The sequence below is a fragment of the Lithobates pipiens genome, unplaced genomic scaffold (genome assembly GCF_037356315.1).
Source record: "Lithobates pipiens isolate NorthernLeopardFrog02 unplaced genomic scaffold, aLitPip1_a1.2 Scaffold_16, whole genome shotgun sequence".
Classification (NCBI taxonomy): Eukaryota; Metazoa; Chordata; class Amphibia; order Anura; family Ranidae; genus Lithobates; species Lithobates pipiens.
Genome location: NW_027507748.1, coordinates 517,974,329 through 518,046,417, shown reverse-complemented (window position 1 = coordinate 518,046,417; position 72,089 = coordinate 517,974,329).

Genomic DNA, 72,089 nt, shown 5'->3' with positions numbered 1-72,089 from the left:
CAGCTCTTTTCAATTAAGATTCCACAAAAAAAAAATGGAAGCTGATTGGTTTCTATGCAGAACTGCACCAGATGTTTCACTCCCCAGTTTTAGTAAATCAACCCCACTGTGTAGCCTTGATTGACAGCCATATTTGAATTTCACAATTAGATATGCTACCATATCTGACAATTATAATAATTAATAAAATGGACACATGAAAAATCTTTGTGATAAATGACCTTTACATGTTGAAGGAAAAATGTATTAAACTCACTTCTATAAGAAACTCTCTGAATAGGAAGAAAAATCCTGCTGCAACCTCTGTTTACATCCCACTGGAACCAAAATATCTGCAATCTCCTGAATGGAAAAAAGAGAAGCAGTTTAGCAAGATATTTATAGTGTTAGCCTTGATATGAGCTGTGTTTCTTATGCCCACAGGCCTAGTGCTTATGGGAAAAACATAGTATTTAAGCAAATCCATGTACAATATATCAGCTTTTAATCCTGTCTTACTTTTAAATGCAATTTAATATTGGTACTGCACTAAAAACATTTTTTACCTTTTAGTGAGATCACACATTAATTCAAACACACACACCAAAAAAGTAAACAAACATGCTGCACAGTTTTTAATATAGGATATACAGCCATAATGTTGCCCTTGGCAAGTTTTAACAGTGTTAAACATACTTTCATAAATATTACATATCTGTTTTATTACTGTTCCAGCATTTTAAAATATTGGTTTAGTTTTATAAACTTTAATAGCAGTCTCTGTCATATTTTTTTCAGAGCAATGCTCTAGCCAAAATCTTTGATTTGATTGCCTGAACATATTGTAAATAGTCTATCTGTTATTCGCTAGGGCAGGAGTTTTTAAATTTTTAATTCGAGGAGCCAAATAAGAAAATTGTTAGCATACTGGGACCCAAGAAGGGGATTATATCCATGTCAGCAAAGCCATACAAATAAAAATGGCTGAATAATAATAAAGCAAAAACATAAACAGCAGACATATCATTGTTAATTTAAATATAGATGGTCTTATTTTTTCTAATTTTTTAAATCAATGAAGTGAAAAGTTACAATGTGGTAATAAAACCATAATTATAGTTTAATAGAACCATAATAAAAACCATACAAACCATAAAACAATAATAAAACCATAATTATAACTTAAAAAGAAAATATATGTCATTGCAATATAAATGCTCATATGAACCCCCTGGGCACACCATGGAGTGCAATGTGATGCACTACGAGTGATAAATGTTAGGTGTAGCCACACTGTGGTGTTAGTGGGAGGGCTTTAATGAGACATAGCATCAACAGATTAAAAACATTAGTAAAGTTTTAAAACCATCCAAAAAAAAAAAAAAAAAAGAACATAAATGAATCCATATAGTAATATAAAGAACTATGAAAAAAGTCCCCATAATTGTTTTTAATATTAATATATGCAAATGAGAAATTTTCTTGTTAACAGCTGTTGCAGTATTGAAACAAAAGGGAAATACAGAAGGCTAAGTTCACCTTTTAGAAAAACATAATACATGCACATATTTTTGCAGGAAAAAATGCATTTATTTTGGCCTGCAAAGCATTACCCCTGTGATCTCTTCCTCCATCTTTCTGCCTGTACCCTTGAGTAATGATGAGATAAATTGCCCTGGGTTTAGTTCAAGCAGGGTTCAGCAAATTTCAAAGAAGATTGGATGCTGAGCCCCCATTCCCAAACCCCAAATCGGGGTTGTACTACTACAACTACAAAGGGTAAAGTAGTATTGTGTTGTTGACGGTGGTGTCGGCGACTTATGAGTTTCTGTATCTGGTCCCATCATAGGGGATCAATGGACGTGTTTCGGCGGTGCAACCCCTTACTCTCACCTACTTTAGTTGTGAGGAAGGGGTTGAACCCACAAAACGCGTACATTGATATCCCATGATGGCAGATAGCACATGCTGAAACACTGTGTGCATATTCAAAATTTGGCTTTGCAATTACTTTAAAAATTTTTAACAAATGAAAAACAATAACGACAACATTTACATTTTTTGGTGGTTCTAGATTTTGGCTAAAACATCAGTGATGTTTGTCAGTTTTTTTTGAATATCATTGATGTTTTGCTTGACCTTCTCTAACTCCCCATTGCACACCATTATGTCACTGATGACGACTTCTGCACTTGCACTGTTCAAGTGAGTTTCTTCTTCCACAATATCTACATCACCTAAAAAAAACATACCATGTATTATAAATATGCAGGCATACATCTATTACCTGAAGCTGTGGTCTCAGACACTGACCTGTTGTGGTCACCATTTTGACCACTTCCTGAACCTCTGCATTGTTCAAGTTGTGTGCTGAGTTGTTCCCCTTCTCCAGGAGGTGTGGGGTTCCTGGTGTCCTCAGATGTCCCAATTCTTTTCTCCCCTAAGTGAAAACAAAAAAGGTATACTTAGCAGACAGATATTTGAGGTGACAAATAGTAATGTGAAACATTGCTTGTAAGTGTTGTTAAATTGTCTGTTTTGGCAGAGTTCCAAGCTGAAGACATTTTTTTCCTTTCAAACGCTGGAATACCTACCTGTTTTGTTAAAGTTTCACACATGAAGAGACCTCTAGTATTCACTTCAGCACCAGCGTGGGACACCATAAAAAGGTTGTTCTGATGTCCCACACTAGTACTCCTGCATCCAGATGTGTAAACAGCTGATGAGTATCCTCTCCTTACACTGAATCTAGTTTGCATTTCATTATAGTTATAAGCACATCTAGACAACAATGTAATAAACTTATTTTAATACAAATAGACATGAATAAATGTACTTTACCTGCATCTGCCAAAAACCTCATATTAGTGGTCGAACAAACAATGTTTAATACAAACGATTATTGTGCCCAGGAACCTCAAACTTGGCATTTTAAACCGTACAACAGTAAAGAAAAGCACATGGACCAGCACTAAAGTAATAATAGGAACACACAACAAATACCGTATTTATCGGTGTATAACACGAACAGGCATATAACACGCACCTTAACTTTAAGAGGGAAGTTTCAAGAAAAAAAATACAATTTAAATAAAGGACTTTGAAGTAAAATAAGGTTCAGTGCCCATCTCTGCAGCCTGATCCATGCCCATCTGCAGCCTCTATCATGCACATCATTGCAGCCTATTTAGTGCCATTCTGCAGCTTCTAACATGCCCATCATTGCAGCCTGTTTAGTGCCATTCTGAAGCTTCTAACATTCCCATCAATGTAGCCTGGTTAGTGCCCTTCTGCAGCTTCTAACATGCCCATCATTGAAGCCTGCTTAGTGTCCATCTACAGCCTCACCTTTGCCTATCATCGCAGCCATGCCAGTGCTGTATTACACAGAGCCGCAATCTCCTATGTACCCGGCGCTCAGTCACTCACAGTCACGCCCGGCTCATCTAATAGACAGAACAGTGGTCCAATTCTGGGCCAGGGGGGCGGGAGGGACTGTGTGTGACAGAGCGCCAGGTACACAGGAGATCGCAGCTCTGTGTAATCCAGCGGCACTTGTCCCCTCCTTCCACTCCGAGGCAGCAGGAATCGGCGTATAACACGCACATATACAATTTCCTCCTGATTTTCAAGGGGAAAAGGTGTGTGTTATATGCAGATAAATACGGTACTTACTTTTTTGAAACACTTTTCTGATCTTTCTATACTGTTCACGCTCCCACAATTTAAGGTCTGACCAATGTTTCCTCAATTGCTCCTTGGATTGCTGTACCCCAAAATTCATGTGCAGACTTCTCACAACCTTAGTTATGATTTTGACCTTTCTCACATTAGGGTTGTTGTGCTGTCCATATTTCCCATCATAGTCTGCCCTCTTCAAGATGTCAACCATGTCCACCATCTCTACAAAGGACATATTTGAGGCCTTATATCTTGTCCTGGATCTGGATCAAGCTCAGCTTGAGCCAGCAATAGCATTGTTGAACATATTTCTTGGCAAAAATTGAATGATGTTAACTAGATGCTATTATTGATCAATAATTTCTGATTTAACAAAGTGGTTTACATATCAATAGACAATAGTAGCCAAAAATTATTGGGACAAGAATGAAAAATGCTGGGGTCAGAATAATAGTCTTTTCTATTTGTTAACATTTTATTTGCAACAGTGATGAGCTCAAAATTGTGTGTGATTAATGACCAAAAATCTAAAACTATGTACCATTTTCATACACAGGAAAGTCTCAGTCAGCAGGAGGCCGTGGCAAGCATCCTGACCGTATCCCAGGTTCCTCCCCCTCGCCCTGCAACCAAAAGGACCAGGATGGCAAGGAACCTGGAGGAGTCCGCGACTGCTTTAATTTGCCAGGCCACTGGGGTACTTACAATGACGCCTGGGGGCCCCCCGAGTCATTTGAATGTGTGACAGCAAGTAAACATGAACACATGGAGGAGGGCCAATGCCTGATCTGTGAGGAAATCATTCTTCAGGCCCTTAACAAGGGGATGAGGGGCCAACTCACAAATCAAAGCCACCTGTGTAAGTTGGACCATACTCATCCACCCCCTCCAGCAACACCACCAACACCACAGCCACCCAACCCACCAGTGCAGCATGGAAGGAAGTGTTGAGAATGATGGCCTGGGTTTCGTGTGGTCTGGGAAAAGACACAGGCTGTTGGAAGACCTCAGCCTTGGGACATATATGTCATCTGCTGCTGCTCCCGATCTCTCAAAGTCCTGGACCATATTGTGCTCCCTATTAAATGGACTCCTAAAGTTACCAATTTTGACAGTCAAATAATTGATGTCTGCCCTGTGGGACAAAGGCATCACCAATTCCAACTGTTTCTCCAGTGTTGCCTTCCTCTTTATTTTGTTATGACCCCTATTAAATTCCTAATTTTTGTTTGGACAAATACTTGGCTATGTGTTTTACTTTAAAAAGGATTATTTGTTTGTGAGCAGGCAGGTACATTTAAAAAATACAATGTCAAATTAACAAGGGACACCAACATAGTTGTATCTCTTTGAGGTTAAAAAATACACGATAATAATGGTGTTGTGGTAACTTGACATACAAAACGACAAAAAATATTATGGAGATCACTAAAAAAAACAAAAATATTATTCTGGAGATCATGAGAAAAAAATATGGAGATCACTAGAAAAAATAAATAAAACAAGATTATTCTGGAGATCATGAGAAAAAAAAACGTCAAAAACAAAGATTATGCATGAGATCACGAGAAATAATAAAAAATCCATTTGTCAGAACTCTGTGAATATCAGCAGCAAAGCAACTTCATTATTATAGCATTAAAAATAAGTAGAGAATGCATTGCATTGAGAGATTACAAAATTTGCTGTGTGGCGAATGTGCTATCTCCATTATGAATGCTAGTTTTACAAGACCGAGGGCTTACAGCTCATACTTGATTCCGAGCATGTGCAAACTTTTGTGCGTGGACTTGTGTACACACTATCGGACTTTCCGACAACAACATTTTGTTGCTGGAAAATTTGAGAACCTGGTAGCAAACATTTGTTGGCGGAAAGTCTGACAGCAAATGATCGATGGAGCATACACATGGTCGGACTTTCCGACAACAAGCTCACATCCAACATTTCCCGATGGGAAATCCGACTGTGTGTATGTGGCATTAGGGTCCCCTGATTCCAGAATGACAGTGACCTTTTTGGCAAGCCATGCCCTCTGACACTCTAAGGTTATACAAGAGGGAATTATTTGGGAAATACGCCCAACAAGGCAACAAAGTAGAACAGCGGTAACAATATGCAGTAACAGGTAATACATTTATACCACACCAGAACATGAGGACAATGTTTCTCTGCACCTGAACCCTCAGACTAGGGAAGTTCTAACTCAAAGGACAGTATTGGGTGCTCAAGGGTACTTCTGTCTCTCCAAACCCCTCACACTGGCCAGTGTAGTTTAACCATCGAGGCCAATAGTTCCTGTCCTAATTTAACCCTATGGTAAGGTGGCATGGAACCTTTCATAAATGGGCAAGGAAGTTGTGGCCTGCAGTCTCTCACCACCATGCAGTCTGTAATTAAAGTGATATTAAAGTCTTGTTTTGTTTTTTAAATAACAAACATGTCATACTTACCTGCTCTGTGAAGTGGTTTTGCACAGAGCACCCCAGATCCTCCTCTTCTCGAGTCCCTTACCATCTCTCCTGGCCCTTCTCTCCTGCCGAGTGACCCTCGAGTCAAGCTGCTGCTCTTTGTATCCATTCAGACATGGAGCTTTGGCTTGGCCCCACCCCTTCTCTCCTCATTGGCTCACTGATTTTGATTGACAGCAGCAGGAGCTAATAGCATCTGCTGCTTTCTTAGCCAATGAGAAGAAAGAGTCCTGGACAGCCAAGGCTCTCATGCAACATGTCTGGATCGAGATAGGGCTCAGATAAATATTAGGGGGGCTAAGGGGGGCTGCTGCACACTGAAGGTTTTTTTTATCTTAATGCATAGAATGCATTAAGATAGAAAAAACCTTCTGCCTTTAGAACCACTTTAAGCCTCTTCCTGGGTCTCTGGTGTCTAGATACTGGTGATGTTGGCGGCAACTCAGGGCATGGAAGTGGAGATCGCTCATGAAACCACTGATGTTGGCAGCTAATCCTGGCAATGGCAATTACTTACAGAACTGGTGATACTCTCTGACAGCTGTGAGCTCTGTGTAGATTTGACAGTCTAGTCCCTCTCTCTGAACACTACAGCAGGCAGCTGTCCAACTCAATAGCCCACTCTGATGGTCACTTTTCACTCCCCACATGAGACTTCCATGAACCTTGACTTCTGCTTCCTTTTCTATTTCTCTCTAGCACTTAGCTTCTGGGCCTTGTAGTCCCACACAGATCTATAACACCGGGTGCAGTTTTTCTGATGACAACCTCCCCCATAAGCCTTTGCTTCTCCCAGCTGTCTTCAAGCAAGGGGGTGTGACAGCTCCTCCCCAGAGTGCACTGCATTCAAACAGGGGGGTTTATTTACTAAAGGCAAATAGAATGTGCACTTTGCAAAGTGCAATTGCACTCTGCAAGTGCAAATGCTTGAACGCTTAGTAAATGCAGTAAAGCTTCCCTTTGCAAAGAGTACCCAATCACATGCAAAGAAAATGTAAAAAAAAACATTTTTGCTTGAATATGATTGGATGATGAAGGTCAACAGAGCTTCTGCTCATTTACTAAACTCTGAAGCAACTGCTCCTGTAGAGTGAAACTGCATTTTGCAAAGTGCAAAGTCTACTTACCTTTAGTAAATCAACCCCTCAGTGTCCTCTGTATGAATGGTGGGATGACTCTCATCCAGCAGCAAATGTTCTCTCTTTACCCCTCTCTGTCCACAAGTCCATCATATATGCTTCACTTGTGGCTGAGGAGAGGGGAATGACAGCTTCAGTTTGAGGGCAGAGGTGGCAGCCCGATCCATATTGCTGTAGTCTGAGGAATATCTCAGACCAAGGCTGCATAAGACCTACAGTGAATACCAATAATACTATTGGGGTTATTTACGAAAGGCAAATCCACTTTGCACTGCACATGCACTTGAAAGAGGGGTAGATCTGAAATGAGTGGAAGCTCTGCTGATTTTATCATCCAATCATGTGCAAGCTAAAATGCTGTTTTTTATTTTCCTTGCATGTCCCTCTCGGATCTCTAGCGCCTTTCAAGTGCAGTGCAAAGTGGATTTTCCTTTAGTAAACAACCCCCTATATCTGGTTGTTCATGCTTATTATAAGTTTTTGTGTAACACATTATGACAAAAACTGTAATTCTCTGGTTAGCACACAAAATTGATAAACTTATGTTTTTTTTGCTTTTTTTTTATGTTTTTGAAAAAATGTATCATAATACTCTGAAGTATTATACTGAAATGTAAGGCCCCTTTCACACTAACGTCCCGTTCAGGCCCGCCTGTCAGTTTTTCAGGCGGACCTGAACGGGTGCTCCATAGAGCTCTATGGAGCGTCGGATGTCAGCGGTGACATGTCCGCTGACATCCGACCCGCTCCGATCCGAAAAAGTGTGACGGAGGAAAAAGCTATTTTTCCATCCGTCTGCGGATCGGATCGGATGACGACGGGCACTGCGGTCCGTCGTCATCCGATCTCCCATAGGGGAGAGCGGCGCTGTGACAGGTCCGTCCCTGCACAGTGTGCGGAGACAGACCTGTCATCTCCCTGCTCAGCGGGGATCGGCGGAGTGATCCCCGCTGAGCAAACGGACATCCACGGGGCGGATCAGAACTGATCCGCCCCGTGTGAAAGGACCCTAAGAAAAACAAGTATTCGTGTGAACATTTTTGGTAAACCTGATAACACAGCAGAAGCATGTACAGTGGTGTGAAAAAGTGTTTGCCCCCTTCCTAATTTCCTGTTCCTTTGCATGTTTGTCACACTTAAGTGTTTCGGAACATCAAACCAATCTAAACAATAGTCAAGGACAACACAAGTAAACACAAAATTCAATTTGTAAATGAAGGTGTTTATTATTAAAGGTGAAAAAAAATCCAAACCATCATGGCCCTGTGTGAAAAAGTGATTGCCCCCTTGTTAAAACATACTATAACTGTGGTTGTCCACACCTGAGTTCAATTTCTCTAGCCACACCCAGGCCTGATTATTGCCACACCTGTTCACAATCAAGGCATCACTTAAATAGGAGCTGCTTGACACAGTAAGGTCCACCAGAAGATCCTTAAAAGCTACACATCATGCCGAGACCCAAAGAAATTCAGGAACAATTGAGAAAGAAAGTAATTGAGATCTATCAGTCTGGAAAGGGTTATAAAGCCATTTCCAAAGCTTTGGGAATCCAGAAAACCACAGTGAGAGCCATTATCCACAAATAGCGAAGACATGGAACAGTGGTGAACCTTCCCAGGAGTGGCCGGCCGCCCAAAATTACCCCAAGAGCGCAGCGACGACTCATCCAAGAGGTCACAAAAGACCCCACAACAACGTCCAAGGAACTGCAGGCCTCACTTGCCTCAGTTAAGGTCAGCGTTCATGCCTCCACCATCAGGAAAAGACTGGGAAAAAATGGCCTGCATGGCAGAGTTCCAAGGAGAAAACCACTGCTGAGCAAAAAGAACATCAAAGCTCGTCTCAATTTCTCCACAACACATCTTGATGATCCCCAAGACTTTTGGGACAACATTCTGTGGACCGATGAGACAAAAGTGGAACTCTTTGGAAGGTGTGTGTCCAAGTATATCTGGCGTAGAAGGAACACTGCATTTCATAAAAAGAACATTATACCAACAGTAAAATATGGTGGTGGTAGTGTGATGGTCTGGGGCTGTTTTGCTGCTTCAGGACCTGGAAGACTTGCCGTGATAAAAGGAACTATGAATTCTGCTGTCTACCAAGAGATCCTGAAGGAGAATGTCCGACCATCTGTTCGTGTACTCAAGCTGAAACGAACTTGGGTTCTGCAGCAGGACAATGATCCTAAACACACCAGCAAGTCCACCACCGAATGGCTGAAGAAAAACAAAATGAAGACTTTGGAGTGGCCTAGCCAAAGTCCTGACCTGAATCCTATTGAGATGTTGTGGTATGACCTTAAAAAGGCCGTTCATGCTCGAAAACCCTCTAATGTAACTGAATTAGGACAATTCTGCAAAGATGAGTGGGCCAAAATTCCTCCAGGACACTGTAAAAGCCTCATTGCACGTTATCGCAAACGCTTGGTTGCAGTTGTTGCTGCTAAGGGTGGCCCAACCAGTTATTAGGTTTAGGGGGCAATCACTTTTTCACACAGGGCCATGATGGTTTGGATTTTTTTTTCACCTTTAATAATAAACACCTTCATTTACAAATTGCATTTTGTGTTTACTTGTGTTGTCCTTGACTATTGTTTAAATTGGTTTGATGTTCCGAAACACTTAAGTGTGACAAACATGCAAAGGAACAGGAAATTAGGAAGGGGGCAAACACTTTTTCACACCACTGTAATTATGGTTCCATATTGTAATTCATAAATATTAAAGATAAAAGTCCTTTTCAGCATGTTGAAAATGTAGTGATAGCATGAATATTGTCAGTATCTGTGTACAGATGAGACTTTAGTACCTTAGTTTACACATGAATTAGAAAAATGTATCTCATTTATTCATATTCCTCTATGCAGCTAAAGCTTAAAAAGCTGCTGCATAATTATTCTCATTCCATTCCATATTAACATTTAAAAGAACATCAATGCTTGAATCAAGACTAAATGAAGAGGATTTTCTAGTGACTTGAAGAGTGAATAAACTCCAACTGCACATTAAATATTATACCACATTAATTATTATGCATACTTGTGATTTCCTATTGTCACAAAACTTCAAGTATTACTTGACATTAGTGTCTGATTGTCTTCTACGCTTTTTTTTTTTTTTTTTTTTGCTCACCAGATCACCTTTTGAAATGTTTTGTAGGAACTTTACTTTGGTCACATTGCTTTATAGATACTTCATCAAGTACAGTTGAAACCTTTGAGATAATTGCACCCATCATTTCAGAGTGCACCAAATTAACATCTTTTCAAGGTCTAAATGTTCTATCTGTAAGACTGCCCCATGACTACTAATACAGGTTATCATGCCTAAATCTAAAGACTGCTGTTCTCTCAGTGAAAAAAAAAATCTCACCACTGTGGTCTGTGATGACCCCCTGCTGAGTCAGATCAATGGCTATGCAATTATCAGAGAATGTAAGCTGTGCTGATTGCAAAGCTATTGGTCAGACTGTTCAGAGAGGCCTAAAAGACAGCTGCAGTAAAATATAACATTTCAAAATAATGGGTGAAAAGCATCAAAGTGCTCAAAAAATAAATATTATCCAAAGAATGGATGCTGCACAATGAAATAGTGATAGGTGAATCTGCTTGGGTTCTTTTTGTGGGTGCATTATGCTTATATACTTGAGGGTCTGGTATGAGTTTTAATGAGCACTCCATGTAAAAACTCAAAGAAAGTGTGGTGGCTTTCTGAAATGTATACCAGACCCTTATCCAAGCATGTAGCCTAGCTGGCCAGGCATCAAGCATGTGCTTCCCCATATAACACATGGACTCATGCTGTCAGCATTGGGGGTGTACTTTGCCAGCTGAGACCCCTGGCAAAGCACCTTGCCAATGGTAATGGAAATAAGGACTACTTCCCCACATCTTTCACCTGGTGGGTGTGGAGATCCATGGGGGGACTTGTAAATTAGTAACCAAGACTACTATCTACTCCTTACTCTATACACATTGGAAATGGATATTTCATGGACCCCTTATTATAAAGGAAGCTTCCATATTCTCATATGTCCCCCCTGCAGACCCCTATATCCACTGGGCCAGAAATGTGGAGAAGGGATCCCGTGTGCCAGCACCTACATACCTTGAGGATCATGGGCTCCCCAAAACAAATAAGCAGAACATGCATCTTTTTTGGTTTCTGTAAGTGGTCAGCCTATTCACCCAGCAACAGGCTCTCATTTGAAGGGCTTTTTGAATGAAGAAGTGCATTATTTATGTTTTAAAAGAAAGAGTTATTAAGAGTTACACTATGGAGGTTCTTTTGTCTCTTGCATGAGCGGTTGCCTAAAACCTATTGATACCACCAGAGACGGCATAGTGGGGACCACTCTCCTGGTCCTACATAGAAACCCTGGCTGGGGAAAGAGCCACAAGCTTTTGGAGATCTCCCTAAAAAGAGATCTTTAAGTCTGGTAAGCGGCAGTGTTATCAGTGGTGGAGGAATTATAAATTTTTTCTTTTCAGGTTATGTCACTATATTAGTTATATTAAATGGTTCACTCACATTTAACCATAATACTTTTTTTCAGTTGTTATCACATATTTGTAATTTTTCAGTGCAGCTAATTAATTTTTCTATTGTTTTGTTTGGTGTGGCAAAGAGAGTGTGTGTGAGAGAGGCTTGTGGACAGCTAAGACTAATTAAAGAGTCCTGGCTAACAGATAATGTGTGGACCTTGGGATGGTGGTTTATCCTGAACTTCCCTACAAAACATATAGGCCCCAGGGCCCAGATTATGAGACAGGGGACATGTATCAATGCAATATTTCAATGGCATGTTTTTAAAAATTGCATTTTTTTCAGGAGCAGTGATTTTAATAATGTGAAAGTGAAATATTCCTTTAAATTTCGTACCTGGGAGTGTCTATAGTATGCCTGTAAAGTGGCGCATGTTTCCCATGTTTACAACAATCCCTGCACAAAATGACATTTCTAAAGGAAAAAAGTAATTTAAAAGTACTCACGGCTATAATGAATTGTCAATCTCAGCAATACACATACAAGTCATTGAAAAAAATGGCATAGGATTCCCCCACAGTCCATTACTGGGCCCTCTGTGTCTGGTATGAATATTAAGGGGATTTCCGAACCAAAATGTAAAAAAAAAAATTGTGTGGGGGTCCCCCCATATTCCATACCAGGCCCTTCAGGACTGGTATGGATTTTAAGGGGAACCCCATGCCAAAATGTAATAAAAAATAGCATGTGGGTCCCCCCAAAAAAATCCACACCAGACCCTTATCTGAGCAAGCAACATGGTAGGCTGCAGGAAAAGAGGGGGGACGATTGAGCGCCCCCCCCCTCCTGAACCGTACCAGGCCACATGCCCTCAACATGGGGAGCGTGCTTTGGGGTAGCCCCTGAAAGGACTTTGTCTCCATGTTGATGGGGACAAGGGCCTCATCCCCACAACCCTTGCCCGATGGTTGTGGGGGTCTGTAGGGGGGCTTATTGGAATCTGAAAGCCCCCTTTAACAAGGAGACCCCCAGCCTCCCTCCTGTGTGAAATGGTAACGGGGTACAAATGTACCCCTACCATTTCAGAAAAAAGTGTGAAAATGGTAACACTGCTTGGGACAAGTCCTAAATAAATTAAATAAAACTGTCACACAAAGTCTTCTTCTTACACTTTCTTTGTGAAATGGAAGTGGTACTTTTGTACCCCCTTACCATTTCAAACAGGGGGGGCTGGGATCTGGGGGTTCCCTTGTTAAAGGGGGCTTCCAGATTCTGATGTGGGGATGAGGCCCCTTGCCCCCATCAACATGGGCACATGGTGCTTTGAGGGGTACCAGACCCCCAAAGCATCCTCCCAATGTTGAAGACATGTGGCCTGCTACGGTTCAGGGGGGGCGCTCTCTCGTCCCCCCTCTTTTCCTGAGGTCTGCAGGGTTGCATGCTCGGATAAAGGGTCTGGTATGGATTTTTAGGGGGACCCCCACGTCAATTTTTAAAAAAAATTGGACGCAGGGTTCCCCTTAATATCCATACCAGACCTGAAGGGCCTGGTAATTGAATTTGGGGGAACCCCACGCTTTTTTTTTTTATCAATGAGTGTATTACAGGAGCCGAAAATTCATTATAGCCGCGAGTGATTTTAAAGGACTTTTTTTCTGCAGAAATGACACTGTGCAGGGACAGTTCTAAGCACAGGAAACAAGTGCCCCTTCACAGGCATACTATAGACACCCCCCAGGTACGACATTTAAAGGAATATTAACTTTTATTGTTTCACTTTAATCATTATTAAAATCAGTGCTCCCGAAAAAACTGCAATTTTTAAAACTTTTTTTTGCATTGATACATGTCCCCTGGGGCAGGACCCAGGTCCCCAAACACTTTTTTGGACAGTAACTTGCACATTAGCCTTTAAAATTAGCACTTTAGATTTGGAATGTTTGAGTCCCATATACTTTAATAGGGTTCTAACGTTCACACAAAGTTTAGGTCTGTTCGCAGGTTCTGGTGCGAACCGAACCGGGGGGTGTTCAGCTCATCCTTAGTGTAGAAATACATTGGGGCTTTTCAGCATGGATATCTTTTGTGTTGCTGTATCGTTAAAGAGGAGTTCCAGCCTGGGTCAAAAAAAATGAAAAGTCAGCAGCTAAAAATACTGTAACTGCTGACTTTTAATATTAGGGCACTTATCTGTCCAGGGAGCCCGTAATGTCTGCACCCTAGATGACCTTTGGATCGACTCCTGGGTGCTGCCGCCGCCATTCCTGATAAGGGAACCAGGCAATTAAGACTTTCAGCTTGGTTCCCTACTGCGCATGCGTGAAGAGCACTGCACTTTCTAATTGGCCTGGCGGCGGGGGAAGGAAGAGGGGACCGAACTTCTGGGAGATCGGGCTGCAGCCCACCTCCGGAAGTGGGGAAAGGGGCCTGTCAAAAACAGGTCCCCTGTTCCCCCCTCCCCCCTGAAAGGTGCCAAATGTGGCACCAGAGGTGGGAGAGCATATAAGGGAGAGTTCCACTTTTGGGAAAGTGGAAGGAGGAGAAGGCTGCCTCCAGGTGCCTGCTCTCAATGTATGTATTACTATGTACTTTTTGTCAAATAGATGGGATAGTTCAGCAATGGGGATCACATTTTACAGAGCTGTCTTTTTTGTGGTTAGTATAAAAACATGCAGGGAAACGAAAATCATTGTATATGTATTTATTTAGTAGCTATGCATGTGAACGTGATAATGTAAGCAATCATATTGATGTGTGTCACTTTTTAAACACCATCATTCTATCTATAGTTTGTAATTTTAGATGTGACAGACATATTTGCTCATTGCATTTTCAGTCCATGCTTATTGCTTAGCATGGCTGCACAAAAGTTGTGCCATAGGGTATACATAAAATGCTTTAAGTAGCCCTATCACTATGGAGTCCACTAAGAATCCAAACATAAAAGATACAGATCAAACAGACTTTTAAGGCACCCACACAATACTATATAAAAAATATATTTTTTAATTAATATTCTCATGATTAATATGTATAAATGAAAACAAAATGATCTCACATACATACAGTATATAACAACAAATAGCTAGAACTCACCTGGAGGGTATGTCCCACTCCCAGCATACAGAACTATATGTATATGTCAACAAATTATACATAACAAAAGAGGTAAGACATTAAGATACACGTATCTCCTCTATGATATTAATATCCATCATATAATGTATTATTGGTTATTGAATCTATTCGTCCAAATTAGACACTTTTTATCAAACAGTTTGCAAGGCATAGAGTTTATTGCTATGAGGCTTTCAAAGGTTTAATTTCTACTAACAGCTATTATCACAGCCGAGAGGTTAGTAGAGGTAGTGTCTTTCTAGTGGCGGAGTAGTAGGTTCCTGGTTTCTAAGAGGATGTGGGTAACCACTGATCTAAAGTGTGGGAACTTCTCTATACCCAAGTGTAGAACTCCAAGCGCTAGGTTAGGAGGTGTGAAGATACCAGTGAGTGAAGAAATTAGTTGGAATATTTGATTCCAGAGACTTTTTATGCTCAGGCAATGCCAAAACATGTGTAGTAATTGTCCTGTGTTACCGCAATTTCTCCAACAGAGGGGTGAACAGTCTGAGAAGAACTTAGCTAGTCTGTAAGGGGTGTAGTGACATCTATTTGTAATTTTGACCATTAATTCCCAGTGTTTGGTACAGTGGTAAGCTTTATGGATTTCTGTAAAAGCAGATTGCCATTGTGCACACGTGTCTGGTGCCATCTCTGTTTCCCATTTTTGGATTGCTATGGTTTTCCTAAGAGTCAGTTTATCTTGCAAGAAGTTATAATCCCTTTGATTTTATTTTGGGGTGCCGAATAAAATACCCAAGCTTTGGTAAGCATCTTTGTCTTTGTAATAGGATTGTAATAGGATTTGCTTTTAAAAAGTGTGAGAAGTACACAGGAGAATAGAGTTTTCTTTGGAAGGTTATAATCATGGAGCATTTGTTCTGCTCATTTAGGCTTTTGGCCAGTAAATGGATTTGAGATCTGTGCAATACCATGTTGTGAGAGTGTTTTAAGCGATAACATGGGAATTTTGGCTTCTAGGATATCAAGTGGATGCTGGACGTCCATCACCACTTCCTCAGTATGCTTTGAGAACGAAAGGTATCTCCATGCTTGGATAGACACCCTAATTGGTGGTGAGAGATGTTTTATATTCCAATGTGTCCAGTTATCCCCATGCTAAAGGTTTTTAGTGTCTTTTTTGGGGTCTGTGCTTCCTCTATGTCCACCCATATTGGTCTGTCATTTCCCCCGAAACCAGTGTTTAAGTTGGTCCACTCTTACTGTTCATGGATAGTCATGTAAGTCTGTTAGGCCTGCCCCTCCTACCCGTTTGTGCAGAGTTAGATTACGTTTGGGACATTTAGCTTTTTTGCCATTCTACAAAAATGTTCATATGAGGTTGGACATTGTTCTAAAATAGTGTAGAGCTATGTGGATTGGCAATGCTCTAAATATGTACAAGATTTGTGGCAAGAATTACATCTTGAAGGCCACTAATTTCCCTATGAAAGTTCCTTTTTGGAAATTTCCATCAGCCGGGCTTCCAGTTTGGTCATCAGCGGTTTGACATTGGCACCTAATGCAGTGATGGTGTTTTTTAACGTGACCCCTAAGTACATTATGCCTTTGGTGCGCCAAGAGTATGAAAATTATTTTTGTAACGTGTGTTGAGTGTGTTCTGGTACTCCCAGGCCCATTAATGATTTGAAGTTGACTTTATAATATGACATATCCCCGAAATCCATTAGGATTTGGTGTGCTTGTTCAAGGGATGTGCATGGATTAGTCAGCAGCAATATCACATCGTCTGCAAACAGGTTTATAGTATGCTTGTTAGGTCCAAACTGGAAGCCTTTGATTGAGAGATGGGATCTAATGGCCTCTACTAAGGGTTCTAGGTTGAAAATAGTAGGTGACAGGGGACATTCCTGGAGAGTCCCATTACATATGTTGAAAGGTGAGTACAGAGAACCTGATGAGTACACCTGTGCTGAGGGGCAGGTTTACAATGCTAGGACAGCCTTCAATATAGGACCTTTGAATCCAAACTTAGACATTACCATTTTCATGTAGTTCCAATGTACCCTGTCGAACTGCTCTCAGCTAGGGATGAGCCGAACACCGCCCCCCCCCCCCGGTTCGGTTCGCACTAGAACCTTCGAACGGACCGAAAATTCGTATGAACTTTAGAACCCCATTAAAGTCTATGAGACTCGAATGTTCAAAATCAAAAGTGCTAATTTTAAAGGCTAATATGCAAGTCATTGTCCTAAAAAGGGTTTGGGGACCCGGCTCCTGCCCCAGGGTACATGGATCAATGCTATTTTTTTTTAAATGGCAGTTTTTTCGGGAGCACTGATTTTAATGATGCTTAAAATGAAAAAAAAAAGTGAAATATTCCTTTAAATATTATGCCACGGGGGTGTCTATAGTATGCCTGTGAAGTGACATGTGTTTCCCATGTTTATAACAGTCCCTGCACAAAATTAAATTTAACGGAAAAAAAGTAATTTAAAACTGCTTGCGGTTTTAATGTAATGTCTGGTTCCGGCAATATGGATGAAAATCAGTGAGAAAAATTACATGGGTAGCCACCCTGCCCATTACCAGCCCCTTTGGCTCTTGTATTAAGGGGAACACTGTACCCAAATTAAAAAAAGGAAAGACGTGGGGCCCACAGGCCCTATATACTCCGAACAGCAGTATACAGGCGGTGACAGACAGGGACTCTGTAGGTTTGTTGTGTTAAGTAGAATCTGTTTATAATTTTGAACTGGTAAATTTTTAAAGTGTAGCTCCAGTCAAAAAATCTATTTTTAAGCTTTTTGGAAAACATAGGGAAGGGTTATCACCCCTGTATAATTTTTTTGTCCGTCCTTCTTTTTTCATCTCACTTCCTGTTGTCTCCTTCTGTTTGCAAGTAGGAGACATTTGTAAGTTGGATGTTTGAAAGTAGGGGCCTGCTCTATATGCTCTGCAGAAATTTGGCAATAAGGTGTTGGTGTTGCCACAAGTTAACAATGTAAGCCCTCAAAGTGACTCTTGGTGGGCGCTGGAGCGCCCTGCTGTGAACTATTATATCAAGAATTGTAATTACATGCCATTGTTGAACAGTGGTAGAAAAATTGGGCCTTGGTGGTTGTGTTGGTGGTGGTGCCACAATACTGTAATTCCTCAGTTACTCTCGGTGGGCGCAGAAATGGGCCCCGCTGTGAAATATTATATCAAGAATTGTAATTACATGCCCCTGTCAAATGGGGCTGAAATATTGGGCCTTAGGCACTGATGCCACAACACTGCAACACCCCACAGAAACTCTAGTTGGAGAGTAGGAATGAGCCCCTGTTAAAAAATTGGGCCTTAGGCACTGGTGCTGGTGCCACGACACTGCAACCTCTCCCAGATACTCTAGTTGGAGTGCAGGAATGAGCCCTGCTGCAAAGCATTGCATCAAAAATTGTAATTACATGCCCCCGTTAAACAGGGGCTGAAAAATTGGGCCTTAGGCACTGGTGGCGGCGCCCAGAACCAAAAATGTTCTTCCAAGCTATCAGGAGGATCATCGAGGAGGAAGAGGATAGTCAGTCAACACTCAGCATCAGCATAGGCAGTCTTGAAGGGATGTATCATTTAAAAATATTCGGTTACATCAGCTTCAGGTGCTTGGTAGCTGGTGGTGATCCAAGACTGATTCATCTTTATGAAGGTCAGTTGATCAACCAAGTCGGTGGACAGGCGCACCCTGTGATCAGTTACAAAGCCTCCAGCAGCACTGAATGTGTGTTCCGAAAGAACGCTGGATGCAGGACAAGCCAGTAGCTCAATTGCATACTGTGCAAGCTCTGGCCAGTGATCAATCCTCAAGACCCAGTAAACCAGAGGATTTTCGGTGGGAAAGGTGTCCAAGTCTGACCTTGCACCTAGGTATTGCTGCACCATGTAAATCAGACACTGGCGATGGTTACAGGAACTGATCATACCTTGGGGCTGCGGACTAAAAAATTGTCTGAACGCGTCGGTCAGACGGCCACCTTCTCCACCGCTCCTTCTGTGACTGACCGAAGCCTCAGCAACATGTTGTCCAGGACCAGGAGTTTATAACCTCCCAGTCTCTGGGAACGCATTGCACAGACCTTTCTGCAAGGCCTCTCGGAGATGTCTCATCCTCTGTACCGTGGATCAAGGAGAGTTGCCAGCCAGTAATGATCCCTCTCCTTGATTTGAAGAATATGAGGATCCTTCCACAGGCTTTGCAGGATCAGGGAGGCCATGCAGCGTAGGTTAGCTGGGGAATTCAGTCCGGAGTCCTCTGGGTCACTAAGGACGACATGATCTGCAGCCACCTTCTCCCAGCCACGTACAAGTCCACGGGTTTCTTGGGACTGTAAATCATCCCTAAAAGACTGCTGCTGCTGATGCTGAGTGCCAGGCTCTACCTCCATGCTGACACAATCTTCCTCCTCCTCTTCCTGTGTGATGGGTGGGACAGCAGGAAGACTGTCTGGATAAAGTGAGCCTTGAGAGGCAAGGAAGTCATCCTCTTCCTGCCTCTGTTCTGCCTCAAGTGCCCTGTCCATTATTCCACGCAGCGTATGCTCCAACAGGTGGACAAGAAGTACAGTGTCACTGATGCATGCACTGTCACTGCTCACCATCCTTGTGGCCTCCTCAAATGGTGACAGGACAGTTCATGCATCCCTGATCATGCCCCATTGGCGTGGTGAAAAAAAACAAGCTCAGGACCCTGTCCTGGTGCTGTAGTCACACAGGTACTCATTGATGGCCCTCTGCTGCATGTGCAGCCACTGCAGCATGGCCAACGTTGAGTTCCACCTGGTGGGCATGTCACATATATGGTGGTTCCTGGGCAGGTTTAACTGCTTTTGGAGCTCAGCCAGCCGGGCACTGGAATTATATGATCGGTGGAAATGCACACAGACTTTCCTGGCCTGCCTCAGGACATCCTGTAAGCCCGGGGACCTGCCCAAGAACCGCTGCACCACCAGGTTAAGGACATGAGCCAGGCAGGGCACATGGGTCAGTTGTCCCTGTTAGAGGGCGGAGAGGAGGTTGGTGCCATTGTTGCAAACCACCATTCCTGGCTTAAGCTGGCGTGGCATCAACCACTTCTCGGCCTTCCCCTGCAGAGCTGACAAAATATCTGCCCCAGTGTGGCTCCTGTCCCCCAAACACACCAGCGCAAGCACTGCATGGCATCTTTTTGCCTGCGTACTTGCATAGCCCCTTAAACGCCTACGATGCCCTGCTGGTTCCGAGGACAAAGCACAGGAAGAGGCCATGGAGGAAGAAGAGGAGGGGGTGGAGGAGAGAGGTGTGTCACAACCAGTAGTAGCATTTTGGAAGCGTGGTGGCGGAAAAACCTCCAACACTACTGCACCTTGTCCTGCATCCTTCCCAGCTGCCAGAAGAGTGACCCAATGTGCGGTGAAAGATAGGTAATGTCCCTGTCCATGCCTGCTGGACCATAAGGCAGCAGTAATATGCAGCTTACCACGGACTGCCCTGTCCACTGAGGTATGGACATTGCCTTCCACATGCCGATAGAGAGCTGGAATTTCCTTCCCTGAGAAAAAGTGCCATTTGGGAACCTGCCACTGAGGAACCGCACATTGCACAAACTTACGGAAGGGGGCCGAGTCTACCAACTGAAAAGGCAGCAGTTGAAGTGCTAGCAATTTAGCAAGCTAGCATTCAACCGCTGGGCATGTGGATGGCTGGGAGTGAACTTCTTTCGACGGTCCAGCAGTTGGGGCAGGGAAATTTTCCTGGTACAATCGGAAATCAGTGTACTGCTAGCAGAGTGCCCGCAAGTACTTGGCTGTGACACACCTAATTCTACACCTTCATTCCTCTCAGTGCAGGTTTCAGAGAGGAATGAATAATGGGGTTGGAGATCCCAGCTGATGAGGAGCAAGGAGAGGTCCGTTTTGTTCTTTGGTGTGGGTCTTTTTTTTTTATATATTTTTTTTTAAATAATTTTTATTCAGAATAATAAGAAAATACAGAGGCTCATGTAAAGGCACATTCAGTAACGAAAAGATAGAATATACAAGTCCAGGTCAAACCCTGGGACAGGGAGAAACCGTGAGACACAAAAACGTTCAAAGAGAGAAAAACAGTAATATCATATTAGCCTAGGGCAGTAGGGATAGAACTGGATGGATCGGGGACTGTTTTGAACCCTAATCAGAGCAGGCGCTAAAACCGGCTCCCAAAGGATCAAGTGCCTGACTACAAACTTACAAGTCAAGGTAATGAAGGAGGGAGGGGGGGAAGAGGGGAGGAGAGGGGGAAGGGGAGGACAAAGAGAGGGTAGGAGAATGGGGGGGGGGGGGGAAGGAGGCAGATTACAAGCACAGAAACATTGTAAAGGGGGGTTCATAAGTATTGACCATATAAAAGAAACCTGGGGGGGAGGGCTCCATGGCAATCTGGGCTATGCAGTAAGTCATAGAGTGGTATCAGAAGCGAAATGATTCATTGTATGTAAAGGAAAGTTGATCCAATTCACGTTGATCAGGTAGTGACATGGTAGAGGTGATGAACAACTGCCACCTGGCGAGGAAAGCCGCTTTTTGGTTGACATGGGAGAAATCAGTGTGGACCTCTCTTTGTACAAGAGGGATAGGAGATCCTTGTGGAGTTGGGAGGCTGGAGGGCCAGAAGGCGATAGCCAATAACGGAGTATGAGGCGGTGGGCTAGAAGTAGACACAGTAGAAGGCCCTAGTATGGATCCAACATTGGAGGAGGCAGACCATGGCAGCAGCAAGGGGTCCCAATATCCGAATATTAGGAGCAGAGGTTCCTTAGGTAATTTCAGCAGGGTGACATCAAAGATGAAGGCCAAGACCTGGTCCCAGAAAGTAGATATAGTCTGGCAAGACCAAAAGCGATGAAATAGGGGTGGCTTCAAATGTTGACAGTGGGGGCAGGATGCCCCGTCTCGCTTGGATTTGGGGGAAATAAAAGGGACGTAGGCCCTGTGGGCAATCTTGAGCTGGGTTTCCCTCCAGATTTTGTTGGGCGTGAGTCGCAAAACTTTGTTGAGACCGAGCAAAATCTTGTGGACGAGGTCGGGGTCCGGGAAGGCAGAGGACCAATTTGCGATGGAAGTAGAGGATGCCGGTGATGTCGAGCGTTCCAAAAGAGGCTTGTAAACATCAGAGATCCTAAAGCATTTGTCTCGTATCAGCTGGTCAATGAAGCTAGATTGGAAACTAAGAGAATCTTTCTTGCAGTTCTGGGTGATAAAGCTAATACACTGACGGTAGTAGAGAAAATGTGAGGTGGGAATTGAGAATGAGTCCATCACCCTCCGAAAGGGAAGAGGTTTGCCTGTGTTCGGGTCGCAAAGGGAGGAGAAGAGGGACAGGCCCCCAGCCGACCAATCTGAGAAGGTTTTGCAGTGGAGACCTGGAGTGAAGCAAGGATTTCCTTGAATAGGCAGATGGATGGATATAAAAGGTGGAAGTCTGACCAGTTTCCTAGACTCCCTCCATGCTATCGCTGTGTCTCTGAAGACAAGGTTGTGTTGGTGGGGGGAGGGTACTGATTTCCAGCGGCAATGCAAAAGGGCAGACAAAGAGAACGGGTGAGCCATAGCGGATTCCAATTCAAAGTTAGAGTACCTGGATGAGTGGGTGATCCAATCTAGACTAGTTCTAAGCAAACAAGCTAAATTATATAGTCGAACATTAGGTAAACTGATACCCCCTTTGCCCCTGGGAAGGTGCAATTTTTTGTAGGCAATACGTGGTCTTTTGCCGTGCCATAGAAATTTGGAGATAGCAGAATCTAATGAAATAACATCTTTGTGTTTGAGCAATAGTGGGAGAGTTTGCATAGGGTGTAAGAGTCTGGCAATGCTGACCATTTTCACAAGGTGGCACCTTCCCAGGAGCGAAAGGGGCAGATCCATCCAGTTGGTCAATTCTTGGGATATCTTAGATAGCAAAGGTGGTTAGTTCAGCTGATACAATGAGGAAGGCAATTTCCCAATTTTAATTCCCAGGTAAGTGATGAAGGAAGGGGCAACAGAAAATAGAGAGCCACTAGCCCAGGACGGGGCGGAATGGGAGCCAATGGGTAAAATCTCGCTTTTGGAATAGTTGATGCGGAGCCCTGAGCATAACCTAAATTAATCAAAAACGGTTTTAATGGTGTGTATGTCAGTGTCAGGATTAGCAGTAAAGATAAGTACATCATCTGCGAACAGGGATGTGCGGAGTTCCATGCCTCCTATTTTAATGCCGTGAAGGGGAGCTGTATGGGATAGGTATCTAGAGAGGAGTTTGAGGGCGATGTTAAATAGGAGAGGCGATAAAGGGCAGCCCTGTCTGGTCCCTTTGTGCAGGGGGAATCTAGGAGAAAGGATGCCGGCCGCTACCAGACTGGCGGTGGGGGAAGAGTACATCGAGTTAATGAGGTGATTGAAGGGGCCTGAGAAACCTAATTTGGAGAGGGTCATGGAGAGCCAGTCAAAACTGACGTTATCGAAGGCTTTCTCCGCATCTAAAGTAATGATGGCATAGGTACCCTTGGGGTTTTGTTTGGCTAATTCAAGAGCTAGTAGAACTTTACGGATGTTTAAAGTGGCCGTTCGACCCTTGACAAACCCCGATTGGGCTGGATGGATAAGGTGGGGAAGGATATCGGCTAATCTAGTGGCAACGATCTTGGAGAGGATTTTCACGTCTAGATTAGGAAGGGAGATAGGTCTGTATGAACCGGGCTGTAGCGGGTCTTTCCCTTTTTTCGAGAGGAGTTTAATGACAGCTTGATTCCCGGAAGGGAGATACGGGCCTCCCATCCAGATAGAAGAATAAACTGAGAGAAGTGTGGGAGCCGCAATATGGATATGGTTTTTGTAAAAATCACTGGTGAAGCCGTCTGGGCCAGGTGCCTTGTGTGAGTGGAGATGGCGGATGGTTTTCTCTATTTCAGGGAGAGTGATGGGGGCATTGAGAGTCTCCAATTGCTCCGTCGAGACGGAAGGAAGCGACAAATTGTCTAAAAAGGACCGAGCCTTTTCTTGTACAATGGGGTCTGGGGCATATAAATCCGTGTAGTATCGCAACATTATCTCATTGATGTCTTGGGGGGGAGGAATGTGTGCGTCCCGTGTGATCACAGAGGGAGGTGATGTGTGTAGGGCGATGGCCACCTTTGCACAATCTGGAGAGAAGTTTCCCAGCCTTATTACCGTATCTGTGAAGGGTAGCATCCAAGTGAGCCTTCTTCGTACGTTCGAGGGTGTCAGCCCAATTATTAAAAAGCTGATTTGTCTGATACCCATTCATCGTGATGTATAGAGAAGCTAGAAGAGTATAGCTGCTGTTGGGCAGCGGGCAATTTGGCACTAGCCTATTTGTAATGTTGGAGAGCGTTGCGTTTAAAAGAAGTGGCATAGTTAATAATGCGCCCCCTAAGATACGCTTTCCCGGCATCCCAGAATAGGTTAGGGTCGGCTGTGTGGAGGGCATTCGTGGAGGAATACTCTGCCCAGGCCTTGTCCAAGTATGTGTAGAAATCTGAATTATTAGCCAGAAAGGCCGGAAAGCGCCAAAGATTAGGGTGGGGAGGGAGATCCAGCCTGTCTAGGGAGATTGCTACTGGAGCATGGTCTGAGATCGCTATGTCATGTATAACTGAGTCTGATGTCAAGTGTATGAGATCATCTGTACCAAAAAAGTGATCAAGCCTCGCCAGAGATCTATGGGGATTAGAGTAAAATGTGAACTCTCTGTCAACAGGGTGGGAGAGACGCCATAGATCCATCATGTGAAGGGAGTCCATGGTGGAGGCAAAAATGGTAGGGTTTGTTATGGCTGAGCCTGGTATCTTATTGTTTGGGGAGGATCTGTCTATCGAGGGGTGCATAACATCATTAAAATCACCCCCTACCAAATGAGGTAGGTGGGTGAAGCTAAGTAGCCAAGTCGAAAGCTCGGTATAAAATTGCTTAGTGGGGTTGTTAGAGGCGTATATGTTAGAAATGAACAACTTTTTAGTGCCAATCCTAACCGTGGCAGTGAAAAAGCGTCCCTTATCATCTGAGAGGGTGGATAAAATTGTGCATGGAAGATTTTTATGGATCAGAATTGTACACCAGCCTTCCATCCTAATGATTCAGCTCCATGTACTGTACCCACCCACAGTTTTTGCATGCGCGGGAAATCGGATGCATGTAGATGGGTTTCCTGTAGTAGGGCAATATCTGCCTTAAGACGTTTAAGGTGTCGAAGGACCTTCACCCTCTTTTGAGAAGAGCGAAGGCCCTTGACATTCCAGGAGATTACTCTAAGAGGAACAAATACTGTGGACTTGGAAGACTGGATACGTGGTTTAAAAGGGCATGAAGGGTTAGGTAGCCCAGGTTGGACTTGATAAAGATATAGGACAGGGGATCTTGCCCAGGGATCCTGAGTAGAGAAAGAGGTGAACCCAAGTACGTAGGGGGGGAGATCGGAGGGGGAGTAAAGTTAGGGAGGGTATGGGGGGCAAACGGGGATAAAAGAAGAATAACCAAACAAATAAACAAATGCAAATACTACTCTTTTTTCCGCATGAGTTCACTGTGTAGGGGGGGAGCTCCTCATGCAGAGCCCCAGGGAAGCATAGGAGTGACAGCGGGCAGTCCCGAGGATGCTCCATAGGCATGTTGTCCTGGGACGAGTGTCACGGCGTGGCGGCAGCACTGAAATGAGGTGGAGTAGTACACAGTGGAGTCATGCTAAAAAACCTGACACAATTTCAGAGGCACCTGCAATGCAGGTCATGGCAATAAGATACATAAACAATAACTAAGAGCATAGTGGATAAACAAAGAAAAATGCAGTAATAAGAGAATCCTGAACATTCATTCGTGAACTCGGGGTAAAAAGATAGAAGTAGGGCATAGGCAGGGGGCCTAAAGCGCCCTGTGTCCAAAAATCTCTGCGGTCGGCAGGAGAGCAACTCCCTGAACTGGAAGGTAACGGTCCAGGAAACAGGAGTGATGGAGGGAGGGAGAGATGAAAGTTAAGGGTATAAAAGTAGCGAATAGCCACTACTTAACACAACTTGCCTTGTGATCCGGGCGGAGGAAGGAAATAGGAGAGACCGTCATATGGAGACAGAAGAGGCTTCAGCGTGGAAAGTTACGGTGTCGGTGATCCAGAGCAGAGGCTCGAAAGCGCTTGGGCGAGTCCTTCCTGGGGCTTCTCTGATCCAACGCTCGCACTGATGAGGCAGATTTGGAGGGCGTAGCCGGTGACGGATCCGAATGAAGAGAACGCAGGAAAGCTTCTGCTTCAGAGGGGTCCTGGAAAGAGAGTTGTTCCCCTTTGGTGGACTTGAGACGCAGCACTGCAGGGAAAGCCAAGGAGAACTTGATTTGCAGTTTAAACAGTTCCGAGCAGATCGGTTGAAAGGCTTTGTGTTTTTTTGACACTTCAATAGAATAGTCTGCAAAGATGAGAGCGGAGTAGGCCGAAGCCAGGGGCTCGATTTGCGGCCGCTCTGAGGGTGCCACCCTGGCCGCGTACGACCGGGCCCCCGTTTTCTCTACAAAGCGGTCCATGGTAGCGGGGATCGTGAGGGGGGTACCCGGATCCGAGACTGGGCACTGGGGCCACTGAAACTGGCTTTTTATGCCGAATTAGGAGGCTCTGTTGCGGGAGCTAGGCTGGGATGCAGCTAGCTCATGCGGCGCCGGAACCGGAAGTGGTGTGGGTCTTTAAGGTACGTTTGCCAAGGAGCTGCATGGCAGGTCAACATATGTCTGGTCAAGCATGTGGTGCCCAAGTGGGTGATGTTTTGGCCACGTGAGATACGCTTGAGATATGTTGCAAATAGCAGCGGTGTGATCTGATGCACTCGTCTCAAAAAAGGCCCACACCAAAGAACTTTTGGAATAACGAGCAGAGGCAGCACCCTGCACTGGTGGAGCTCTGCGGTGTGATTCACTCAGTGTGCTGCCCTTAAGCTGGCCCCCAGAGGGCATCCTGTCTCATTGGAGATGTGCCTCCTCCTTCTCCTCCTCCCCCCCTCTCTCCTATCAGGCTCCCATCTAGAATCAGTCACCTCATCATCCCCTCCCTCTTCATCACTGGAGCAAACCTGGCAGTATGCTGCAGCTGGTGGAACATGACTGCCAGATTGCTGTCCTTCTAGAGCATCCCCTCTCTCTGGGCTCACGCTACTGCCTTCCTCTAGCTGGGTATCATAATCAGAGCCTTCAAAACGCTTGGCATCCTCCTGAAGCATGTACCCAACACTGTGCTCAAACAGGTTGGGGGACTCATCAGGAGGACATGGTGGGTCTAGGGAAGGAGTGACTGATGACATTCAGACGAGGGAAGAGGACGCGTAGTCAGCTGCTTTGCCAGTACCCTGAGCCTGGGTGAGAGAGGATGAGGAGGGTGAGGAGGGCTTGGTCATCCACTCTACCAAAACTTCGGCATGTTGCGGCTCAACATGTCCAGCTGCTGAAAATAAGGACAAGCGTGTCCCATGGCCACGTGCTGATGACGATGCCCTGCGTCCACGACCTGCACTGTTGCCTCTAGACACAGAGCCTGCTTGCCCTATTTTATTGTCTCATGACTGTCTGCCTCTCCTTGTTGGCCTTCCAGACATACTAAAGCCTGCAGGGAGATGAGAACACCAGCAATACACCCACTGCTTCAGGTGTATACTGTGCAGGTGGCACAATACACCAACTCTAACTGCTGCAGCTGCCTGTGGTATAGAAACAGAACAACACCAGCAATTGGGGGTAGTTTCAGGTGTATACTGTGCAGAAGGCACAATACAACCACTGTAACTGCTGCAGATGCCTGTGTTATAGAAACAGAACAACACCAGCAATAAGGGGTAGCTTCAGGTGTATACTGTGCAGAAGGCACAATACACCCACTGTAACTGCGCTAGGTTCACAAGAAAAGATGACACTATCCCTGCCTATCCTGCTCTCTTCCTGAACGCCGCAACACACTATACATGGCCACTGTACTGGCAGCCTTATATAGTGTGGGGCGTGTACTAAACCCCGTGAGCTATAATTGGCCAATTATGGCTCTCCTCGCTGCCGGTGCTGTCATTGACCAAGCATGCGGGGTCACAGTGCATGCTTGGCCAATCATCAGCCGAACGGGCGAACAGCCGGTGTTCGAATCGAACGTATGTTCAATTCAAACACCGAGCTCATCCCTACTCAAAGCATGAAATATAACTTTAACAAATCTCCTAGTAGCATCAGAGGTTTGCATCCCCTTCACAAAGCCCATCTGGTCACGTTGGATGATATTAGGAATGATTTTTGTAAATCTTTTGGCCAAGAGTTTTGCATAGACTTTCATATCCGAGTTTAAGAGGGATATTGGTCTAAAATTGGCTAGTGTATTGGGATCTTTTCCCAGTTTGGGCAGAGTTACAATATGAACACTCAGTATCTTTTGAGGGAAAGTCGAGGATTGTGTAAATACTGAGCCTAGGTAAGGTGAATGTATATTTTTGAAGGATTTATAATATTAATTGGAGAACCCATCAGGTCCTGGTGACCTTCCATTGGGTAGTGTATCAATGGTTTTTACAATTTCTGTGGATGTGAATGGGGTGTTTAGATTTTTTAAGTCTGTGGAGGAGAGGGAGGGAAGATTTATTCCTTGTAGGAATTTTTGTATTTTCTCCATGGATGGTTGTGGCGTGGAGCTATCTTCATTTAAATTATATAATGCACCGTAATATTCAGCAAATTGGTTCACTATGTCTTGTGGGTTAGTTATTCTGAAGTCTTGAGTAGGTTGTATTAAGTGTGCTATTTTGATTTTCGCTATTTTTAATCATCTGGCCAGATATTTACCAGCTCTGTTTGCGTTAGCGTAGTGATTTATTTTCAATTGTCCAACATACAGGTCGTATTTTGGGAGAGATGTTCTGTAATATTGGAGAGGGTGTTAGTCAGCACTATTGTAGGGGCACATTTGTTTTGAAATTCTACAGTTTGTATTTCAGAGATTAATTAATTAATACATGTGTTAAGTGTGGATGTGTAGCATTTCTTTTCCCTGGCCCCCAGTTGTATGAATATGCCCCTCATGACAGCCTTGTGTGCATTCCATAAAACGTGCGGGTCAGATACTGACTTCTCGTTGGAGAGGAAGACGTTTTTGAGATGCTGAGAGATGATTGAGTGAGTTTTGAGTTCTTATAAAAGTCTAGTATTATAGCACCAGATAGGGCAGGAAGGGGAGACACCCATTTCAGTAAATGAAAGAGATATCGCTGCGTGGTTAGACCAGGTAATATCATGGATTTGAGCACATATTACTTGTTGCAATAGCCATTTGTCTGTCAAAAACATGTCGATACATGAGTATGAGCAGTGTCTGTTTGAAAAAAAGGTGCAGTCTTTTTCATTGGCATGGAGGCACCTCCAAGCATCAAACAGATCCTCTCTGTGTAGGAGCGCTTTCAGTGATGAAGTCCCTTTGGGTTCCTTGGTAGTGGTGTCCATGTTTGGGTCAGCAATAAGGTTAAAGTCTCAGCATATCAGGAGATTGCCATGCTTCATGGAGACCGTTTTTTTGAGTACCTTTCCTCTAAAGCGTATTTGGTGAGAGTTAAGGGTGTATAAAGATACTAGTGTATACGGCTTGGCGTTCAAGTCCCCAGTTATGATGATATATCTACCTCCTTCGCCCCAATAGAGCTTCCTTAAGTTGAAAGGAGAGGGTGTTTTTTATGGCGAGGAGCACTCCTCTTTTTTGTGGTTGGGGATGTATGCCAGGAATACGTTCAGGAAGTCTTTGTGTGTGCAAGGTTTGGAGAGTTGGAAGTGGGTTTCCTGCACACAGAGTATTTCTGCTCCCTGGTTACAGGCCCCTTGCCACATGGAAAATCATTTAGTGGGGTTAAGAACCCTAGCATTAATTGAAAGGCATTTGATGGTCATAGCAGGTTCAGAGTAGTATGTAATAATGTATTGTGGTGTAGGTACTCACTACCCTAAACATGGTCTCCTGTGGGGTGCCATGTTAGAAGTGGATGGGATGGGTGGACCTCATTGTCCTCATTCGATAAGCATTGTTCTTGTCGGATGTAGCTGCGTGTATCAAACAAATAACAAAAAGAACAAAAAACATAGAAAGTTAACAAAGTGAACATAAGAATTGTATCTTACAACTGATCTTTGGGCAGATGTAACTGCGGCTGTGCTGGGAGGAAAAAGGAGTTAAAAAATGTTTAGCTCCTACATTGTAGATTCTGTATAACTGAAGACGTTTACTTGTGAGCTTCACCATTGGTTTTCTTGTTAGAGCGCTTGTGGAAAACTATTTGCCACTCATTTTGGACTGGCAGAGGCCTTGGTGGAGGTGCTAGATGAGAAGCCTTGTCTGGGAGTATACCCCATTGACGTAATGCAGCAATCCCTTCTTCAAGCATTGTGACAGAATTTGTGAGCTCATTGTGTGTAATGGACAAGATTGTGGGATATTTCCACTTGTGGAGGACTTTATGATTTCTTAAAGCTTTGGTGATTGTCCCCAGGTTGCAGTGACGTTGCAGCGTGTGTCTGGAGAGGTCAGGGAGCAGCCTTATAGAAGTGTATTGTGGTGGAATGTTGTCTGGTCTTCTGGATGCTTGAAGGATCTGATTTTTAATGTGGTAATAGTGTATCCGTAGTAAGACATCCCTGGAGGTCTCCGCAGGGAGAAATTAGGGTTTTGGGATCCTGTGGATCCTATCCAATATAAGGTCGTGCACTGTTAAAAATGGAACTAACATAGAGACCCAGGCTTGGGCATATTGGAGAAGAAGATTTGGTGTAACAGACTCTGGAATGCCCCTGATTTTAATATCATTCCTTCTGGACATGTCCTCTAAGTCTGCATTCTTGTCTTTCATCCATGTTATGTCTTTCCCCTGTTCAATATGTGCTTCCACCATTACATTATAGGAGGATGTGTATTCTTCCATCTTTGTTTCCACGTGGTCTACTCTGAGGCCTAGGGCTTGTACCTCCCTTGTGCACTTATTGATGCCTGCTATCATGTTGGCCTGTAGGGATGAGCGCAGGGATAACAGCATCTATTTTAACATAGTGTCCAAAATGGGTAAAGTGGGGAAATGAGCTATAGGGCGACCCCTCCTCCTGATCACCTTGATTTGATTTATTGCTGAGCAGCCCGCTTACCTCCACCCCTGTGACAGGCTGCAGCCTAGCTGGAGAGTCCCCCCTGGGCCTGAATTTTTCTCAGCTCCTCAATGTCCCAGGAGACGATTCACTGGGCATCTTATTGAGGTGGTGGGGCAGTGGATGTCTGTCCAGTGCCCCCATTGTGTGCCACGGCCTTGTCTGCATGGTGCATGTCCCAGGCGCCACCGCAATTTCAGCGTGGTCCACGCAAGGGCATTGTGAATAAATCCAGCAAATATATATATATATATATATATATATATATATATTTTTTTTTGGGGGGGGGATTAATGCTTCTTCGAATAGGATGTGGCAACCTTGTACAATAAGCCCTTAGTTTGCTTTGTAACTTTCACTGTGGAGACCAAACTGAAGCAAGCAAGTCTCTAAGGAGGATGTAAAAATAAGGAGGAGAGCAAGAGAGTTTTACATGAAGCTGGAAGAGGAAGAAGTAATTATACGTACCTTATCTTGTGGCCATGCCTTAAAACTCTCCTGGTTTCAGCACTCTGGTTGCTACAGATATAAGACACTTCTGGATGTGTCAAATCCCTTCTCCCCCATGTGTAGTGGTACCATCCACCAGCGCCTACAGTATATCACCACAGGGACAGGGATCCCCCATTTGCAGCATTCCACAGCTAGTAGTTTTGGATATCTGTCCTGATCAGAGATCTGAAAGACATGGCCACCAGAAAGATAAATATACACCCTCTTTGTTTACAGGATCGTTTCACTTTACTTTAGAACCATAGGGACAGCGTTGATTTAATTTCCCCTCCCCTGAATTGATAGCTCATTGTATTGTTTGAATTAGGATTGAGAAATTTAGGGTTACCCAAGGGTTACCCAAGGGAATACAATAGATCACCAGGTTACCAGCCCAAAAAAAATAGATGGCTTGGTGCAATACCGCCCTATGCAAGAAGATTGTGTTTCCTTTATGCATTTTAAGGCTTAATGTCTGAATTGTGGAGTGTATTTTTAGGTAAACTTATGCTGTTTCGTTTTTCAAGTGAAAAGTAACATAACATTTAGAAGAGCTAGATGTGGAATGAAAAAAGCTATCTATAAATATAAGGTAGCTTCCTGAGGCAAATTTGCTCAATATCATTTCAGAAAAATGTTTTGAAAAATAGATTATAAAGTACAAGCAAAGAGGGAATTATGAAATAAATAAATAAGAAAGAAATATGAGTTTAAATGAATGTAGAGTGGTTTTGTACATTTTGTATTTGTTTTTCTTACTATACTCAGGGCAACATTTTTTTAAATACTTTTGTAAGTAAGTAAATATGATGTATTGCATGCAAATATTTGGTATTTTAATTTTCAGTCGGAAAGTGTTTCATAGATGACAAATGTTTTGGACTGCTGGGACAGTGCCACTACACTTTCCCAAAGATGTTTTTTCCCTTGCTGTATCCTGAGAACACAGCATGCTCAGTTGCTCAAAAAGGGTATTAATTGAGAGGATCATGCCCAAGAGGGAACAGTTCCCACATAATTACTAATGGGACCAACCAAAAAATGGGCATGGTCTGGATGGGACAACTCAGAAAGTGGGCAAAATCTGGGTAGCACCTCCGAAATGGTAGACATGTTAATTATGGGCGTTTGGTAGGGGTGACAGTATCCCAGGATTCCAGAGAATGCAGAGAAGATGCTACCTGCTTGAAGTCTCAGTAGCTTTTTTTCAGATTTTGGACTAAACACTCCAAAAGGGTAACTTCAGTGTGCCACTGCTCTGACGAATTTTGTCATGTGAATAATTTTAACTATTGAGTTCAGTGTAAAACAAGCTTTAGCCATGCTAGGAGTGAAAACATTAAAGGTTTCCTGGTGTAATGATTTCAACAATCAGTTTTACATTAAAGAAGCACAGATAGAGCTTGAAAAATATGAAAATTGTTATTGAGAGCCAATCGCTGGCTCAAAAGCCACTACAAACATTTTTACAATAAAATATTAACCTAAATAAAGCAGAAAATATATATATTTTTCCCAAAGTAAATAAAGATAGATATCATGTATAGAAACCACTATGCATTACCTTTATTCATTATCTTTAAACTTTAAAAATAATATCTAGTTAATGTAAATGTATCCAAAATCGAATTCACAGTTACCAGGAAATTATGCATAGACAAATAAGCCAGGCCAATGCCCAATAGAATAAACAGAAATTTATTGTCAAATTTGTTTATTGAAGTTTAACAATTTGCACATATACATACATATGGTAGCAGAAAAATAGAAAACATAAAAGGTTGTAAAGTTGAATTATAGCTCCAAAGGTTAGCTGAGGATGGTTTAAATAGTTTGATCTTAACATAGGTCTAACAACTCAAAAGGCAATTCCATATGCTATACAAGAGAGGCTAAAACAAAAATGGACAAGAGAAATATAATATAGCCTCAGACTAAAAGTTTTTATTCATTTTTGAGAATATAACTCTTAAAGAAATATTGAAGGATTTTCAAGTCTTATAAAACATATTGGAACTTTATGACAATAGTACAATGAAACCCAAGGAAATAAAGATTCTGCCACCAGAACTAGATGAGGAAAAAGTTAGAAAAGGCCAGAGTTGCATATGTACCGCAGGTACATAGACAATATTTTGCTGGTGTGACAAGGAACAGAGTCAACTTTAGAATCATTTATTGACAACAACATCAACAAAAACGCCTATGGTATGAAATTCACGGTAAAAGTCCACAGACAAAGCATAGACTTCTTGGACCTGCATATCTTTAACCACTTCCCACCCGGCCAATAGCAGATTGACGTCCGGGAAGTGGTTCTGTTATCCTGACTGGGCGTCATATGACTTCCTTCAGGATAACATGCCACCGCGTACATCGCGGCAATCGGTGGAGCAGTGTGTCAGTCTGACACATCGCTCCACCGATCTCGGTAAAGAGCCCCCGTCGGATGCTCTTTACCACGTGATCAGCCGTGTCCAATCACAGCTGATCATGATGTAAACAGGAAAAGCCATTGATCGGCTATTCCTCACTTGCATCTGACAGACGCAAGTAGAGGAGAGGAGAGCCAATTGGACAGGGGGGTCTGCGCTGATTGTTTATCTCGGATGCCTACACTAGACCACCAGGGAAGTGGGCAACATGTGGATGGCCAGGTATGTACCCCATTGCCATCCACATGCACAAATGACAGCCCAATCTGTGCCAATCAGTGCCCACAAATGGGCACTGACTGGCACCATCATGAAACAAATTAAATCAGTGATGCCCATCAATGCCACCCATCAGTGTTATAAGTGCCACCCCTCAGTGTCCAGCAGTGCCACCATCAGTGTCCAGCAGTACCACCTATCAGTGCCCATCCATGCCCATCAGTGCCCACCTATCAGTGCCCATCAATGCCCATATGTGCCACCTATCAGTGCAGCCCATAAGTACCCATCAGTGACACCCATAAGTACCCATCAGTGCCGCCTATAAGTGCCCATCAGTGTCACCTATGAGTACCCATCAGTTCCACCTATGAGTGCCCATCAGCGCTGCATACCACTGCCACCTATCAGTGGCCATCCGTGTCACCTATCAGTGCCCATCAGTGCCGCCTATCAGTTCCCATCATCGGTGCCCATCAGTGCCACCTCATCAGTACCACCTCATTGGTGCCACCTCATCAATGCCCATCAGTGCTGCCTTATCAGTGCCCATCAGAGCAGCCATACCAGTGCCTGTCATTGAAGAAGAAATACCACCAAAAGAAAGCTCTATTTGTGGGAACAAAATGATAAAAAATGTGTTTGGGTACAGTGTTGTATGAACGCACAATTGTCATTCAAATTGCTACAGTGCCGAAAACTGAAAATTGGCTTGGGCAGGAAGATGTCTAAGTGTTTGACATTGAATTGGTTAAAGCAGAGGGCAAGCTGAATACCAAAACATATTTTAAATGCACGGACTGAAATGGCTACATTCCTACTAGGAGTTGCCATCATCCCAGGTGGAAAATGGCCATTCCTAAAGGAATGCGTATAAAAAGAAACTGCACGTTATATTGAGACTATATAGAACACACAGATATCTTGATTAAATGGTTTATAGACAAAAGTTACCCTCATGTTACATTATTCAAAATAAGAGAACAGGTAGGAGACATGGACAGACAGGCGTTGCTAACAACAAAACAAAGAAAAGAAAAAGAATATGATGTTACCGTCATCACAGGTTTTAACAATTTAAATCTCTGGAACAAAGTATTAAAAAATACTGGCCCATTTTACAGAAGTATCCTATGTAGCACTAACCCCCAAAGGAGCTGCTGGTTATTTTTGGGCTTACCGTTACCTTCTTTTCTCCTTGGGACACGTCTAGGGGATGTCCCGTGGTAGATGAGCTAGTAACTTGAGACTGACAATAAATCCACTTGAATGGATTTTATTTGCAAAAACTCAAACCACTGAACAGTCTTTAAACTTGGGATCAGAGAGTTGGAAAAGGTAGTTCAGGTACTCTCAATGTCAAAGTACAGAAAACGTTAAAGAACTTGCTTACTTTGATTGCATCCAGAGAATAGCCATTCGCAGCTGGATGAACACTCAGGTTGGACAGGCCCTCTCTCACAAGGCCTAGCAGCCAACAAGGTGCTTACTCAGGAACAAAGTCTTTGTCACAAACATTGTTGCAGAACACGTTGGGAAACTAAGCTGTAGAACACTTGCAGGATACCTGGATCTCTCAGCCTGCTTGGCGATATCCACAACACCGCATTCTTTCAGTAACTTCAGCCCTTCCAGGCTCTTGTTAAGAAAACCAACCCGTGCGTGGTGTTCTTCCAAAGAGTCCTCCCCTGGAATGCTCAAAGTACAATGTGTCTCTCCCAAACAGGAGATGGCACCCAAACACCTCAGAATCCTCCTTTAGTTTCCTTTCCTTGGGCTAGCCAGCCCCGAGGCATTAAAGTCAGGTGGATCCGCACACTAGGCCATAGCCTTCCTGGGGGCTGATCAGGAGGACCAGGTCCAAGTAGTCAGCACATCATACTGGACCGGAACCCCGAACCACGTGACGTCTGTATCTTAAATACCCTCTCCCAGAGGGCACAGCGAGAGGGCCACTCCCACTGACCTGGCTCCGAAAGAGAGCAACTTAAGCATCTGACCAGACCATAGTTCCACGCCTGCCACAAGAGACAGTGCCCCCTGTGGCAGGCTGAACATCTCACAGCCCAATCAGACTGACACAGAAGTCCAATTTAGGCAAATAAACCCAAACCAAACTGTAGTTTAAGTAAAGTTTATCTCTTCAGGAGCCCGCCGCTACACCTTTTTTAACCCCTTCCCGCCGAGCGTACGCAGATGTGAGTACTCGGCCTCCGAGGGTTATACCGGGATGATGTCCGCACCTGCAGGCATCATCCCGGGACTGTTTTCACAGCGGGCGATTGGCTATCCAGCCATAACAACCGATGCGGCTAAAAGCCGCTCGGCTGTTATGCTGGAGGAGCGGCAGGGGACGTCCCCCCTCCCGCCGCTGTTACCGGTGCTCCCGCTCAATCAGGAGCACCGATTCATGATCCGATGCCTCCGGCTGCTGGTCAGGGACTGGAATAAAGCCTTAAACGGCTTCATTCCAGTCTCCTAATAGTAAACACGGAAACAACGTCATGACGTCACTTCCCGTTTACTCGGCTGCCAATGGCGCCCGTTTAAAAAAAAAATACAGTATTCAGAATCTCCGTTTTTGGCGATCTGAATACATTGAAGTGTAAAGGAGGGATCGGGGGGTCTAAAAGATCCCTCCATAAAGAGTACTTGTCACCACCTATTACTGTCACAAGGGCCTCCTAGGAAAAGGACATCTTTCATCTCTCATCAAAAACATAAAGCGTACCCCATTAAACCATTCCTAACAGATGGTACTGGACATGTCTCCTGTGTCCTGGAATGTACATGTGGCTATCAGTACGTAGGCAGGACCTCCAGGACATTAACTAAAAGAGTTATTGAACATATAACGAATATCTGTAGTGGATTTCCTAAACATAGTGTGTCCAACTATTTCAGGATGATATACAACAAAGATCCAGCTGGTCTATCATTTTATGCCATTGGCACCATCAACACACTCTGGAGGGGTGCCAATATGATCCATAAAATATCCCAGAATAAAACGAACGAAATGGATCTTTGACACCACTAGGGTTAAAGGTAGAATTAGATTTAAATTGCTTCGTTACAGATTATTAATTTTAGAGGTCACCTCCATTTATTTTATCAATATTACATTTTCCTCAGTGTAAATAATATTTTTTTAATCTGTTTTAGTAATTTTTAGTATCACCACTATTCGAATGTAAAGTTTTTTTATATATGACTAGTTAGCTATTTTATTTCCACGTCTACTCCTAATAACCTTGTTTTATTATCCAAGTTCTAAATATTTTATTATCCAACCTTGTGAGTGTTCATATGGGTCACCTACTCACCCAACCCATCTATTTAACACCATATAATAGGTCACATTCCAATATTCAATATTTTCTCATTCATTTTCACTTAGCAATTTTTCCCACAACATCTACCTTTTTTTTATTCACTTTTATGTCTAATGTTATATTATATCACTCCACTAGGTGACCTCTTTAATGTGGTTGAGCAAGAGCTCATTTACTGCCCCTGACCAGCAGAGGGTGCCAGGAATGGGTTCTCCCATTGGTGGCATGGTCGGTCTCTTGGATCGCAGTACCAGTGTCCACCAGCGGATGTCTTCCAACACTCAGGATCTGTAGTGGAGGGATTCACCTGTTTTTTTTAAAGGTTTTTAAAGGTTTTTATTTGCCAAATGTGCATACACGTCAATTACTGCAATAAACACTATGCAGTATAACATTTACATTTTATACATTATAACAAAAATATACAATGATTATTTTCATCTTTATGATGTGATTCAATTGTACATTTAACTTTGTTTTTTTCTTTAATACAAACTAACAGTCCTATCATGTGTTTCATCTTTTCCAGCATTTATATTTTTAGAACAGTAACTTGCAGAATCTTTTCTCTCTGTCAAATCTTTTTTCTCTGTCGAATATTTTCTCTATATAATCTTGGACTAATAGAGGTAAGGTTAGGCACATTCGACCACAGGTTCTATAGACACAGATTGTTATTTTCAGAGTCACGTCGAATCTCCTATTCTATATCGAACTGTTGTAACAAGGAAAACAAAAATAAAGCATGATCTTTTGTTTTCTGGATTCTGTGCTTTCGTTATCGTTTGTCAAAACGAAAATACCTGAAATTCGGACGAAAATGCATTCGGACGAAAACGAATGCACATGTCTAGTAACATGTGAGTGTACTGGTTTTTTATTTTATTAATATAATAAATAAGGGTCTTTACGCTATGCGAGTATCCTCTTGTCTTCCTACATGAATTGGGGCACTATCGTTTTATTGATTGGAATTACTGTTGAGGAGAGTCCGGTGTGGTTCCTATGACGGTTCATCCAGATTATCCACATATATGTCTTTTTGATCTCACTTAACACTGAGATCTTACACTCTGGTAAGCGGCCTTATTTTCCCACTGCTGGAGGTGCTTTATTGGATTTCTGTCTACATGAAGTGACGTGGGTGTCAGCTCTTCACTTCACTTTGGACGATTTATCACTATTATTGCTTGTCACTATTTTTGGGACTTGAGAGGACTAATTCTTTCTTCTTTTTTTGTCCATATATTAAATGAAATAGAATTTTGTCTTAATTATGATTTATGTTTAAATTATAGGGGTATTTATTATTATTTTTGATTTCATTTTCATTTCATTTTTTTTTTTTGAGGATCTTTTTTTTTTTTTCACATATGAATTAGTTACCAATCATACTAACTGTTTATATCAATAATTTATTTATTTAATTTATGAATTTAACGAGTCATTTAATTTAATTTATGTATACACCTTATATATTTAATCCTTCGTCACCGATTATTTATATTTTCAATCATATGAACTGGTCCAAGTGGGGATATAATATATTTACCATTTAGTCAGGTTATTTGGTTCTTGCCTTCAAGTTTCTTACACACAGATATATTTTTTGAAAAATATATATTTTCTTAGCGCAGCTCACCATTACACATAGCTTTTATTATCGGAGTATTACGATTTGAGATGCTGCTTACAGGGAGCGCAGTTTAATCTTTTTACCAGTTTGAAAACGTAGTCAAGCAGATCAGGTTGGCAACAGATCAAGCAAAGCGGTACATGATTGAAATCCAGAGAGTGGTCAGGCAGGCAAAGGTCATACACAAGCTGGTGGTGAAGTACAAAATCAGCATGCTAGAGAGTAATCAGGAGTTCAGGCAGAAGTTCATACATGGTATTCAGAGTCACAAAGCAGTCACAACACCCAGTCCACACAAACAGGCACTGAGAGATAGGAAGTTCTGCTATTTATAGGCTGCTTTGATTGTAGATTGTCCACAGCTGGCAGCAGGTGGGGCTAGTGAGTCCAAGGTAATGCATCAAACCGAGAGAACATAGCCTTAACACCAGAGCTCTTCTGTGGCACAACAAGTAAGACTGCAGCTGTGGGACCAGGAACATCCTGGTTCAAATATACTCAGGTACATGATGTTATCTATAAATGGATAAATAACTTAATTTGAATCTACACAAATTAAAATTGTGCTTGTTTTATGGGTATCAACTACCTATAGTGAGAGGGATGAAGATGGAGTTTTGTTTGGGGAATAATAGGATTCAACTGTAATTAGAGAATCAAATAAATATCCTGTGAGTATGAGGTATTGACCTTCATGGTCCTTGATCTCTGTCAGAAGGGAAAAGGGTGTAGTATGATGAAATGCTATCAGTACACCTCGCTGTTTGGTCTTAGCAGAGGCTGTAAAAACTTGGGTATATACAGAGCCAAAATATTTAGGGGTCCCGTCGCAGTGAAATGGGATTCTTGGAGACACACAACATGTGCTTTTGATGAAGCCAGGTAGCGAAAGGCTTTAGTTTGTTTTTGTGGTATATTAAGACCTTGTACGTTTAGCATTAGGATATTCAAGGGGGCCATAGGTAGATCCTAAATAATATATAGTAAAATATTGCATTCATAGATTGTGGAACTACAATTACCCTGAGGAGTGGAAAGAAGCAAAAGAGGAGTAGAGAAAAAAAATGAGAAGGAGAGAAAAGGCAAGAGTCATGTAGACAAATAACTTTAAATTATACAAATAGTAAAATAAAAAAGTGGCGTACTGAGTGCGTGAAAAACACTAACTCAGAGGCCAGGTAACTATTCGAGGAGGTCCTCCATTAAAAAAATAAACTAGAATGGATGAATATCCAAGGATAGAAAGATGAGGGAGCAGTGACAATCTCTCAAGACCACAACGGACAGAACTTACATATGGAGAAAGAGAAGTACACCCAAGGTTGGAGATAAAAATAGTGAGCAAATAAAAAAAAAGGGGGGGAGAGTAATTAGCTTATTAGCATCAATAATGTGGAGTGAATATAAACTTCAGCTAATAACCATAGGAAGAAATAACTTAAATAAATAAATAATTAACCATATGGGCAATATTACTCAACACAGATTTACCAGCTATGGAATAGTTAGATCGTCTTATTGATAAACAGAATCAGTAAATCTAAACCATGGGAAGTTCTACATTTAAAAGAATGTCTAGAATTGTCTCTAAGCCCTTCTACACACGGTCGGACATTCCGATGGACAATGTCCGATAGGACCATGTTGTCGGATAATCTGACAGTTTGTGGGCTCCATCGGACTGTTTCCTTCGGAGTATCCGACAGACCAAGTTTTCCAGCTAGGCTATAAAATTTTCCGACAACATGATCCGATCGGAGTTTGTCTGATCATGTGTAGAGAATTCCAATCGGACAAAGTGCCACGCATGCTCAGATCAAATTCCTAGACCAAAGCTATTGGCTACTAGCCTTAACATAGTCCCATCCTAACGAAATAACGTCATCACGTTAAATACGATCAGATTTTCTGACAACTTTGTCCGACTGTGTGTATGCAACAGTATCGGACAAAATCCATCAGACAAAATCCGTCGGACAAAATCCGACGGATTTGGTTGTCGGAATGTCCGACCATGTGTACAAGGGCTTAGAGATGCAGCACCCTGGTGTTTAGGCAGGGTTGCTAGTAAATTTAGTTTGCCAGGTGGTAGTTGCCCTGGTTAACTGTTAGTAGATCCACTAATTCCTCTCTAGTTCTGGACTTGCTGCACCTTCTATCTTCTGTTGCTAGGTGGCGTTATGCTGGTGACATTAGATAGACAAGGGCTTAGCAAGGTCAGGTTATGAATGAATGGGGTGTCTCAGCCAATAGGCAGGGGTTTATTTAAGCCCCTTGGCCTGCTGGGAGAGCCTATTTATTTGTAAGGAGTCAGGTGACCAGGGTTCTGTGCCACGTGGACGGCTGTCTGGATGGTCGTTTGTTATGCTGCCCCGGGATGCTAGGCCGCAATCCTGAAGGCATATCCCAGGGACAGCTGGTTGCTAGGCTTTCTGAGGGCCTATCCAGAAGCAGGAGAAGCAGCTCAGGGTTGGGACTGCAGGATTAGAGTCCAACCGAGAGTAAAGGTTCAGCCAGGCAGGAAACCAGTTGTGGTGGGAGGTAGAGGGGAAGCTGTCACCACTAAGGGACTATCAACCTTGTTAACAGAGACCACGGTGAGTAAGCGGGAGTCAGTACCAGAGCAGTCTTTTCACCAACCGGTGATCTAATATTTCACAGCAGGGCCCGTTCCTGTGCCCAACAAGAGTATCTGTGATGTGTTACAGTGCTGTGACACCACCACCACCACCCAAGGCCCAATTTTTCTGCCCTGGGGGCATGTAACTACAATTTTTAAACTAATATTTCACATTAGGGCCCATTCCTGCACCCAACAAGAGTATCTGTGAGGTTACAGTGTTGTGGCACCACCATGACCACCGAAGGCCCAATTTTTCTGCCCCTGTTTAACAGGGGCATGTAATTATAATTTTTGATCTAACATTTCACAGTAAAGCCCATTCCTGCCCCCAACAAGAGTCCCCAGTTATGAATGGATGGGGTGTCTTATGCCACGTACACATAATCAGAATTATGGTCAGAAAAAGGTCTGATGGTTGTCCTGACTAAATTCCGACGGAAATCTGTTGAAGCTGTCTTGCCTACACTCGGTCACACCAAATTCCGACCTCCAAGAACGCAGAGTCCAAGAACAGGTTAAGGGGGAGTTCATTGGGCGAAGAATCGGTTGCTCCGGCGTGAACAATTCTCGCACATGCCTTTGCTGTGTGAGATCCGGGAGAATAACCCTGATGATTTCAGGAATTTTCTCAGGATGATGGACCCCATTTTTCACCATTTGTTGGCTTTGCTGACCCCTTATATCAGCAAGCAGGATACCTGCATGAAGCAAGCTATCACTCCGGAGCAAAGGCTAGTCGCCACATTGTGGTACTTGGTGACTGGGAGAAGCCTGCAGGACCTCAAGTTTTCAATAGGCATCTCCCCCCAGGCTCTGGGGATCATTATCCCAGAGATCTGTTCTGCCATCATTCAGGTCCTGCAGAAGGACTATATGAAGGTAAGTTTTCTCCTTTAACATCACATTCTATGTATTTAATGTTTGCTAATGTATTGTATTATTTCATCATTCCATAATTACCATGATTGTAATATGCTGTGAGTGTCCCCTTTATCCTCATGCATACTGGATTTTTTTAATGCTCATTTTTTGTCCTTCATGCATATTTGCCTTCACTAACCTCCCCAGCATGCTCCCCTGGGCCCATATACACCTAGTCTACTCACTTAACAATGTATATTGTCAGCTCCATTATAGTGCTTACCATAAACACCCCCTAAAATGTGTACACATTTTATTGTTGTCCTTAAATTTATGCCAGAGACATTTTTTTTTTTGGTGCCCAAAATCATTTGGAACCCTCCCTCCCCCCTCCCCCCAACCACTAAGTCAGCTGATACCAATACTCTATCTGCTGACCTTGCCAAACCCATACACACTATACTTACTACCTTTTTTGTGGTCATGTTTATGGATGAATTCACCAAAGCATGTAGTGCAAGGGCCTGCCTGAATACTTGCAGAATCTAAAAATGAGCTTCCATTTTTTTATTTTTTTGTTTTATTATGCCACCTCTTACCTGTCCAGTGGGCTGCCAATAGTGTAATTAAGGAGGGGCTGGGGGGGGGAAGTACACCTTAAATATAAAGTACAAGAAGAAAGTTGTGGTGCTGGGGGGGCAATACAGGTGGCTGGAGTATTGCGATGAATAGAAATACTAAAAGTAACAATGCTGTATATATGCCAATGACTGTAAAACTTGTCTATGTATCTGTTCATTGGAGGTTGATGTAATACAGTTACTAATAAAACCTTTTTGATTAAAAAAAGGAGGGGCTGGCCAAAGCAACACATTACTTTGTTACTCCATTACTTAGTGGTGAGGATTATCTGTCCAAAACATACCCCGACCCCCCCCCCAAAATATTTCTAAGGGGCCATCGGGGGGGGGGGGGGATCTGATAAGCCAGAAGAGTTGTGGAGAATGCCTTTGGGATCCTGGCCAGCCAGTTCCACCTGTTTCAAATGGCCATAAATATGGCGGAGTACAAACTTAATCATATTGTGTTATCTTGGTGCATCCTGCACAACTTTTTAAAACAAAATAATCCGAATTATGTTGCCTCAGGGCCTGAGGCTGGACTTCAGGAAACAATGACGGCCCTGGAAGTAGCCCGTCCTGGCTTGCCCCCCATAGTGCCCTTGAAGTGCGTCAAAATTATTTAGACTATTTTTCGGGTAGGGGGGCATTGCTTTGCCAGCACATGTGGAATACATTTTATATTTAATCAGCTAAAATCTTGTTTTGGATTTACTGCTTGTGCTTCTTTTTACTGTCTCCTAGGTTCTGCTAGTGCATTTGTAGTGCCAAGTGTTTTTTGCCTTATTTAATAGCACTCATTGTCACTGTAAACATCAACTTCAACACAAAAACTAGTATTGATTATTAAAAGAAGAAACCACAGATTGTAAACAGCCATGTTTCAAAACATAACATACACAACTCTGGAACTTACAAAGTTCAACATTGAAAAACTTAAGGCAAGATCAGACATTATATTGTCCAAAATGTGTGGATCTTGCCTTCAACAGATGGGGTGATGTCGTCCCTGTAAAAGCCACATTTTGAAGATGCACATAAATTGAGAGTCAAACTGGGGATTTCCATCCTGATCCCATGCATAATGTCAACATATGCTATGTCTCATCATGGGGAATCAATGGACGTGTTTTGGGGTGCAACCACTTCCTCTCTCCTACTTGAGTTTCGAGGAAGGGGTTGCAGGCACAAAATGCGTACATTGATATCCCCTGATGGCAGATAGCCCATGTTGACACACTGTGTGCATCTTCAAAATTTGACTTATAAAATGTTTCCAAATTGAAAAAAAAATAAAAAATGGTGCCAGTTTTTTGGGAAATTAGATTCTTTAGAGTATAAAATAAGTGATGTTTAATTAGGGCTCCTGCGCTGTGCATGGAATAAGAGGTGGTAGTTTGTCTTATTAACTGGATGCTGCAAACACTGCCATGAGACACACACTCATGTGGATTAAATGGATAAAGAGAAAGACAATAGTGCTGTGCTCCCAAAGTGAAATGATACAAAAAGTAAAACACGTATTATCTTGTAAAGTAAATATAAATATGTGTGACCTTATGATACGTGATCTACTCAAACACACTCGGGACTAGCCCAAAAAAACTAAAAATGAAAACTGTTCATATATAAATCTGCAATTCAAATATATCAACATATGGGTGAAATGTCTAACCAACACACATTAAACGTGACGTGATCAGGAGGGGTACCCCCAGCTAAGGTGCTCACAGTGTGTATATCTAGTAATCACATAGATCTAGTGTGTATAAACATAAAAACAATTACTTCATAAGCAACAAAGTGTCATGCATGATGAGATATAAATAGTGATCAAAGTACGTTGAAGTGCTGAGTGCATATAATGAACGAAAAAACATAGAACAAAATAAAACACACAATAGTCCAGCTACAGTGGTGTGAAAAAGTGTTTGCCCCCTTCCTCATTTCCTGTTCCTTTGCATGTTTGTCACACTTAAGTGTTTCGGAACATCAAACCAATTTAAACAATAGTCAAGGACAACACAAGTAAACACAAAATGCAATTTGTAAATGAAGGTGTTTATTATTAAAGGTGAAAAAAAATCCAAACCATCATGGCCCTGTGTGAAAAAGTGATTGCCCCCTAAACCTAATAACTGGTTGGGCCACCCTTAGCAGCAACAACTGCAACCAAGCGTTTGCGATAACGTGCAATGAGGCTTTTACAGCGTCCTGGAGGAATTTTGGCCCACTCATCTTTGCAGAATTGTCCTAATTCAGTTACATTAGAGGGTTTTCGAGCATGAACGGCCTTTTTAAGGTCATACCACAACATCTCAATAGGATTCAGGTCAGGACTTTGGCTAGGCCACTCCAAAGTCTTCATTTTGTTTTTCTTCAGCCATTCGGTGGTGGACTTGCTGGTGTGTTTAGGATCATTGTCCTGCTGCAGAACCCAAGTTCGTTTCAGCTTGAGTACACGAACAGATGGTCGGACATTCTCCTTCAGGATCTCTTGGTAGACAGCAGAATTCATAGTTCATTTTATCACGGCAAGTCTTCCAGGTCCTGAAGCAGCAAAACAGCCCCAGACCATCACACTACCACCATCATATTTTACTGTTGGTATAATGTTCTTTTTATGAAATGCAGTGTTCCTTCTACGCCAGATATACTTGGACACACACCTTTCAAAGAGTTCCACTTTTGTCTCATCGGTCCACAGAATGTTGTCCCAAAAGTCTTGGGGATCATCAAGATGTGTTGTGGAGAAATTGAGACGAGCTTTGATGTTCTTTTTGCTCAGCAGTGGTTTTCTCCTTGGAACTCTGCCATGCAGGCCATTTTTGCCCAGTCTTTTCCTGATGGTGGAGGCATGAACGCTGACCTTAACTGAGGCAAGTGAGGCCTGCAGTTAGTTGGACGTTGTTGTGGGGTCTTTTGTGACCTCTTGGATGAGTCGTCGCTGCACTCTTGGGGTAATTTTGGGCGGCCGGCCACTCCTGGGAAGGTTCACCACTGTTCCATGTCTTCGCCATTTGTGGATAATGGCTCTCACTGTGATTCGCTGGATTCCCAAAGCTTTGGAAATGGCTTTATAACCCTTTCCAGACTGATAGATCTCAATTACTTTCTTTCTCAATTGTTCCTGAATTTCTTTGGGTCTCGGCATGATGTGTAGCTTTTAAGGATCTTCTGGTGGACCTTACTGTGTCAAGCAGCTCCTATTTAAGTGATGCCTTGATTGTGAACAGGTGTGGCAATAATCAGGCCTGGGTGTGGCTAGAGAAATTGAACTCAGGTGTGGACAACCACAGTTATAGTATGTTTTAACAAGGGGGGCAATCACTTTTTCACACAGGGCCATGATGGTTTGGATTTTTTTTCACCTTTAATAATAAACACCTTCATTTACAAATTGCATTTTGTGTTTACTTGTGTTGTCCTTGACTATTGTTTAAATTGGTTTGATGTTCCGAAACACTTAAGTGTGACAAACATGCAAAGGAACAGGAAGGGGGCAAACACTTTTTCACACCACTGTAAGTGAAAAAAAATTCAGTGAGAGTATCGGATGCAGTCATAAAGTGACTCAGTGCTTGCAAGGTGCAACAAACTCATTCTCCATTCCGGTGATTCCACGTGTTACTAGGCACACCATGTAATTACCTCACCGCTGTAAGGTATACAGCGTATCTGTAGCCTTTTTAGAGGTACACAGGGAATCAGGGGGGGACTTCAAATAGCCATACTGTAGTCACCATCTATGTAACCGCTTCATAGGTGGATTCCAATATTGCTCAAAAAATAAGTATGAGGGCGACCATAGTATAGTAGATTTTCAAATCACAAATTTATTAATCAATTTAAAATTACTCACAAACAGCAGAGGTGAGTCAGACAGTAACGGCACAGCTATGAGCGAACCGCTCGGGTGTAGGCGTCACTTCCGGTCGCCATATCCTACGCGTTACGTCACTTCCCGTGACTTCAACTGGGATGTGTGACACATGTGTATGTGTAAAAATGCATACAATGTATTATAAATATGCAAGCATACATCTCTTACCTGAATCTGTGTTGTCAGACACTCACCTGTTGTGGTGAAAATCTCAACCACCTCTCCCTCCTCCACATCCTCATGTTGTGACCTCTGTTCCCCTTCTTCAGGAGTTGGGGGGGGGGGCCTGGTGTGCTGAGATGTCCCAAGTCTTTGCTCCCCTATGAGAATGAAACAAAAGGTATACTTAGCACACAGATATTGTATACAGAGGCAACAAATATGAATGTGAAACATTGCTTGGAAGTGGGGTACAATTGTCTGTTTTGGACAAGTTTCACACCTGGAGACACCCCAAGTATCCACTGGAGTACCTGTGCGGAACACCCTAAAAAGTTAGTTCTTGTGTCCCACACTAGTGCACCTGAGTCATATGTGTAAACAGCTGCTGAGTGTCCTCTCCTTACATTACACTGAATCTAGTTTGCTATTCCTTCTAGGTTCAAACACATCATGTGTCAACAAAAAAAATTAGCATGACCAAATGTATTTAATCCTGTATCTGGGAAAAACATTGTATTTATTAGGCAAACTAACGATATTTACTATGACCGATTACTGTGCCCATGAACATGAAAGTAGCCATTTTAAAATGTCCAACAGTAAAGAAAAGCACATGGCGCAGCATGCAAGTAATAATTAATAATAGGAACACACGACAAATACTTACTTTTTCAAAGAACTTTCTTGATCTTTCTGTACTGATCCTGCTCCTTTAATTTGAGGTCTGACCAGTGTTTCCTCAGTTGATCCTTGGATCATCGTACCCCAAAATTCATGTGCAGACTCTTCACAACTTTAGTCATGATCCTCGCCTTTCTCATATTTGGGTTTGAGTATGGACCATAATTCCCATCATAGTCGTTCCTCCTCAAGATATCAACCATCTCCAACATCTCACCAAAGGACATATTGGAGGCCTTAAATCGCCTCCTGGATTGTGACGTTTCTGGCTCCGGGCTTTCCTCCTCCACGTTACTACTATTATGCACCTGCTGTGTCTCCACCATGTTCCTCTCCCACTGACGGGTGGGGGATATTCTAGAAAGAACGTCAGGGGTGATCGACGAGGGCGGAGTTTCACGCATGCACAGTGTATATAAATTTAACATGCATGTGTCATAACTACGTTCTGTGTGCGGAGGAAGGAGGAATGGAAGCAACAAACGTTATAACAAAGGTAAGATTTTAACTTGGAACATGATAGGCCTATACCAAATCTAGATTGAGGCCTATATTGGAATAAGATTAGCCTGAGATTACTGTTTTTGTCCTTTGTTTGGTCTTGCAGAGAAAATGTATCCATTTAAAGATCAAGAATTCCTGAGTGAATTCCTTGATAAATATTGAGATATGAGAAATTGATGGCAGGTGAAAAACCCGTTATATCACAATAAAGCAGCTAGGAAGGCATAGCTGGAGAAACTGCTTGAATTTGTAAAGACTCAGGCCCCCAATGCTGACATGAGGTTTCTGGAAAGTAAAATTGGTAGCTTGAGAAGCACCTATAGTGAGGAGTATCTGAAGGTCGAGAAGTCACTGAGGTCAGAAGCTGCAGCAGAGGACGTATATGTACCCAGTCTGTGGTACTACAACAGGATGTGGTTTCTGGATGACCATATTGAAGCCAGGGAATCGCTTTCAACTCTTTCGACACCCCTTCCCTACACCCTTCCATCCACCTTTCCCTCAACCCCAGCTGAGGCTTCCGTGGACCAACCTGGGTCTTCCATCCAGGAAGAGATTGAGGAGCCCAGTTGGAGGCAGGTATAGTCTTTTTTAAACATTTTTTTTTATGGGAAAATGATTGTTGTTAACTAGATGTTATTATTGATAACAAATGAATGATTTAACAAAAAGGGTTTGACATATCAATAGACAGTAGGGGTCAAAAAAGATTGTGCCAAGAATGAAAAATACTGAGCTCAGAATGATAGTCTTTTCTATTTATTAAAATTCAAGTTGTAACAGTCATGAGCTGAAAATTTGTATGTGTTTGATGAACAAAAAACTAAAACTATGTCTCTTTTTCATCCACAGGAAGACCTCAGCGAGGACGAGGCTCTGGCAAGTGGCACACAGGAGGAGGCGGGGGAAGTGGCACATAGGAGGAGGCGGGGTTAAGTGTCATTCAGGAGGTGGGCCCAGTCACACCCAATCCAAGGTGCTTCCCCTCTGCCTTCCACCCAAAAGGCCCAGGAAGGGGAGTAAAACAGAGGAGGCAGCACTGGCCCTCATCGCTAATGTGGCCCTGAAATCCCCCCTCGATGCTGTAGAGGCCTATGGCTCTACATAGCCTCTAATTTACAGAAAATGGAGGAGGGCCAATGCCTCAAGTGTGAAAAAAATATTTTTTGAGGCCATCCACAAGGGGTTGAGGGGCCAAATGAGGGATGATGTCCACATGTGTGTGCACCCCCATCCTCCTCCTCCTCCCCCTCCTGCACAAGTCCACCTCCAGAGCCACAGCTTCCAGGGAAGGCTGCAGGAAAGGTTGCATAGAAGAGTCTAAAGTGATTGCCTGGCTTCAGTCTGGTCTGACAGAACACACAGCCTGTTGTAGGATCACAGCCTGGGTACATATATGTCATCTGGTGCTGTTCCTTTTCTTTGGGAGTCCTAGACCAGATTGACCTCCCTTCTATATGGACTTCTCAAGCTATCAAGTTTTTTAGCCACAAAGTTGATGTCAGCCTTGGGGGCCAAAGGCTTAGCAAATTCAAACAGTTTCTCCAGTGTTGCCTTCCTTATTTTGTTATTATGATGGAAAATAAATTGTGCTTTTTATTTCAGAAAATACTTGCCTATGTGTTTTTCTTTAAATAGTAAATAGCATATTTTGTTTGTGAGTAGGCAGGTACATTTCAAAAATACAATATCAAATTTTTTTGCGTGTCAGAATTGCATACACACGATCGGAATTTCCGATAGAAAGTTTTTCCGTCAGGAAAATAAAGAACATGCTCTCAAATTTTTGCTGGCCGGAATTCTGCCAGCTAAACTCACATGGAGCATACACACGGTCACGTTTTTTGATGAAAAGCTCTCATCTGTCTTTTGCTGGCCGAAATTCCGATCGTGGGTACGTGGCATAAGCCAATAGGCAGGGGTTTCTTTAAGCTGCTTGGCCTTCTGGAAGAGCCTATTTATTTGGGAGGAGTCAGGTGATCGTGGTTCTGTGCCATCTGGATGGCTGTCTGGGTGGATGTGTGTTATGCTGCCCTGGGCTGCTAGGCCAGAATCCTGAGGCCTATCCTGAGGACATCTGGCTGCTAGGCTATCTGAGGGCCTATCCAGAAGCAGGAGAAGCAGCGCAGGGTTGGGACTGCAGGACAACTGAGAGTAAAGGTTCAGCCAAATGGGGAAACAGTTGTGAACGGAGGTAGAGGGGACGCTGTTGCCAGTAAGGGACCATCCACCTTCTTACCAGAGACAACTGTGAGTAAGCTGGAGCCAGTACCAGAGAAGTCTTCTCACCAACCAGGGACAGTGAAGAAGTGAGAAAGCGTCAGCAAGTGCCAAGCCAAGGATCCAGCGAGACAGCAAAGGTGACGCTAGAGGAGCATAAGTGAGTTCCAAGCCAGGGACCCAGCAGGGAAGCAGGGGTGACGCTTGAGGAAGATACTGAGTCATGGAAGTGAAAGAGCTCAAGGGATCCAGTGGCGATTGACGCTGTACCCAAAAAAAATTGACATCCTTTTTTTCCCACAAATAGAGCTTTCTTTTGGTTGTATTTGATCATCTCTGCGGACACAAAAAAGTGACAATTTTGAAAAAACACTTTTGTACTTTTTGCTATAATAAATATCCTAATTTTTTTAATAAAAAAAACAAATTTTTTCCTTATTTTAGGCTGATATGAAGGCGGTCAAGGGGTTAACTGTGTTCCCTAGTGTGTGTTCTAACTGTAGTGGATAGGAATGACTAGAGGAAATGACAGATTGTGGTTCCTAGCTAGTATAAACTCACAATCTGTTTCTCTCTCTGTGTCGTTCTGACTCTCATGCCCGAGACCTCCGGCCAAGCACCCCCGCACCCCCGCAGTGCAGCGTGCGCCTGCTATCTCACTTAAAAGGGACCAACGTACAGCTGGGATCATGTCGACCTGATGCAGTATAATCACGGTGGCTGGTCGGCAAGCGGATAAATAGGTATGGTCAAATTATATTGAGAGTATATTGAAAGTGCTAGTTACTGAGTGGTCAGAGAAAGGCAAAACCTTAATGAAGAATAAAATTCAAACAGAGGAGTGAAGACATTCAATCCATAGTGTCTACAGGATCTTTATCAGGGAAATTGAAACAACCTCACTTAGATGAACCTTGTCGGCCTCTATCGCTTTTGGAATTGGAGGATTCTTGTGGAGAGCTGGATGCAGTACAGACCTTTCCATAAGATTTAGATCTTGTAGAGTGTTTTGTAGCTCATCTGAGGATCTACAGGTATATTTGGTACTTTGGAAGATATGATATATGATACTTTTGCAAGAAATTGGAAATCCCCATTGAGAAGGGATCTGATGATGCTTTAAATTTTGAAGTAATGCTCTGTACACACCACCGGAACTTTCCAGCAGACTAGGGTCTGATGGAGTTCCTGGCGGAGTTCTGACGGAGTTACGGCGGACTTCCAAATGAATGGACCTGCCCACACATAGACTAAAGTCCTTTCATTTTGAAAGGAAGTCAATCTCGCCGCTTTTATCGGCGAGATTGACACCTTGCGAGCCCTGTCGCCTGGTATGTATTTTAAGGGGAATCCCCTACGCTGAAAAAACGGTGTGGGGTCCCCCGAAAATCCATACCAGACCCTTATCCCAGCATGCAGCCCGGCCGGTCAGGAAAGGGGGTGGGGATGAGCTCCCCCCTCTTGAGCCTTACCAGGAATCATGCCCTCAACATGGGGGGTGGGTGCTTTGGGGAAGGGGGCGTCCTGCGGGCCCCCCACCTCAAAGCACCTTGTCCCCGTGTTGATGAGGACAAGAGCCTCTTCCCAACAACCCTGGCCGTTGGTTGTTGGGGTCTGCGGGCAGGGGCCATATCGGAATCTGGGAGCCCCCTTTAATAAGGGGGCCCCCAGATCCCAGCTCCCCACCCTATGTGACTAAGTATGGGGTACATCGTACCCATTCACCTGGGGGAAAAAGTTTAAATTAAAAAAAAACACTACACAGGTTTTTAAAGTAGTTTATTAGGCAGCTCCGGGGGTCCCTTCCGACTTTGCCACAATTTCCGTTTCTTCTCCCGTTCTCTGGTCTCTTCCCCCGTTCTCTGGTTCTTCTGCTGGGCTCCACCACTATCTTCTGTTCTTTTGCTGCTCTTTTGCTAGCCATGGCCCGGCATTCTCCTTCATCGTCGTTGCCGTCTCCATCTTCTTCTTCTTCTTCCTTCTTCTGTTCTTCCGATGTTGACATGACGCTCTCTCCCGCTGTAATGCCATGGACACAGCGTGCGATGACTTATATAGGCATAAGGGGCGGGTGTCACCCAGTGACCCTTCCCCTTATGACGTCACAGTCCCGGGGCATGCTGGGACTGTGACGTCATAAGGGGTGATATCACCCGGTGACCCGCCCCCGGTGACCCCGCCCCTTATGCCTATATAAGTCGTCGTGCACTGTGTCCACAGCATTACAGTGGGAGAGAGCGTCATGTCAACATTGGAAGAACAGAAGAAGGAAGAAGAAGAAGAAGACAGTGACGGCGACGACGGAGAATGCTGGGCCACCACTAGCAAAAGAGCAGCAAAAGAGCAGACGATAGCGGTGGAGCCCGGCAGAAGAACCGGAGAGTGGGAGAAGAGGCCAGAGAGCGGCAGAAGAAATGGAAATCGCGGCGAAGTCGGAAGGGACCCCCGAAGTTGGTAGAAGACCCCCGGAGCTGCCTAATAAACTACTTTAAAAACCTGTGTAGTGTGTTTTTTTTATTGATACTTTTCCCCCCAGATGAATGGGTAGGAGTACGATGTACCCCATACTTATTCACATGGGGTGGGGGGCCAGGATCTGGGGGCCACCTTATTAAAGGGGGCTCCTGGATTCCGATAAGTCCCCCCCCCGCCCGCAGACCCTGACAACCAACGGCCAGGATTGTCGGGAAAGGGCCCTTGCCCTCCTCAACATGAGGACAAGGTGCTTTGGGATGGGGGGTTCCCTTCCCCAAAGCACCCACCCCCCCATATTGAGGGCATGCAGTCTGGTACGGTTTAGGAGGGGGGGCTCACTTGTCCCCACCCCCTTTCCTGAAGGCCAGGCTGCGTGCTGGGATAAGGGTCTGGTATGTATTTTTGGGGGGACCCCCACACCTTTTTTTGGCATTGGGGTACCCCTTAAAATCCATACCAGACCTAAGGGCCTGGTATGCCCCTGGAGGGGCATTCCCCCTCACGATTGCTGCTATTGCAGCCAGCGCGAGATGTACAGTACCCTGTCGCCGAGAAACAGCGCAATAGGAACGCACTGGTAACATTCTCGTGGGCAGGTGCTGTAGCTGCCTGCGCATTGTATTTGGTCCATCGGACCAACATACAGATGAACGGGTTTCCCGCTAGGAACTGTGTCAGGCAGAGTTCCGGCGGTAAAATTTAAAACATGTTCTATTTCTAAAGTCCAGAATTGAGTGACATACTCCATTTTACCTGTTTGCAGAATGAGTTTTTCTTCTTTAAGTTTCTCTAATTCACTATGATGGGACAGTACATTCGTTTCCATGTCATCCACTCTAATTTCTCTAGTGAAACTTTCAGTAATATGGTCAGAGGTCTGCCTTAAGGTTTTCTGTAGCATCTTTTCAATTTGTCTCAGTATGTTAGGATGTAAAGATTCTGTTTGTTTTTCCTTTGTGAAATGGCGCTGTCTGATTCATTATAATCTTCCTGAAGTGACTGCAGCTGCTAAGCAGCAGGAGATGTGCCTGTGCGAGAAGAAGGAGACGGTATCATTTTACATGTATTTCTAGGCTGAACTTCTTTGGTGGTTTTGATCTTGTTTTTATCATGGGTGACGCCTAACACCATTTTAGGAGTTCACTGAGGAAGCTTACATTATGTAAAAAATTTCTATTTACCGAGCCATGCAGGTGCCGTATTGGCCGTGAAGTCCCGAGAGATACGGAGCTTCAGTGGGACATGTTAGTCACCACTGGCCCTGTGCATGCACCCCCAGAAATTAAAATTTCAACATTTGCAATCAACAATGTGGGCCCAATAGATCACTAAAAGGGGCAATTCACATAACAGTAAAGGAAATCCGCTACAGAACACATTAACAGGAAATAGTTATATGGTGACATATAAAGTACATATATGACCTGGTTTCCCAACGAAAACTTACTAAGCAGGAACTATGGCTGTGAAAGGCAAAATAAATGGTATTGGTAGCACTTTACACAGCAGTATGGTGTCCGTTTATGAAACAGAGAGGAACCGAGATCCTGATGATCACGGCTGATCTCTCAGGTGTGCATGTTGATGAAGCTGAGATGAGGAGTGGAGAACATGTTCTTCACTTCTCATCACAGGACACACCCTTCTGTCATTCACCTTTACACAGATGGCCAGTTTATGAAGGTGGGATATGAGGATCTCAATGGCCATCTCTGTAGAATATTTCTGTCCCAGATTCTCAAGCCCAGGGGTGGACAATCTGGGTGAAAAGCTGCTGTGATCTGAGGAAGAATGTTTCTTTCTTAGTAATATCAGCAACAGCAAGCTTAAAGATTGATACAAAAAATAACTATATATATATATATATATATATATATATATATATATATATATATATATATATATATATATATATATATATATATATATATATATATATATATATATATATATATATATATATATATATATATATATATATATATATATATATATATATACATATATATATATAGCGCTGACATGTTTGTTTATTAATGTGTGTTTCCATGTAATAATCAAAAGTCTATGGATGTTTCTCTGGCTTAGTATTTGGCGCCATCTAGCGGCCAAATACTGGTACTGAACTTAAATGTTTATTGCTTTGAAAAAAGCACAAAAGACATATACAGGAAGTGACTGTTGTTTTGATCAGAAGGTTGACCCATTTACCCAGGAGGCTTGGTATGACATAAAATAACCCAGAGTGTCCATTTTAGGTCTCTTGGGATCGCATGGCCTGCCCCTGAGGATCTGTGTGAAGGCCCTCTGGGAGACAGGGCCCACAGCCATTTTCGGAGCGCCACCTCGCTTGTTTGTGCGAGTGACCTGACTGTGCCAGAGAGACAGTGACCAGATTGGAGAGATCCAGAGACACTTGTTTGAGCAGCGGAGGACCAAGCTCACCCAGCGGAGCAGAACGGAGCGACAGGGCCAGCTGCAGTCACCGGACCAAAGCTACTACACGAAAATACGATACAGTTGGTGAAGGGGTTATGACCCACAGTTTGTTAACTTTCACGTGCAATTAGTCTCATACATAGGCCTCACTGGGATTTATAGTTCCATGGAGGAGGAGCAAAGCAACTGACAATGAGCAGGATTGAGGCCTACCTACTTTGACATCCCAAGTCTTGTAGTATAAGTACTGAAGTTATACCAGGAGCACCTTTACCTCAACTTAACTTACTGTGGATTACAAATCACAAGGAATTACTTTAGCTAGTGAAGACAAGAAGACCAAAGACCAAGTACTTTAAGTGAGATCTCACGCATAGCTTAAAAAGTAGGGGGAGTTCCCGGGTATATATATATATATATATATATATATATATATATATATATATATATATATATATATATATATATATATATATATATATATATATTGCTTATATTGAAATTTTTTATATTGAAATCCATTGGGCTGTTGTCCTATGTTGGGATGACAGCACCATTACTGTAATCACCTCTTTGAATATTTTCGCAGTAAAATACACTGTTGTTTAAGCATCCAGTTGTGTGGCGTACTGTTTTCCCCCAGCAGGTGGAGCCAGTGGATCCCGAGGTTACAATACAGGTACCTTGCATTATATTATATTGTACTGTATTGTATTGTACCACAGCTGTGTCAAGGGGACTGAGCCAAGTTAGTTGCTAGAGTACAGGCCCAAATCAAATCAGCCACTCCTTCGGGCGGTGAGTGCTACATATATATATATATATATATATATATATATATATACACATACACACACACACACAGAGTACAAACACACAATAAAGTTATAATGTATTGTCTTTTAGGATCCATTCACATCTGAGCGATGCAGAATTGTTAGCAGAATTGTGCAATTCTTGCAACGATTCCAAATTGCTGTAAAATTGTGTCAAAATATGCAATGCGCTTTTGGGTGCCATTCTTTGTTAATGTCACCCCCAAATGCTGTTTTAAAAAAATATATATTTTAGCACATTTTTATGTGCATTTTGGTGCTTTTTAAATATGTATTTTGGCTCTTTTTTTACCTGCATTTTGTGTGGATTCCAGAAACACATGCAAAATGCATTATATGCTTGTGGTGCTATTAATTGTTAATGGCACTCCAAAAGTGATTAGCGAATGTGCTGTTTGACAAAATACGCATAAAAACCAAATGCATGTTTAAAAAGTGTTAAAGTAAAAGCATATGAAGTGGTTATGAACCTGGCATCTCCCAGCTATGTTGGAGTTACGCCCTCTGCCCCATTATGGATGAATCCTAATCTACATAATTTTTGCTCCCTGTCAAACTCCATGATTTGGGCTAGCAGGGGTGTAAAAGATATTACAAAGGAGGGAGAACTCATGATGTTTGATCAATTAAAGGCAATACATGACCTACCCAATTCCTATTTTTTTCATTATCTGCAATTATGTCACGCATTTTTATATGTAATTCTGTAGCTGGAAGGTAGAGGTTTTGCCCTCAGCCCTTGGATATCTTTTATTGGATAAAGAATTGGTTAAACCTTTATCAGCCACATACAAATCTTTTTTCAAAAGAACGCCACCAGCGGTAACTAGATGTCGGGAATGGTGGGTGGCCGAAATGCAAGGGGGGGATTTGGAAGATATGTGGGACCACCCTTTCAAACATTTGGTGTCCACTAGGGAACATCTGATACAGTTTAAACTCCTGCATAGGATCTATTACACACTGGCCAGGCTGGCATGCATTTATCCCTCTGCTGAATGAATGTTGGAGATGTTCCTCATCACAAGCTAATGCAGAGCACATTTTTTGGAATTGTTCTGAGATCCAGAGATTTTGGTCTGAGATCACTTCATGTTTGTCTGAGGTTCTCAGTAGGGATGAGCCAAACCCCACCCCCACACTGGTTCAGTTCACAGCAGAACATGCAAACAGGTTAAAAATATGTTTGAACACGTGAACACCATTAAAACATATGGGACACGAACATGAAAGATCAAAAGGGCTAATTTTAAAGGCTTATATGCAAGTTATTGTCATAAAAAAGTGTTTGGGGACCTGAGTCTTGCTCCAGGGGACATGTATTAATGCAAGAAAAGCTTTAAAAATTGCAGTTTTTTCAGGTGCAGTGATTTTAATAATGCTTAAAGTGAAACAATAAAAGTGAAACATTGCTTTAAATTTCATACCTGGGGGGTGTCTAAAGTATGCCTGACTTTTTTTCCTTTACAAATGTCATTTTGCTCTCAGACTGTTCTAAACACTGGAAACATGTGCCACTTTGCGGGCATACTATAGACACGACCCAGGTATGAAATTTAAAGGAATATTTCACTTTTATTGTTTCACTTTAAGCATTATTAAAATCACTGCTCCTGAAAAAAAACAGCCATTTTCAAAACTTTTTTTGCATTGATACATGTCCCCTGGGGCAGGACTTAGCACCCCAAATTGTTTGCTATTTGGCGAACAGGCGAACACCCGCTGTTCGAGTCGATCATTAGTTCTCGGTGTTCCAATCCCTATGACGCAAAGAGTCTGCCTCCTAGGTTTGGTGGAGGAGGTTGTTCCTTTCTTAGCCCGTTGCACCTTACATAATATAGGGTTGTTCTATGGTAGGAAAGCTATCCTACTGCATTGGAAGACGCCAGATGCTCCTACCTTGCCATACTGGAAGGGACTGATAAATTCAGTAATTCATCTATATAGAAACATATATATCTCCAGAGGCTGTATGAAATGTTTTTACAAAGTGTGGCAGGCATGGCTGGACTCCTCTTCTACTGTGGGATGACCTACCATATTCACTTATTAGCTAAACAGTCTCATAGGATAGACGATGGGCGGTGGTAAATTATTGAAAATGGTGTAAATGTTCTGAGATATATGTATACCCAAGTATTTTAAATCTTAATGGACAGGTGACATTATAGAACCTTGTTGATTTCTATTGGTGGTCTATTCCTACTGGACTAGAACTGGTAGTGGGAGTTGGGGGGAAGGGAAATGTTGGTTATTTAGCTAATTGAACTATGTTAGTTCTAAATGTTGTTGGCCCTGTGAGGCCTATGGGACAGAGTGGGTGTTTGCTTTCTCAGTCCCTTCAGTTTTGATTTTTGTTATGTATAACTATGCAAAAATGTAATACAATTATTTTTTTAAAGTGTTATACTACATGCTTAAAAAAACTGCCAAAAAATGGCATGTTAAAAAATTACAAAATGAACGTAAATAACGCCAAAATGCACAATAAAAAGGGGCCAAAATACACATTTAAAGAATTGCCCAAAATGTGTGTAAAAAACTGTGAGTTAAAAAAAACTGCCAGTGGTCAGTGTTTATTATTTTCATGTAATTAAACGGTCTTTTTAACTTTGGTTTCACTTATAACACTCAGCTGTTCTGTAATCACACAGGTATCTCAGGAGATCACAGGCTTCTACACAGATCGCGGCTGTTCTCAGAGGTAAAAATTCTCCTATCTTCTTCTGAGAACAAATGTTTTCAGGGTGCCAGAAGAGATGATTTTTCTTTGAGAACTGAAATAAGATAAATTATCTCAGTTTGACAAACGTACACCTAAGTGGGAGAGCAGGAGAAGCAAATGTTTTGTTCAGACTTAAGAACCGCTTTAAGAAAAGTATACAATAGCAACATGTTCTTAAAAATATTTAACTTTTATCTAACAGAATTTGATATCTGGTTACTAAAAATGATTCCACCATGCCATTTCTCTGTACTCTGTGTGTCTACTCATTGTTGGGTCTAGGCTACATTTTGGATCTGCTAGGGCTGTGTCATGCTATTGAAATCACTTAGACCCCTTTCACATTGAGGCGGTTTTCAGGCGTTTTAGCGCTAGAAATAACCTTTAAATAATGCCTGAAGGCCGCTACCCATTCATTTCAGTGTGACTTTTCACACTGAGGTGGTGTGCTTGCGGGACTTTAGGAAAAGTCCTGCAAGTAGCATCTTTTGGATGGTTTGGGAGTGCTGTATAGCGCTCCCAAATTAAAAAGAATGGGCAGCACTTCCAAAGCGCCTGAAAAGCGATTCAGAAGTGCTGCACTTTTAATCTCTTCTTTGGGGTTAAACGCATCCTGCTAGCGGCCAAAAAGTGCTTCTTAAACAGCGCTAAAGAATCACTAAAACGAGCAGCGCTTTAGTGCTAACACGGCCGCGGATCAGTGTGAAAGGGGTCTTACAGTTACTTAGGCAAGGCAAGCAAACATTTAAGAATCCCCGTGGTATGTATTATTATTAATAACGGAATGTTTTTAATGTTCCTCTGTGTAGCTTACTCTACAGGAAGCCATTTACACTGTAAATTAGTTTAGGATTTCGTTCTCCACTCTTTACTAGGGATGAGGATTGCAATCATGGCTGGCATGGTTTACAACAAAATCTTAATGTTTGCCATTAGAAAAACAGGCAAACTGTAAAGATTTGGCATGTTCATCTGTGCAAACCTATGATTGTATTGCAGTAGGATATCAATTGCTTATTGGTGGTATTATGCCATCCCATGCCACCTGCATCCTAGCAATCAAGGATGTTCATGTCAGCTGTCAGTGTCCTAACAACCAATGAAATCATTGGTTGCTAGTCCATTGGCAGCTGCACAGTCATTGATTGTTATGTTGTACCATGACAGCCAATGATGCTCTGAAAAACCCAAACCCAAATAGCATGGGTTTCCACTACAAACACATACCAGACCGTAGCTTTGATAAGGGCCTGGTATGGATTTTAACCACTTCAATACATGGCATTTTTACCCCCTTCCTGCCCAATTTTCAGTTTTTAGTGTTATCGCATTTTGAATGAGGTCATGCGACGATGTACCCAAATTAAATGTTTAGCATTTTTTCCCCAAAAATTGAGCTTTCTTTTGGTGGTATTTGATCACCTCTGCAGTTTTAATTTTTTGCGCTATAAACAAAAGGAGAGCGAAAAATTAAAAAAAAAACACAATATTTTTTACTTTTTACTATAATAAATATCACAAATGTTTTAAAAGAATAAAAAAAAGTCCTTAGTTTAGGCCGATATGTATTCTTCTACATATTTTTGGTAAAAAAAAAATCGCAATAAGCATATATTTATTGGCTTGCGCAAAAGTTATAGAATCTACAAAATAGGAAATAGGAAATTTTTATTTTTTTTACTAGTAATGGTGGCGATCTTCAATTTTTTCATGACTGCAATATTGCATGGACACATCGGATGTTTTTGACACCATTTTGGGACCATTGGCATTTATACAGCGATCCATGCTATAAAATGCATTGATTACTGTATAAATGTCACTGGCAGGGAAGGGGTTAATACTAGGGGGTGATCAAAGGGTTAACTGTGTGTCCTAGGGAATGATTCTAACTGTAGGGGGAGGGGACTCACAAGGGGAGGAGACCAATCGGTGTTCCTCTGTACTAGGATCACATGATCAGTCTCCTCTCCTCTGACAGGATGTGGATCTGTGTGTTTACACACACAGATCCACAGTCCTGCTCGGTTAAAGGGCAATCGCGGGTGCCAGGTGGCCAGTGCGGCCGCCGGGCACGCCCAATGGTCCCGAGTGATGCCGGGAAGCCCAGGACATCATATGACGACATCTGCAGACATTATATGGCAATGGGCGGGTATTGAAGTGGTTAAAGAGCTAAATAAAAGTGGCAACCACCCTAATTCATTTATAATTAGATGCACATCAAAGGACTTTGCACAGAGCTAACACAAACAAAATTAATTTCCCAGCACACTTACCATCTTGCCAGAAATACAAATTATATTGTCTAACAATTTGCATTTAAAACTGAGGTTTTGGCTGCATAACAAATGCAAATAAATATATGTGGAAGCTGCATTTTCTCATCAAGGCTCCTCTGTATAGGGCAGTCCAAACTCGTCTATGAAAGCCTCCATGTTTGAACATATGTAGTAATGATTACAATTGGCTGCCTGAAGGTGCAGGGACATACCAGATGCCAAGCAAAGGACAATGGCAGCTAATGTCATCCAATGTGTCCTTAGGCCAATTTTAACAAACTAAAAAAATACAGAAAATGCCACAATGTATAGCTAGTTTTTAGAGTAAGATGCAAAGAGCAAACAAAAAGAAAATATATTCCCCATCACATTTACCAACTATCTAGCAAAAAAATACACTATTTAATTATCAGAATTTTGCCCCTTTCTCACTGGGGCGCTTTGCAGGCGCTACAGAGCTAAAAATAGCGCCTGCAAAGCGCCCTGAAACAGCCACTGCTATCTCTACTATGTGAAAGCCCCAAGGGCTTTCACACTGGAGTAGTGCGCTGGCAGGAGCGGTGTGACAAAAGCAGAGGGGTGTGCTGGTAGGAGCGGTGCACCAAAAAAAGTCCTCCTAGCAGCATGTTTGGAGTGGTGAAGGAGCGGTGTATACACCGTTCCTAAACCGCTCCTAAACCGCTCCTGCCTATTGAAATCAATGGGGCAGCGCGGCTATACCGTTGGCATGTCGCTGCTGCAGCAGTGCTTTGCGGGCGGTTTTAACACTTTTTCGGGCGAATAGTGCCGCTAAAACAACGGTAAAGGGGCGCTAGAAATAGCGCCGTTTTACCGCCAACGCTGCTCCCACCCCAATGTGAAAGGGGCCTTACAAATAAGGAAGGATTTAGTGACACAACATTTGCAAAATATGTGGAAGCCTCATCACCCCATTAAGGTCCCTCTGTATAGTGCAGCCCTAACTCTAGTCTCTGAGAGCCTTTAATTTGGATCATATATAGAAATGGGTAAATTATGGGCAGGTATGCCTGGAAGCAGCCCATTCCTCCTTCTGGGTGCAGGAACACACCATAAGCCAAGCAGAACACAATAGCAGCTAAAAGTGTGCAATACTACACCAAGCTAAACAAAAATAACTAGCTTTTAGAGTAAAGCTCCTTTCACACATGTGGACCATTTGTCACCTCGCATCTCTATGGAAAAACAGATGTAAACGGATTATCATCAATTTACATCTGCTTCCATCAACATATTTTTCTTTAAACGTATCAGAGCCCTATTTTTCTTCCGTTTAAATAATGGATCGGACAAAAATCAGATTTTTGCATGAAAAAATGGCTTTGGGATTCAAGTAATTAACCTCTTGCTGACTGCCCTATGTACATATACTGCAGGCAGCGGCTCTTTTGCACAAAATCATGTACAGGTATGTTATTTCATGCTTCCAGGTCTGCAGCGCACATGTGCACCTCCGGTGACCAACTCCTGCTGTGATTGGACACAGGAGGAGCCAATCAGCAGGTCTGGCGGGCCCAATGTCCTCCAGGGACCTGCCAAAGGTTCCACAGAGAGGCAGAAACGGCAGTCTGTCTATGAATACATGGCAGATCACTGTTCTGTGACAAGGGATGACAGAGATCCTGTGCTTCTACTGTGTTTTTCCACAGTTAAAGCACCCCCACACAATTAAAAAGCACTCCCTAGGGACACATGTAACCCTTTGAATGCCCTTGATGTTAACCCCTTCCCTGCCAGTGTTATTAGTACGGTGACTGTGTACTTTTTGCCACTGATCACTGTATTAGTGTCACTGGTTCCCAAAAAAGTATCACTTAGTGTGCGATTTGTCCATCGCAATGTTGCAGTCCCACTATAAGTCTCTAATTGCCATCATTACTAATAAAAAAATAAATAAATAAAAATATCCCATAGTTTGTAGATGCTATAACTTTTGTACATACCAATCAATATTGGGGATTTTCTTTTACCAAAAACATGTAGCAGAATACATATTGACCTAAATTGATGAAGAAATTAGATTTTTTTTTATTTTATTGGATGTGTTTTATAGCGGAAAGTAAAACATTTGTTTTTTTTTACCCAAAATTGTCGGTCTTTGTTTATAGCACAAGAAAAAAAAAACACAGAGATGATCAAATACCTCAAAAAGAAAGCTGTATTTATGGGAAAAAGGACATCAATTGTATTTGTGTAATCGTCGCACGACCATGCATTTGTCAAAAAATGGCCTGCTCGTGAAGGGAGGTAAACCTTCCAGTGCTGAAGGGGTTACTCTGGGCAGTAAGCAACATTGCATATTTTGTTTTGTAGCTTTGTAGACATCATTCATCATGATTGAAATGGATCCACATTGCTGGACAACATAATTAATGATGGATTTACACTGGGAGACATTGTTTTATTTTGAAAAAGGACTTTGTCAAACTTGTGGTGTTTTTATTTACTTTTGTGAATGAGTAACCAGAGGTACTAGCCACCCCTTCCTATCTGGGTTGCTCCTTGTTTTAAAGGGACTTGCAGATTCATATAGGTTGCCCTTCACAAACACCACATACATCCGGCCAGGAATAGTGGAAAGAGGTCCTTGTTCTCATTAACATGAAAATAAGGTGCTGTGTACCCTCCCCATGTTGAGGGCATATGGTCTGGTATGGTTCAGGAGGGGGTATGTATATCAAGAAGTTTCATTCTCAGGTAAGCATTCAGTATGGATTTTTGGTGGAACCAAGACATTTTTTTGTGTTTTTTATGTTGAGTCCCCCTTAAAATTCATACCAGACTCTCGTCAAGGAAAATGGTCTGGTATCTAATTTTAGAGGAACCTCAAACTTTTTTGTTTTGTTTTTCATGAGGTTGCTCTTTTGTCACCCAACAATTGTGCCACTTCATGGTCAGGTTTAGGACATCCGTCAAGCATGTTAATAAACCAATTGTGTAATGGTATTATTTTATTTCAAGCCTTATTAAAAGATACTGCTCCTCCCCAAATTGCATTTTTACATTTTTTATGCATTGGTACTTGTTTCCCTGGCAGTGCCCAGCTCTAAATAGCCTTTGTTTAACAACCCCTTGCCTAATAATGTTGACAATAGAGAGAATTGATTTTCAAGATTGAACTCCCTTGCAACGTCTAACCTCCCTACACTACAAAAACCTGGAGTATAGTTACAGATAGCATTTCAAAAGACATGTGGAGAAGACATGTGTGGCATCGTAAAAAAATGCCAACAGTGGATCCTCAAGGGAATTTGCAATCCGTTTATGTCCATACTAAGAGCCATCAATTCCTCCTTTCATATATAGAAGATGCTTAGTAAGCATTTTTTAAGGTTACTGTTCATCAAACAATAAATCATATGTTTCTGTACTTCCATCCTGGGATCCCTAGTAGCATTTTGTTGAATATTCAAACCACAAATTCTTCTGTGCATAATGCTTCTATCACTAACTTAGGTGTGCAGTATGTTTGAAATAATGCCTCAGGCTTAATAGCACAATAAAAATAGCGCAAAAAAAAAATGTCAGTCACCCATCTTAACATATTCCTTACAAGCAAGCTGATTTGATAGTTCAAACACATCTTATTTGTAATACATAATACAGGGGATATTCCAAAACTGTGCTGATTATTTTAATAAAACATAACTGACTTTTCTAGTCCCCTAACTTCTGATCATACACTTTTACACATGGCACCTTGCATGTAACATGCTTATCGGTATTGTTCAAGTTCAGGCATTAATGACATTGCTATAAAGCACTGCAAAGTGCTGTAGCACAGCCACAATTGCTATAAAATGCCAGAATTTTAAAACAGCAAGGGTAAGAGGAGGGTGATGGCACAATAGAAGAAGACTTCTAGGAGATAATTGCAAGTCCATCCAAAGAAACAGCTAGTCCATAATAGTCCAAGCGTAAATATAGGTAAAAGTCCAATACACTCTTCAGGCTGCCTGCCTCCAGAGCTAGAAGTGATCTCTGCAGCAAAGGGAAAAGGGAAGACAAGTGGCATCTGAGTGTAGCAGCAGTATAGAAAAAAACATTTATTAGCGCAATAAAAGCAACTTACATAAAGAATAAAAGACCATTTCATCTGAGTGTGAAGCCGCTCTGAGCCATCTGGTCCCAGGGTTCCGCTCAGTAAATGGAGATACACAGAGATCTCACTGGGCCTGCTGGATTATGAAGACCGGAGACTTCCAGGTACACCATGGGACACACAGGTGAAGTGGATGTGACCTCAGCATCTCATCCCATCAGGGCTTACATCACGTTTGCTTTCCTTGTCTGTCCTATGGTGTACCCAGAAGTGGGACCCAGCAGTATCCCTTTGTAGCTCCATCTACCGAGTGTAACTCAGTGACTGGATGGTTCAGAGTGACCTCACACTCAGATGAGCATGGTCTTTTTTTTATGTGAGTTGCTTTGATTGCGCTAATAAATGTGTTTTCAATACTACCACACTCAGTTGGTGCCTGTCTTCCCTTTTCTTGTGTTTGCTCACAATTTGAAAGCAACTACAGCCCAAAAAAAGGACAGATTTCATTAAAAGATTTGAGATGTTCAAATACATGTTTAGAATTTAAAACTGAAATTGGTTTAAAACTGTTTTATATTCATGCTGACCAAAGTTTTAACTTTGACAAATTATACAAAGTATGGGATAGATTTATGGACTTTATATATATTTTTTTATTGTTACTAGTAATGGAGGTGATTTTTAGTAGGACTGCTATATTGCAGCAGACGAATGACACTAAGTGACACTTTTTGGGGACCAGTGACAACAATACAGTGATCAGTGCTAAAAAATGCACTGTCACTGTATAAATGACACTGGCACGGAAGGGGTTAACACCATGGGTGACCAAAGGGTTGAGTGTGCTCCTATGGAGTGATTTCTAACCGTGGGGGGAATGCTGACCCTTGGGGAAAACAGAGATCCATATTTCTGCTTAGCGCGTCCTGTAGCCCATTGTGACGTGCATGCCCCAGAACAGGAAAAAACAATGATATGCAGGTATGTGAATTTGCGCTAGCTGTTAAGAAGGGGCACCCAGATTACAGCCCGCCCTCTATGTGAATTACCTATTCATCAATAATTTATATACTGCAGGCAGGCACTTAAAGCTATCCCAATTGCTGGTGTTCTGCTTATCCTATACCACAGGCAGGCAGCTGCAGCAATCACAGTCGGTGTATTGTGCTATCTGCACAGTGTACGCCTAAAGCTACCCCACTTGCTGGTGTTCTCATAGTAATAATACTACAGGCAGGCAGTTGATTCTGCTAGCTGCTGTATAATCAGTATATACGTCCCAGCTTTGTGCAGCTACATCTCCCTGTAGCCATTAGTATGTCTGAAAGGCCAACAAAGAGATGCAGACAGTCACGAGCCAATAAAAGAAGGCAAGCAGGCTCTGTGTCTAGAGGCAACAATGCTGGTCGTGGACATGATGCATCCTCATCAGCACGTGGCCATGGGACACACTTGTCCTTATTTTCAGCAGCTTGATGTGTTGAGCTGCAACATGCTGAAGACTTGGTAGAGTGGATGACCAAGCCCTTCTCATCTTCCTCATCCTCTCTCCCCCAGGCTCAGGGTACTGGCAAAGCAGTTGCCAACATGACCTCTTCCCTCATCTCAATGGCATCAGTCACTCCTTCCCTAGTCCTACCATGTCCTCCTGAGGAGTCCCCCAAACTGTTTGAGCACAGTGTTGGCTGCATGCTCCATGAGAATGCCCAGTGTTTTGAAGGCTCTGATGATGATACCCAGCTAGAGGAAGGCAGTAACGTGAGTCCAGAGAGAGGGGATGCCCAAGAATGACAGCAATCTGGCAGTCATGTTCCACCAGCTGCAGAATACTGCCAGGTTTGGTCCAGTGATGAGGAGGGAAGGGATGATGAGGTCCCTGACTCCACGTGGGTGCCTGATAGGAGAGAAGAGGAGGAGGAGGCTCATCTCCAATGAGGCAGGATGCTCTCCAGGGGCCAGCTTAAGGGCAGCACACTGACTGCATCACACTGCAGAGCTCCGCATGTGCAGGACGCTGCCTCTGTGCGTTATTCCAAAAGTTCTTTGGTGTGGGCCTTTTTTGAGATGAGTGCATCAGATCGCACCGCTGCTATTTGCAACATATGTCTCAAGGGTATCTCATGTGGAAAAAACATCAGCCACTTGGGCACCACATGGTTGACCAGACATATGTTGACCTGCATGCAGTTCATTGGCAAGTGTACCTAAAAGACCCACGCCAAAGAACAAAGAGGACCTCTCGTTGCTCCTCATCAGCTGGGATCTCCAACCCCACTATACCTTCAGACCTCTCTGAAACCTGCACTGAGAGGAATGAAGGTGTAGAATTAGGTGTGTCACAGCCAAGTACTTGCGGGCACTCTGCTATCGGTACACCGACGTCCGATTGTACCAGGCAAATTTCCCTTCCCCAGCTGCTGGACCGTCGAAAGAAGTTCACTCCCAGCCATCCACATGCTGAGCGGTTGAATGCTAGCTTGGCTAAATTGCTAGCACTTCAACTGCTGCCTTTTCAGTTGGTAGACTCTGCCCCCTTCCATGAGTTTGTGCAATGTGCGGTTCCTCAGTGGCAGGTTCCCAAAAGCCACTTTTTCTTACAGAAGGCGATTCCAGCTCTCTACCGGCAGGTGGAAGGCAATGTCCATGCCTCGCTGGACAGGGCAGTCAGTGGTAAGGTGCATATTACTGCTGACTCATGGTCCAGCAGGCATGGACAGGGACGTTACCTATCTTTCACGGTGCATTGGGTGAATCCTCTGGCAGCTGGGAAGGATGCAGGACAAGGTGCAGTAGTGTTGGAGGTTGTTCCGCCACTACGCCTCCAAAATGCTACTACTGGTGATTCTGACACACCACTCTCCTCCACCCCCTCCTCTTCATCTTACTCCATGGCCTCTTCCTGTGCTTTGTCCTCAGAACCAGTGGTGCTCCGTAGGCGTTCAAGGGGCTACACAAGTATGCAGGCAAAAAGATGCCATGCCGTGCTTGTGCTGGGGTGCTTGGGGGACAGAAGCCACACTGGGGCAGAGATTCGGGCAGCTCTGCAAGGGCAGGCTGAGAGAGGGTTGACACCAAGCCAGCTTAAGCCAGGAACGGTGGTTTGTGACAATGGCACCAACTTCCTCTCCGTGCTCCGACAGGGAAAACTGACCCATGTGCCCTGCCTGGCTCACGTCCTTAACTTGGTGGTGCAGCGGTTCTTGGGCAGGTAACCGGGCTTACAGGATGTCCTGAGGCAGGCCAGGAAAGTCTGTGTGCATACAATGCCAGTGCTCAGCTGGCTGACCTCCAAAAGGAATTGAACCTGCCCAAGAACCGCCTAATCTGTGACATGCCAACCAGGTGGAACTCAACGTTGGCCATGCTGCAGCAGCTGTACACACAGCAGAGGGCAATCAATGAGTACCTGTGCGACTATGGCACCAGGACAGGGTCAGGGGAGCTTGGTTTTTTTCCCCACACCAGTGGGCCATGATCAGGGATGCATGCACTGTCCTGTCAGCATTTGAGGAGGCCACAAGGATGGTAAGCAGTGACAGTGCATGCATCAGTGACATTGTCCCTCTTGTCCACCTTCTGGAGCACATGTTGCTCGGAATAATGGACAGGGCACTTGAGGCAGAACAGAGGCAGGAAGAGGAAGACTTCCTTGCCTCTCAAGGCCCCCTTTATCCAGACAGTGTTCCTGCTGTCCCACCCATCACACAGGAAGAGGACGAGGAGGACGAGGAGGATTGTGTCAGCATGGAGGTGGAGCCTGTACTCAGCATCAGCATCAGCAGTCTTTTAGGGATGATTTACAGTCCCCAAGAAACCCGTGGACTTGTACGTGGCTGGAAGGAGGTGGCTGCGGATCATGTCATCCTCAGTGACCTAGAGGACTCCGGACCGAATGCCTCAGCTAACCTATGCTGCATGGCCTCCCTGATCTTGCAAAGCCTGCGGAAGGATCCTCATAGTCATCGGATCAAGGAGAGGGATCATTACTGGCTGGCAACTCTCCTTGATACAAGGGTAAGGTTGCAGACCTTATCTTGCCATCGCACAGGTTGCAGAGGATGAAACATCTTCGGGAGGCCTTGCAGAAAGGTCTGTGCAGTGTGTTCCCAGAGACTGGGAGGTTATGAATTTCTGGTCCTGGACATGTTGCTGAGGCTTCGGTCAGTCACAGAAGGAGCAGTGGAGAAGGTGGCCATCTGATCGATGCGTTCAGACAATTTTTTAGTCCGCAGCCCCAAGGTATAATTGGTTCCAGCAACCATCGCCAGCGTCTGATTTACATGGTGCAGGAATACCTAGGGGCAAGGTCAGACTTGGACACATTTCCCACCGAAAATCCTCTGGCTTACTGGGTCTTGAGGATGGATCACTGGCCAGAGCTTGCACAGTATGCAATTGAGCTACTGGCCTGTCTTGCATCCAGCGTTCTTTCGGAACGCACATTCAGTGCTGCTGGAGGCTTTGTAACTGATCACAGGGTGCGCCTGTCTACCGACTCGGTTGATCGACTGACCTTCATAAAAATGAATCAGTCTTGGATCACCACCAGCTACCAAGCACCTGAATCTGATGTAACCGAATAATTTTTTTTGAAATGTCATATCCCCTCAAGACTGCCTATGCTGATGCTGAGTGACTATCCTCTTCTTCCTCAATGATCATGCTGATAGCTTGGAAGAACATTTTTGGTTCTGGGCGCCGCCACCAGTGGCAAAGGCCCAATATTTCAGCCCTGTTTAACAGGGGCGTGTAATTATAATTTTTCATGCAATACTTTGCAGCTGGGCTCATTCCTGCACTCCAACTAGAGTATCTGTGAGGGGTTGCAGTGTCGTGGCACCAGCACTAGTGCCTAAGGCCCAGTTTTTTTTAGCCCCTGTTTAACAGGGGTGTTTAATTACAATTTTTGATGCAATACTGTCACGTACCTGGTGGAAGGAGCCCGGAGTGCAGGGAGCGGCCTCTCGTAAGCCTCTGGCTCGAGATTCCCTGGGAGTGGGAACAGGGACTCTAGAGTTCAGAGGGCACAAGTGCCAAACAGGTGGTAGTAGGATTGGCCCTGGAACTGGCGTCAGACAGAAGCGGGTACTGGTAGGTGGTTCTGGAACAGCTGGTGAGCAGTCAGCGGCTGGCAGCGGGTACAGGTGTTCACGCAGGAACGGCTGATAGGTAGGCAGCAGACAGCAGCGGTCACAGATGGCAGACTGGAGCGGCTGGCAGGCAGGCAGCAGACAGCAGCGGTCACAGATGGCAGACTGGAGCGGCTGGCAGGCAGGCAGCAGACAGCAGCGGTCACATATGGCAGACTGGAACAGCTGGCAGAGCAAGCAGGGTCAAACACGGGCCGGGTCGTCAGCAGGCAGGCAGCAGCGGTACAAAGGATAAGGCAGAAGCGTGGTCAGACAGTCTGAGGGTCAAGGCTGGCAGCAAGCAGGAGTAGTCAGGAACAGGCCGGGTAGAACAGAGCAGGAACAATCAGATAAGCAGAGGTAAGTCACGGGAACGCTGTAGACTGGACAGCACCGGGGCACTCGTTAGCAACCTCGCGCACCCGCGTGCGCACGTTCGTACCTGCTCGCACCCGCGTGCGTCCGTTCGCGCCAACGCGCGCCCAGGGAAACCTATTAACGCTCAACGAAGGGATTCTGCGGATAGGTCTTCCCTGAGCCGCTGGATTCCGGAGACGACCGTGACATTGCCCCCCCCCAAGGGGAAGCCTCCGGATGCCCAACTGAGCCATTTTACCCGGATGGGCCCTCTCAAAGGCGAGAATCAGTCTTCTGGCGTGAATGTTAGATTCAGGTTCCCAAGAGTTTTCTTCGGGTCCGTACCCCCTCCACTTCACCAGGAATTGAACTTGATTGCGTCTACGCCTACAGTCCAGGATAGATTCCACCTCATACTCGACTTCACCGTCGATGATCACAGGTTCAGGTGGGGCAACCCTCCGGTTGTCAAAGGGATCTGGGACGGCTGGTTTGAGCAAGGTTACGTGAAATGCGGGGTGAATCCGGAACGACTCTGGCAATTTCAGCTCGTACGCCACGTCATTTACCTTCTTCACAATTGGGAAAGGACCCACAAATCTTGGCCCCAACTTTTTGGTTGGACAAGCCATCTTCAGGTTCAACGTGGAGAGCCAAACTTGATCCCCGACTTTGAGTTCAAGCTCTCCCCTTCTCTTCCTGTCAAAAACCTCCTTATTATATCTCTGGGTTCTTGTCATGGTCTCCTGCAGCAGTCTGTTGTTGGAGCTGAAGAAGTCAATACTCTCCTGAACCGCTGGTACCGGGCTTTCTGGCAGGTCGTTGGACAGAAATGAGGGGTGGAAGCCGTAGTTAGCGAAGAACGGAGACTGACTTGTGGCAGAGTGGATGGAGTTATTATAAGCGAATTCCGCTAATGGGAGCAAAGGAGACCAGTCATCCTGAGAAAATGACGAGAAGCAGCGCAGGTACTGCTCCAATGTCTGGTTCGTCCGTTCCGTTTGCCCATTGGTCTGCGGGTGGTAAGCAGATGAAAGGCAGAGATCGATCTTCAGGGCCCTACAGAGTGCCCTCCAGAACTTGGACGTAAATTGCA